This window comes from Chanos chanos, chromosome 15 (genome assembly GCF_902362185.1).
Source record: "Chanos chanos chromosome 15, fChaCha1.1, whole genome shotgun sequence".
In the NCBI taxonomy this organism is placed as follows: domain Eukaryota; kingdom Metazoa; phylum Chordata; class Actinopteri; order Gonorynchiformes; family Chanidae; genus Chanos; species Chanos chanos.
Window position 1 is genome coordinate 7,473,447 of NC_044509.1, and position 72,089 is coordinate 7,545,535.

Genomic DNA, 72,089 nt, shown 5'->3' on the forward strand with positions numbered 1-72,089 from the left:
AAATTCGCTTTTAAACAAGTCTGCCCGGCGTTCAGACAGACTGAAGGCTAAAGGCTTCAAAAAAACCGGAGCCAAATATGTGATAAATTGTGTTGTAAAATGTGACTGTGTTGAGTGGTGTTGCTTAACTTTTCAAACTTGGCACTGAAAACGGCGGTCTGGAAAGCGTGGATTATAACTCTGTGATGAAGCAGGTTTTTTTTTGGTTTTTTTTTTGCAAACGGTTTCTTTTACCACTTTTAGGGAAACAACATGAACGCATCAACTTCAAGAGCACTTTTAAGAGTCAGGGCCTAGTGATTTTTAAATAATGGCTGAGATTTATGGAACCTGGCTCCTCTCTCTCTCTTTCTCTCTCTCTCTTTTTCTCTCTCTCTCTCTCTCTCAATAAGCCCAGTAACTAAAACGCAGCCTGAGTCAAGACCGGTCGGCTTTTCAGGGCTCCTCTGTGTTACAGGCACATTCCTTTGGTCTTATCAGATAAGTAATTGAGGGGAATTATGGTGTCAGAGTCTCCTGAGTTTTAAAGGTTCTGTCCACACTCTGCCTCGGCCCCTTTCACCGGCCCTGACGAAACAGTGGATTTATAATTCTGCTCCGCCCTCCCTCCGTCCGTAGCTAACCCATAAACTAGCCGCGGCCTGGCCTCCTCGGGTGCGCTTTGTTTGATGACCAGGGGAAAGGAAAACACAGAAGATGAAGATGGGCTGAAGCTGAAGGTTTTCATAGGTGGAATGTAAACGAGACAGTTTCACCCCCCCCCCCCCCCCCAATCCTACGGTCTCATTAGACTATTAAACGCAGGTATATAGCTGGTGTCTGGCCTCTCATGCCTTCCCTTTGTTCTTTTTGGTGCCAAGCGATTTCATAACTTAAAACAATTATTGCCAAGGCTTTTAGATTTACGCCAGAGCAAATGAGGTGATAACAGACGTATCTCATTATTTGCGATCAGAACTGACAGAAGAGGGGGGGATTAAAAGCGTTTGAAGTGAACCACGTCCTGCTGCTATCTCAAACTAACCATCCATGCTCCTCTAACCACGGGGGCGTCTGTAATGGCGGCAGTCAGCCCGACGGTGGGTTGCCGGGGGCTACCTGGGGGGGGTGGCGGGGGGGGGGGTACGTTAGGGGTCAAGAGAAAGTCTCCAGTTTGGGTGAAAGTACTACAGTAACTGATCATGAAGATGAAATATATGTATGGATGGATACATGAATAAGATTTGGAAAATTATGCGTCAAGACTTGATATTCCTCGTCGTGGAAAGCGACAAGTTTCGCTGCATGCTCTGTAACATTGTCACTGCGATTCCATTTTATTAGTTTTCTCAAAGAATTTAGTCACACTAAAAAAAAAAAAACAAGGTCTAATTCGAGAGAGCGTGGAAAGAGTCCGGACTCAAAGAACAGAAAGTTAAAATGTCCAAAGTTTGAGCAATAGTGCCCCCCAGAGACAACCAAATCAGATCCAGGATGGAGCGTTTGTTCCATAATCTATCTCAGGATTCAAACTTTTATTCAGTGCTATGTTATGCGTTGGGCAAAAAAAAAAAAAAAATAGTGATGAATGACAAGCTCTCTGAAATATGAGATCTCTTCATTTGGAAGTTATTTCGATTTCCAGAAATCAATGTCACGTCAAAACAGTTGTGTTGTTTTTGTTTGTTGTTTTATTAAAAGAGAAAAAAAAAACAAATGTAAGACCAGGGAAAGTATGCGAATCATCTTTTTTTTCTCTCTCTCTCTCTTTTTTTAATCTTCTGAGATTGTATCCAGTCAGTTAAGCTGTTGTCCATTAACTCAGTATCCACACAACCGTAGGGGCCACTCTGTGGACCTCAGTCTATTCACTCACAGTGGATCTTTGTGTCCTAACCTTAGGTGATACAGAATAGATTAACTACTTCTAGCCATGACGGCAGAAGCTTTCGTCGGCTTCTTTAATAAGGCAGCTCTAAACACAATACCGCATTGTCCCCAGTCCGGAAGGAAGCATTGCAGAGAAACGGAAAACCAATACTCGTATGAATCAATCATTCATCAGAGAGACGCAGCCCCGAAGCTGGACATCTGCATGGACCGGGACTTAAAGTTGTCATGGAGCTGTAACAGAAAGCATCTACCCTGTTCGCTTATCCCATGAAAAAAAACTGCTTTCTGCTGGTGTTATTATCTCTGTAATTTTCTGTATGGTGCATGTCTCTCGTAATTCATTTATAATCGCTGCCACGAAACAGTTTCATAAGTAACAGAAGGCACAAGTGACTGTAGCTTGGTAGAATGTATATTTACTCTCAAGAGTGGTGCCCTGGTTGTTTCTGTGCAACATATTTTAAAAAAAACAATGTTAGAGATATTTATAACAGACCACACTAATTCCATTTTTAACTTAATACCGGAGTGAAAGAGAATATGCCAGAATGAATTAGCAGAAATTTTGGTTTCAGTGAAGTCAGTGGCAAGAGTTGCTGCATGTTGACAGTTGGAAGTATGACCGTGGCATTCCTCTCTTAATGACAGTTTTTTAAGATACACACCCCATTATTACAGTAAACCAGCCCCTACTTGTAAAATAAGCATGGTCATTTTGCACTTAGATAAATCCCTTCCTCAATCTGTAACTACTGACACTATTGTAGCTTTTTTTTGTTTGTTTGTCTACCGTGCAGGTCCGTATCACTGATGGAGAATTTTGACGTTGCTTCCCATGCTAGAAATGAATTCGGACACAAAAGGAGGCAATGTGAGTTCCAAAACTGAGTCTCCTCTTATAGGAATATATGCATGCACATCAGTTTAAGCAAGATGGATTGGTTCAAAATTTGCTTTTGCACTGGAGACATAGCTGGCTATGTCATTTATACAATTTTTTTTTTTTTTAATCAAACCTTTCAAACAACATAAATTCCCTGAGAACGTATGAAGGGCAGTGATCCAAATGTATTTTGTCATGAGACTCCTTGAACTGTTCTCAAAGTATTCAGTGACTCCTAGTTGTGATAGTGCAAACACACACACACACACACACACACACATTATTCACATTGTTACTGGCAGTTCAATGTTTAGTACCTCTCATCTGGACATTTCAGTGACATCCCCAGATTGACTAAGATTCATTGCGTCACTCACCTGTGGAAACCTCTCTTTTAACATCACTCTCTCTGCCTTCCTCTCACCCTCTTCCTGCCAGATCAGTGACCCCACTGTGAGGCCACAAGCCCTCGCACACACCTCTCTCTCTCGCTCTCTCTCTCTCTCTCTCTCTCTCTCGCTCTCTCTCGCTCTCGCTCTCTTTCTATCTCGCCCAAGAGCCTTGCAGGCTCTTTTGGGAGGGAGCGGGGGGGTCGGGGGTGGGGGGGGGGTGGTGCGTTCAATGTGATTACCCCCCCTTCTGACAGGAGTTAGGAGCCAGGCCTGTCTGACCCTAATGGACAAGCTGTCTGACAGTCCCTCTGACGCCCCTCAGTGCAGACACAGTGCCACCTCTGGAGCCCTGCCTGCCGTTTGTGAGAGGAGCACTTGGATTTAAGTGCACCTAAGAGCTGCCTCTTTAAGGGCAAAGCTCAGAGCACCGAAACATTCAAGAACTATGATGAATGAGCTATGTACTTAAAAAGAAAGGCCAGATTTTTTTTTCTTTCTCTCTTTCTGAAACTGTTCACAAATCTACTCCAAACCGCTTCTAAAAATCAACGTCTATTAATTTTTCAGTATGAATCCCTTCACGTATTATATACATTACTGGATCAATGTTAAGTTTTCGTTTATTGTGCATTGTAAGTACCCATTGTTGTTGATTAGCTGGCACTCCCTTGGAAACTCACATGACATAACATTACATCATGGCAAAAAAAAAAAAAGAAAGAAAACAAGCATCTCCATGGAACCTCTGCTAAGTTTATTGATGAAAGGCCTTTGTAACTAAACCCAGGTGTAAGGCATCCAAGGAGAACAGGTGATAAATCTAGAACCGTGTTGCGCTTGGGATCTAAACCACTTTTAATGGGATCCAGCGCAAAACAACAATCAAAAAAAAAAAAAAAAAAAAAAAAAAAACAGTCTTACAACTCAAACAGAGAACATTTATTTTAGTCACACAAAAAAAGCCATTGACACAAACCAGATCTCTTTATTACGGTTAGTGGAGACAATGTCGTCCTGTCGGGAATCCTGTCGTTCCCTTTGAAAAATAATTAGCGTCGGCCAGCGTTTGTGAGGTAATCCTATTATGCAGGAGACTGGGGGGCTCACCGCTCTCAATCAGGAGTCAGCCCTTTAACGACTCCACCCGTACTGGGACAATGGTGCAGAGAGGAACACAATGGACTTTGGGACCAAACTCTTTGGCGGTGGGACTGAGCACTAACATCGCCTGCTTCCATTAATGGTCTTGCGGCAGATGTTTTGGTTCTTATTAAAACCTCGGAGACAGACACTGTAAGGCCAGAAACGCAAATAAACCACTGCCAGATCATGAGCTGGGCTGATGTGGCTCCGCATTCGTAATGTTCTGGTAAAGTCAGCACGACTCCCAGATGGAAACGCGTTTGGCTGGAATTCACGTAGGTAGAGACAAAGGAGGTGCCCTTTTCAGAGTCGATGAAGTGGTAGCACAGCTGCGCCTTCCTCATCGTTCCGCACTGTCGTGGATTAAAGCTGAGGGAATGTGATTTCCCTGCTTTGGATTTTGATTGGATTTGACACTGGTTTGAAAGCGAAGTTGATTCAGATGTAGACCGTTTCACACATCTTAATCTGCGTGATCCCACTGTTTCTACAAACATGAGGAGTATCGTACAGAGGCATTTTAAGACTTACAGGCTAAGACATCTACAAGTTTGCCTGTGCCAAGGGGTAAAATACAGTCTGACCAAATTTGACGCATTTCGTACCTCGAAGAAATTTGCAGAAACGCTGGTGACTTTCCAGCTACTTCACATTCACCAGTGTTAGATTAAGAGTGTTTACATGGAGAATGTGGATTATATAAACCTTTTTTCACTGTTCGTATAAATCATCATTCCCCAGAGCCAATGTAATTACAGAGCTAAAAACAGCAACTTGTTACTAGTGGGTATAACACTATAAGGGTTGATTCCAAGCAACCTCAGAATTTCTATAGTACAACTGTACTATAGTGTACTGCACTGTAATGTCTGAAAACCATGCACAAACGAGGTACTTTGTGCTCACTATCCCTCACTTGGGAACTTCAGTAAAGTGTCCAGATGCAGTCACCTGAATCTACACCTGACACCGGTGGAGACCCCCTCTTCAAACATCTCTCTCTCTCTCTCTATTCCTGTCACCCTTTACATATCATATCAGTGCCCCAGCTTTGAGACCACTATCCCCACCCTACACCCCTCCCTCTCTCTCTCTCTCTCTCTCTCTCTGTGCCTCTCTCTCTCTCTCTCTCTCTCTCTCTGTCCAACCCTCCACAGAACATGTCTGACTTTGCCTCCCAGGTGTTTTTCAACATTAAAAAGCAATAAAAAAACGAAATTTGCTATCACCCTCTGAGCGCTCTCTTTTACAGGACAGCCAGGAGCCTGCCTCGGTAGGTCCCGTCACCGCCAGTCTTCGCTCGCGGCCCCGCCCGCGCCCGCGCCCCGATCAATCTCGACTGTTTTGATTAGCAATAAAACCCCTCAACTGCAGTGATTAGAAAGAGCATTAGAGCCTGATCAATTGAGAGGCAAATGTTTCATTTAATAATTGATGACAGGCAATTTACACACAGTCTGTGCAGTAAGGGGCTTGACAGAGGGGATGTTCTCGGGCTTTGACGGATACAGGCGCCGTGTAGTATTGACAGCACGACCCTGCATCCCAGCCTGATGGAGTTCTCCAGTCCCCCCGGGCCACCAGAGGAGTGCCCACTACATTAACTCACACACTGAAGATGTCTACTGTTGCTGCAGTGGTGTACGCTTACAAGAAACGAGACCCCTCTCTACAACAAAGCCTGCTGATTTTTACATAGACCACAAGAGTATCAACAGGATTTGTGTGTCAGGGGGGTAACCATAACAACCAATCTGCCCAGTTCCAGCTCCATCGCAACAGGTCTATCTGGAACCATACACAACTGTTCGTTGAAGTGAATGCTTCCAAACGGGCAAGGACATCTGCCCGAAGGCTATTTTTAAAACGGGATACACGAACGCACATTCAAGTCACTGCGCCTTATTTATTTATCCCCATCTTTCTCTTTTTTCCTTTTTTTTTTTTTTGTTTGACGAGTAAATTCTGCATTCCCTGGATACCATCCTTCCCACTGTTTGTGCAGCACAACTGCTCAGGGAACAGTAGGGTATTGTTCTGTGCGGTTGTTTGATAGCCGGAATAGAGACCGAGGAGGAAATAGGCGTTCAGAGTGGCATCTTTCTCTCTCTCTCTCTCTCTCTCTCTCTCTCTCTCTCTCTCTCTCTTTCTCTCTCTCTCTCTCTGATGACCGGTCTCAGAGCTTCAGCACAGCAGCCGTAACAGCGGCAGAAGAAGCAGTGTGCTCCGGGCTCAGGGGCATTGTTATAAATTACAGCTCTGTCCGCAGACGACCAGTCTGAGCACCGCGTCTCTCTAACCTCGTTTTCTCCTTCGACCTCGCCGAACGCCCCCCCCTTTGATGTACGCTGCCATTAAGGCTAATGGCCCTTGTCTCGCACAAGCTGTCGGGGGTTCGTCAGAAGGCGATCAGGTGGCAGGGGAATACAGTCCCTGCCTTTATAAATCAATGACAGTGCTCAAGAAGTGGAGAGAGAGAGAGAGAGAGAGAGAGGACTAAAACCATATGGAAAGTACTAGGACTTTTGTCTACATCAAGAGAGAGGCCTGTATTTAGGTCATATCAATAGCCTTGCGACATAGGTCACTAATCCTCACGGAGAGGGCAAGCTTCAAAAGGTCCTGGGAAACAGCATTCCGCTCAAACAGGTCCCCGGGCCAAACCACCTGCGTTCTCGTAATTAGACATCGCGAAGTACAGAGCGGCATTAGAGGTGACACACATTCAAAAAAAAAAAAAAAAAGTTGTGTGCTGCGCATTGAATCCGGGGACAGTCATGCCAGTTTTGGCGATCTGTTATGGTTATGCACTTACTGTCCAAAGCTCGTGCCTACGTCCAGACAGTCCAGGTGTATTTGGCAGTTTGAGAATGCTGGAGCGTCCGACCTTGACCCCACCCTTGTCAGCCATCTCCAGTCTATGCATCTATTCAAATGGAAAACGCAGTGCTCGGTGAGAGACAGATGAGAGGCGGAGAGAGAAAGAGAGAGAGAGATTCTCCTTTTCTCAGACCACATCAGCACACGGCACTGTATCGCTCTTTCTCTCTCTCTCTCTCTCTCTCTCTCTCTCCCTCACTCTTTCTGGAGAAACCATGAGGATTTTTCTCTCTATTGTATCCGGAGGACAATTAGCACACCAGTCAGCAAAATAAGTGTGTCCATCTAAACCAATTACGTGGCTTAAGTGAAGGCCACATTGCCTAGTGGACGGAGGGATGGCTCCTGTGCTGATTAACTGGCAGACACATTGACCTTTCTGACCTCTTTAAGCCCAGAGGGGGAGACCACTGTCATAAGCGATAAATCTGAGTGTCCCACCGCAGCAACTTAGCAAAGAGCTCAGAATAACTAGTGTCCCATTAAGCAGAAAGGAGAAATGCTTAATAGTATGGGCAGGCTCCCGGCTTGGAGATGTTTTTTTCATGACAAAAGCAGTTATAAGACTAGAGTGATGTGACACAATAGTGTCTTCAAGAAAGAAAAAAAAAAAGAAATACACACACACACACACACACACACACAGACAATGCCAGTGATGTGATTAGGATTCCGGAACAATCCTTTGGCCTGCGTGTTTGTTTTTGTCTCTTAGGAATTTGGTTTCAGTATTAATTCAATTAGTCGGATGCTATTAGACGAGAAATAAAGCTTAAGTTGTCTAGACAATCTGTGTGTACTGAGAGCAGTTTTGCAGAATGTCAGATATTCATTGGAAATTGCACACCATATCAATATATTGGCACTTTTCTGAATGCTTTTGCAAAGTTTCACTCTTCATAAGGATGCTTTGAATATGGTTTGTTTCCATCTCCCTGAAAAACAACCATTTCAAAACAGAGGCTGAAGCCAAAAAAGAAAGAAAGAAAGAAAGAAAGAAAGAAAGAAAGAAAGAAAGAAAGAAAGAAAGAAAGAAAGAAAGAAAGAAAGAACTATTCAGTGAGTGACTAATCGGTTATTTTCAGAATAATGACTGGCACAGCACTCCTCCAATCACTGTTCAGCAATCAATTCCTCCGTCAAGGACAGACAAAACAACAGCTGACTACTTGAGTCAATCTTTAGAAATGTGTGCTTTGAATCAAACTCTGGCATTTTTTAAAATTGAACATGAAAATGATAAAAAAAAAGACATGCTTCTGTCTGACCAGCAGTAAATTTGTTTACTTGTCAGTATGCGGTGACATTATTATGAGATATTCACAGAACAGCAGCACTTTACTTTGATACATTTCACTCCTGAAGATGGCAACCTTGCCAGTCATTTTCATTTACTCATTCATTTTAATTTATATGTTTATACCTAAATTAAAAGAATGTACAGTATTTCTTAATATATGTTAATTACTTCGTTTACTTTTTATGGTTTAGCATGGAAAATATCATGTGTAAAAATGTACAGACAACCATTTATTAACTGACAGTAACTTACTCTGAATGCTTTGTAAATTCGTACTTTTTTTTTTATTTTTACTGTGGTAGGTTTGGACGCCATTAGTTTTACTTCCACTTAAGTTCCAACAAGGGGGCTAAAGAGACAAAGATGAATTTTGACATGGTTTATTGAATATAAATTTTATATTGTTCAAACGGAGAAACGGTGAACTTTGGTGTGCAGACTCATAACTCCCACAAATATTTAATGAAGATAACAGCATTTCTTTCTCTGCGGGATATTTCATTTGGCCATCTTATGTAGCCAAAACATTTGTTTATGTGCATTTATGCGGGAACCGTAGAACATACAAGCCACATCAAGAGACCTGTTCTTACCTTCTACTTTATATTGTCTCATATAATGTCTATGAGAAATAATAATCTCTACAAGGAATAAACCAAGGAACGCAAAGTAGCATTGTAAAATTTGTTTTCCTGTGACCCAATAATAACAGTAAGTGACTAATAAATTTCATTTTTACAGCAACATTCCAGATACCATGGACACTTAACAAGAAATGTTTAGTACACAAAACAGGAAGAAGAAAAAAAACAAAACAAAACCTCAGCTCAGTCATAAAGTAACGCAGCAGGAAAAATAAAATAAACGAGAGTCAGCGGATTTGAGTTTCGAGAACACGGTGATCAATCATGAACGGTGAAGTGAAAAGTCTTCGTTCTGCTCTTAAAGATATCATTGGATTCATCCCTTCCAAGGCTTTAGCAGAGCCATCCACAGATTCGATTCAGATGCCAAACACGTTTAGTCTCTCTCACTGTGATGTTTAGTCACGGGGAATGTTAGAACCTGTACCAGCTGCAGTTCAGCTCGGCTCAGAGGTAGAATCCACAGCCTCTGTTTACAGGTTGGAGGTGACAGGCTATATGTTGACATGTTTCTTTCCTTTTCTTTTCTTTTCTTTTCTTTTCTTTTTTTTTGTGTTTTAAGAGTGTGTTAGAATGTCCATATCATAGTGCAAGTTGGTCGTGTAGTCTCGAACCTACAAATCACGGACTTTACTTTCCGTGTCAGAGAGTGACTAGAATGATTTCAATTAAACAAGCATTAGTGATTTTTTTCTTTCTTTTTTTTTTTTTTTGCAGAATTTCTCCTTAGTTTTTGTATCACGTAACCATTTTTGTCAGTACTTGATACAGCAATGAAGCTTTAGACTTCTGTTATTTTAGGGAATACTGTAAAATTTATGAATGGTAAATCCAAAGTCACATATAAAGTCATTGCCTTTTGAAAGTGTCTGGCCATTTGCCTCGCAGTGAATCAATGCAGATGCGATTAGTGTCTGTCAGCAGCCTTCTCAGCGACTGCCTCTCCTCATCCAGTTGCATTAATGAGTTGGACAGATACACAGATAGACAATAACAAACAGCTGGTAAAAGCTTTAAGAGCGCTCTGTCTTATATACACATATCAAGGGAATTGTCACATGGAAACGCTTAAATAGGTCCCACGCAACTAAATTTGTTTCAGAGTGTTTGCCACTTTCTAGAGCTTTAGCCCGGAGCTTCTCTTTCTCCGTTTTCTCAACTGAGGTACATGTGAATCAGCAAACGTTGAAATATCAAGTCTTTCTCCGGCGTCGACGCGTTCAGGGCAAATGAATGACGTCTAATGAAGTCGATGACTGAGCAAGGCTCGCAGAGTGACTGTGTTTGTCTGGAGAAGTCATGCAGTCAAACAAAGAGAGATCATGTCATACCAAGTTCTATGACTCCCCGTGTCAGTCAGACGGGTTAAAAGGGTAAGATGTCTCGTAGGTGTCATTTGTGCTCACCAGACCTTATTGTATTTAATTCAATAACAACTTCAGGCCCTTCACTGACTGTCCGTAACAAAATCAGAGACACAATCAAATTCATTATTATTAGCCTTCGAAAAAAAATGGAAGAACCGCTCTCATCTGTTCCAGCGGGCGTCGTGGCTCTCCACTCCTGGTTTTTGATAAATTCCTTTGTCCCAGCTGACATTATGCACGTTGGGTCATAACAGCAATTTTCTACATCCAGAAAAAAAAAAGGGAGGGGAAAAAAAAAAAAAAGCACGAGTTTAGATATGAGCCATTACTATGAATCATATTTGAAATGTCAAAGCTTGAAAAAACTGAGGTGCACCAGGGGCTCTTTCTCTTCAGATCCTGTCTAATGCTTACGCTGATTGCATTATATTAATGTATCAATTACAATGAATCGGACTGCCCTTTGACTGTGGATCAAAGCAGACCGTCTCAAAGCAGGGAGATCATTTGATTAGGCTGCGGGTGCCAGCAGCAACAAATGCATTGCTAGAATAATCAGCCCAGGGTGCTGGAAGGGTCACCCATCTACAGTTTAGATCTCCCTTTTTCTCTGGTCTCAGATTTGTGCACCTCCTTGACCTTTTGAAAAGGTCTGTACTTTTAGACATGTCGGAGTGTCTCGTTGCCTGGTCTGTGTAACCGTCGAGTGAATTTTTGCTGTGCTTTTCGATTCCTAGGCTTTAACTGAGTTGTATGTTGCGTGTGTGGGGGTTTTTTTTTTAAAAACATTTGATCTGAATGCTTTAAATTCTATCTTTGTAATTTAAATGGGTAGCATCTGTCAGGCCAAACTGATGTAGACCTACTTGAAGCCCCCCCCCCCCCCCCCCCCCCCCATGTCAGCATTTCTCAATTTAGCAATTGTTGATAACATCTTCACATAGTGAAATATGTCATGGAGTACATGTTAAACAAGTAAACAAGATGTCCCCTCTATGACAGTTAGTAGTTCTCTTTATCCGAAATATGACCACTATAATAATAAAAAAAAAGAAAGAAAATGCACTGGGAATTTGCTCAGGTCCACATTGACACTAAGAGTATTTATGTAATCCACAATACTCAACAGGGATTATATGCACAGTTTACACTTTCAGTGTTAAAACAGATCAACACTCACCAGAATAAATGTCAAAGCACAAAAAGTGTCCTCTTGCAAGTAACTGTAATGCAGTTGATGCCTATGCAAAATAACTAAACAAACTGTAATTTTACACTGGCTATCAAAACTAGCAGGTTTGCTGTGTGTATAACATGTTAGACTTAACAAAGGCTACATAGAAACACAAGCCCTTGTGCAACATAGTCTCTTGTTTTAAAAGCACAGACTGAGCAAAAAGGCTGCCGGGCACAGACTAAAAAGACATTGTTTTTCTGTTTGTTTTGTTTTTAAATCTTCAACACAGACAGCTCATATATGATGCAGCAGATTCAAATGTATCTTTAATACACTTAGAAAGGACTATGCAGTCTAATGCAATGGAGACACAGTGGAAATCAATGACTCATTATTACAACAGGAAAACTCATTACGTTCCTGATGAGAGGTTTGGCCACTGATAGATGCTAATGCGCGTTCTTGATGCTGACTTAAGTGATCAGAAAGTGTTTGCCGATTCCTTCTCCGTGTCCATTGAACAAGTCTTTTGATCTCAACCCAAAGCGAAGAAAGCCTTCTCGAGCGCCCTGGCCAGCGGCTAAAAATCTGTTTTCCACTGTTGTGACAAGACTCTTTCCCGTTTAGTGGTCAACCAAAGCTGTTATTTTCCATGTGATTGTATGTTGAATTGTGTGAGAGTCCTTTCATTGGTTTATGAGGTGGTATAGGATGGGACAAGATAATATACTCTGTGGTTTCAAAAGCGGAAAATTCCATTCTGAACTTCGGTGTCACTGTTGGTTCAGTTCAGGGAAAAAAAACCTGTGGGTCAGTCCAACTACGGCACTGCTTTCCAATAAAGAGGTGGTTTCGCCTAAAGAATCGAGTACTCACTCTGTAATGTGGCGGAATAAAACCATGCGGCAAAATGGTTTAGCGTGTTGGAAATGGGCTTACAGTAGTTGACGACTTGAGATGAGTGTTACTGGAAATCAACCCCACAGCATCAGAAGATATTACCCCATTCATATGGGAAGAACTGTACTCTGATTTGGTCGACAACTGGGTCTGTCTGCAATTGCTGCGATTCAAGCTGTAATTTAGGAGTTATTTCACAAAAGAAACCGAGACTCCAGCGGACAGACATTAAACAGCGTTGGACGTAAAAGGGAATACCGCCACACAATACATCACTCAACGACACAACCAGAAAAAGATGGTTAGAAAAGATGGTTAGATGCTCCTGTGTGTTCTTTTAGATTTAGACTACTCTGTTTCTGGGCTACAATGTGGTAACACAGTTGCTATGAGAGCGCACGAAGAATCTGGGAAAGGCATAACTCTGTAAAGGTAGACCATCATCAGTAAGAACTATGTCATATGTGTTTCCTGCACATAAAGGATAAGCCAACCGCAAGAGACCACAACACCACCACTACTGTTCTGGAGTCAGTCTTGATTAAAAAAAAAAATATATATATATATATTTATGTATATTCTTAAAAGAAATAATGTGTTTACCTAAAGAGTTACATATTAACCCATATTTGGTTTGTATGTGTCTTTCCACGTCTACATCCAGAATGTTAAAGATGTATGCAATTTTTACTTGTATACAAAATGATATTGAATAGAATTTACATGTCAGCTCACATCGTAATCTTTCAAAGCGAACGAAGAACAGACTCAATTCATGGGATGGCGTATACTTCTGTTTCCCAAAGAATGGAGAGGAGGGAAAAGTCTGCCAAGCAGCCATCCATCCCTCTGGTAGAGCTCTGTCATTCATGTTTGGGATTTAGGGAAATGAAAGCCAGTGGGCATTAGGAGAGAAAGGGAAAAAAAAAAACATGTTGCATGAAGATCACAGACCATATGACATCTTCACAAACTGTTCCAATAAAAGAGGTCAAATCCAATTCAAAGTGATCTGTCTGAAACCGTGCCGAACATATACAAACTTTTCCAACGCTGACGTTTGGGGAACTATCTGGGGATTACTGGGTGCTTTTCATGGATTGCTGCTCCATTGTGGCTCTGATAGTCCAGAAGCTTTGTGGATTTTTCTTTGGCAGGACATTTCTGTCCTGTCTGAATTAGCAGCTAGTTTTATAATTGTAACTTGAGTAGGAGAAGACTGGGAAAGTTTTATGTTCTGATATAATTAAATGAAATCCCTCTTGTCATGTCTTAAAACCTTGTACCTGTGAGTAGGAAGACAGATTTCTCACAGTTGACCTCACAGTGGGGTCACTGATCTGACAGGGAGAGGGTGAGAGGTAAGCAGAGAGAGTGATGTTAAAAGAGAGGTTTCCACAGGTGAGTGATGCAGTGAATCTTAGTCAATCTGGGGATGTCTATGAAATGTTCAGATGAGAGGTACTAAACATTGAACTGCCAGTAACAGTGTGTGTGTGTGTGTGTGTGAGAGAGAGAGAGAGAGAGAGAGAGAGGGAGTTAGAGAGAGAGAGAGACAGAGAGAGAGGGAGAGAGAGAGGGAGAGAGAAATCACTGTGTTGATATTGCTTTATATAGCCTGTCTTATTCCTGGTTCACACAATTGTTTTAATGCCTCTTGCAGTTTAATTTCAAAATGTTTCAAGTTGGAAATTATTAACTGTTATTGAATAACCAAATTCCTTTTGTAGGGACAGATCTCAGTGATTCAATGAAATCATTTTTATTTTCATTGATTTATTTTCAGTGAATATTACGATGGAAGAAGACTCAAGTAACACAAGTGCCAATATAGTGAGGACCAGAAAATTTAAATTTATTTGAATCTTAAGATTTGAAGCTGCACTATCCTCTCAGATCACAGCGTGTAAGCTCCATGCCAATGCTCAACCGGTCAATACATATCCAGGGCTCGCTAGGTTTTGATACCTTTGCAACTAACTGTGAACCGCAAGCTGATTACCAGTTCTTACCAACATCCTAGTGACCCAGATGGTACCCTCAAAGCACTTAGCATGGAAGAGTGCGGCTGTAAGAATAAAAATGAAGACGTGTAAGCTGGTGAACTGTCAATTTAATACAAAAGCTCTAAACAGTTCTGACAGCTTCCACAGAGTCTGACTTTGATGCCTGTGTTCCCCGTACTATAGGTCTTTGTACACTGCATTAAAATGAAAATGTGCTGGTGATGGGGCTTTGCTGTGTATTGGGGACAATTAACTGTATTACAGATCATTGTGGATTAGAAGAATGTCTCTGTTTAAAAAAGGAGATTTCCTATCACTATGGAGACCAGATTAAAACACAGGAATAAAGCTCTATTCTCAGAGATGTAATGATGTAACCTCTTGGCCCTGGGTTGTTATAGCGGAATGTAGGACAAGAGTTTTACCCATCCATTTCATGCTTACTTTTTCCTAGAAAAACGGCCATCGCGTCTCATGGACCTCTGTGTCACGGAATGTGAGAGTACCGTTAATGTCTTTTGGAGCGTGCAATATATGTATCTGTCAAATCACCATCACAGATTTACAATACAGCTCGCAGCAGACGTTAAAGCATAAGTCAAATGAGTGTAAACTGGAGCAGCTATCAACCCCCAGATTGACTGTACACAGACTCTGTGTACTGCTCATAGTGTCTTAATATAAACAGTCCTCTAATATTAATTGATTAGGAGAAAAAAAAAAAAAAGATGTTGGGATGTGTAATTTCTGCACGAAATATCCCATAGCCGTTGTTTGCTCAGGGAATATTTTAAAACAGTATAACTGCTGGAAACTAGGGATTAGTGTCTGCATTGCGTTCGGTGTCTGTGTTCACACAATGTGCTCACATAGATACTACAGATGCCCAAATATACAGTCGGGTTCGATGTGGAGAAGAGACAGATGTTGTACGATGAGTGGCGAGAGCTGACTCCCCCTCGTTTGAGTGTGAGGGGTCGGGGCCTTGAAAAACAAAACCAGTATCATCAGAGACACCTCCTCTTCAGTGTATCTCCACTGACACCTCCTCATTCCAACACATCTGCAATCAGGTCAGCTAATCCATCTCACTCCACTAGGCCGTGGCAGCTTGACACCCCTGCAGTAAGAGCCCTAACTCGTACGTGCACACACACACACTCACACTCACACACACACACACACACACACACTTACATTAGGGCGAGACTCACAGTGGAGAGCTGCAGTATGGGAAAAGTGTGTCCTCCTCACGCCATTACAGAGGGTGTCAGCACAGGGCCTGTCATGAATACTTCACAGTCACTCATTCTCAGAGATTATGCGGCTTTCATCGCCTTAGCATTATAAAAACACCCAGCAATGGGAAAACGCGGGGCTCATAGTCGTGAACTTTTAGTACAACGCTGTCTGTGTACACAGATGACCCGCTAATGAATGAGGATGTACCTGTTTACATAGTCTCATTACCTTGACCTGGAGATTCTGTATAATTAGTGATTTCAAGCTTACTTTTTTTTTTTTTTTACATTCTTCCTTTGGTCATTTTAATCTTTTTTGTTACTATTTTTGGGATATTCTTATTCATTTACGGACTTATTTATGTTTGTTGCTATGTATAAACTTATTGTGTGTTGCACATGCAGTAAGCTAAATTTCAATGTTAGCACATTAAAACGTATAAGTGCTTTTGTCATATTAAAGCCATAAAGAGGACTGCAAGTCACCAACACAGACAAAACCAAAATTATTTTAAAATGAAAAACAGCTTGTAATAGACATTATTGTTTTATCATACGACAGTAAAAAACCTGGTTGTGTTTAGTTTTATTCTTCTACTTCAGCGTTTGGCGTTTTACAGTGTAGTTTATCCCTCTCGTGGGAGAAAAAGTCACTCAGTAACTGTTACAGTATGACGGGTGTGTGTTTCCCTTCCAGCTTCTTGTATTTAGTGACATCTAGTGGCTAGGCAATGCAGCTGCAACTCGCTTGTACCACTGCCTTGCGGTACACTTTGGCAAACCAATGAATTGCTGTTACAGCTATTTAACACGAGAAATTAACGAAATTGGTATTTTGTTGTGGAATTTCAGTGTAGTGTGATTATATGTATATACTCAAACTGACTAAATTTCTCCACCGAACATCTCGTGTTAAAATTTGCAATTAACTACGGTGCTAATGTTTATTTAAAACAGTTCTAATGCCATTACTCTGGAATAGGCATTGTGTCATTACAAAGACTTAATTTGCCCGAAGCAGTAACAACCACAACCTCGAACAAAGTTTTGGGTTTCTTTTTGTAAACAGCAAATTGAACTATGAGAGTCAATACAGTTTTACCATGTTATGAAGAAAAAGTATCAGTATTGAAGACCAGTACAAAATTTCTGAATGACATCTTTTTATTGCAGCGAGCATTTCCCCCCCTGAACAAGAATGAAAACATGTTTATTCAACAAACTGTCACATTCCAGGAAGTGATGTCGCTCAACACTTAAACTGAGCATATGTTTTGTATGAAAAGGGTCAACACCAGCAAATAAGCACATTACAAATGTGCCTACTGCACAGTACCTACTTCTGACATTGTTCCGTTCCCAAAAGACAAAAACAACAGAAAAGTCACACTGCCTTTTCAATAAACGAAGCTGGGCATGCAGAAAGGCAAGAGGAAACATTCTGCTCGGCCTGGGATGACGCATCCCCTTCGGCGAGTTGTTCATTTAATAATACCGTAGAAAAATCGCACGTTCACTCGCACGAGCTACAGGCTTCTTTGTTGGAATCAAGGTCAATGACCAATTTTTATCTGAAATATTAAAGTATAGGTTGGGAGATTAAGAAGGAACCCTTTTAAGAAATGGAAAACAACACGTCAAAGCACGACGTAAAGAATTTTGTAGTACAACAACTCCTTTATTGTTGGTATGTACTTAATCTGGTTTGTCCACAAATGAAAGTGTAATCTTCTCTATTACAGCTACGCTTTACATATGAGGCAGTAAACATCCATGTTAAACCGATCACCCACTGAAAACACCGTTGCTGGAAGAGAACAAAGTCAATGCAGGAACGTTAAAAGTTAGTGCAAATATCGAAAAAGAAAAATCGGACATTTGATCAAGTCTTCTCATGTGTGACCATATTCATATTTATATATTTGGACATTTTGGGGGGATTGTAATGACTTATATGTTCATTTGTGTCACCATAAGATCAGACAGAATACTTGATTATACCGGATAAATCAACAATTCCTTTCTTATGAAGTGATGCATAATGATGAGACGGGCATACGCGTTTCTGAGTGTACCGCTCGGGTGAAAGTCTTAAAGGAAACTTTATTATAATAGACTGTGCTAAGATCTAAGGCCAAATAATTCGAAACTTTATTACCCTTCATAATCAGACGTATAACAGATGTGGATATGAAGATTTCAATGAGAAACTGTATGAGTAGTTCTACTCAATGCCTCGGCTCGGAAAATGTTTAGTAATTCATCGTCACTATGGATCTTCTTCCCCCATCAAAAGCCTTTGACTGTGCGCGATTGTGATGTCTTCTCTACCCACATTGACATCACTCAATGTTCTGTTCTGTTGTGTTCTGTTCCGTTCTATCTATCCTCTGAACACAACAATCAGAAGCATTCCTAAACAGGTCATCTCATCAGAGAGATTGCTTTTAAAAAGAAAGCTTTGAAATAGCTGAAGATGAAAACGTTTACCTTAAAGAAAAAAAAATCCCTTTAAATATAGTACCGTTAAAGATTCGGAAATGAATAAGTAATAAAGTCAGCACAATGGTATTTGCATCTGTGACATATAAATGATTTAAATGAGGTGTCCTTAGACTACTTTGTAATATATGAAATATAAAAAATATATAATATACCTTCATATATTTTGGTCATTTTCCAAAAAGAAAAAAAAAAACAATCTTTCAAGCATTTCATTTTGAAATTTAGAAACCGGTGTGGACTATAGCTTCTCGCTGTTTGAGCTGCTTTTTCATCCAGTAAGAATATAATTTATAGAGTGACCAATAAAAAAAAAAATTAAATTAAAGTTCCTAGCAAGAGATCATAATGCTGTAAAGTTTGGAGATTTAAAAAGAAACATGTACACTTACATCAAAACACACATTCTCAATTCTTTACACAAAAAAAGGAATAACAATAACAATCAGTGATATTACAAGACTCAAACTAAGAAAAAAAAATACATAAAAAGTATAGCTTACTTTATCTATAAACAAAACAGTGGCACATGTCACATACATGAACACAAATTATAAACAGTCCTTCTCGTTTTTCCACTTGTGATCATGCAAATGTTAGAAGACAAGCCTATTACACGTCCAGCCAGCTTGTCTCTGTCTGTCTCTGAGTGTGTATGTATGTGTGTGCATGTGTATGAGTGTGTGTATGAGTGTGTGTGTGTGTGCGTGTGCGTGTGTGCGTGTGCGTGTGCGTGTGCATGTGCGTGTGTGTATGAGTGTGTGTGTGTGTGTGTGCGCGTGTGTGTGTGCGTGCGTGTGTGTGTGTGGGAGGTGTTTTCAAGCTTTAACACTGTGGTTCAGCACACACACAGAGCGGCCTTGCGGTGCTGCTGTAGTATGGGGACGTTGGGTGTGCGTTTGGGGGTCTTGGCGCCGCGTTTGAGGGGTGGTCTCTCGTTGGGCCTGCGACTGTGAGGGGATCGTGGGATGTTACGCCGGGGTCTCTTCCCCGCCGGGCTAGAGAGGCCCGACGACGCCTCAGGGGTCCGTTTGCCCTGCTCTGACAAAACCGCCAGGCCTCTGTCCATGCTGGCCGTCACCTCGGGCTGTTGGCAGTCCATTTCCATCAACGTCTCTGAGTTGAGACCACCTCCACAAAGGCCAATGCTTCTCTCCAGTACAGGTGCACACTCTCTCACTGGAGATGACAGCTCTTCATCAGGCATCTATAACCAGAGAGAGAAAACAGTTATCACTGGAGTACACTGGAATTTTCTCATAATACTTTCCCATCATTTTATGAATTTTCTTATAATACAGAACTAAAAGACAGACAATAGACCGTAACTCAAGACCGGCCTGTCCAAATAGATTAACCAACCTTCAAAATCCAAAGCTAATCCAAGCAAAAAGGTTTAGCCTGGCTAAAAAAAAAAAAAAAAAAAAAAAAAAAAAAAGGAAAGAAAAGAGAAAAAAAAAACACATGCAAATATAAAGACGTCTTTAAAAAAAGATGGAAAAATAACTCTACACCTAACGTCTGGTCTTCATCACTGAAAGAGTCGCAAATCAGAGCTGTTTTCGCAGTGTTCTGTTGGCTAATCTTTGTTTTTCATTTCCTTTTATCAAAATCAAAACTGTACAGAGAGGAAAACGGCCAAAGATCCTCAACCCTAAATCCACTCCACTTAAAAGGCCTAAAAAACACAGGCATCTGTCTTTTCTCCAGATCTTTTCCTGAAGCCAAAAAACCAGAGGCAGCTGGTATATTGTTTCATAGACACAGACACACACACACACACACACACATATACGCACACACACACACACACACACACAAACACGCTGTTGGTACCAGCACATAAACTAGAAAAGCAGCTTCCATCGCAACTCATCAGACAAAAGGAGCACTGGTGGGGGTGGGGGGGGAGTCAGAGAATGAGGGGGCGTGAAGAGATAAGGGTCTGTACTCTTCACCGGTTGCCTTTGTTTCTCCAAAAAACAAACAGCAGCCCTGATGAACAAGCTACTCCAGATTCTTTATGTGGGCATGAGGCCAAAGAGCAGGAAGAGTTGTACAGAAATCATTATCTGATGTTTGGTGATTACATGTGAAGGCCTGGATAGTCACAGGGAAAAGAACTCTCACAGAAAGTCTCCTCACTCTATCCAGTTACCATACGTTTTGAAACATGCATTTATCTCGGTTCCTCTTTTTGTGTGCTTGTGTGCAAGAGGGCTCATTGGATCAGACTGAATTAAATAATAATAATAATAATAATAATAATTCTGTATGTGCATGTGTATGTATGTATGCATGTATATATACATATATATATATATACACACACACACACACACACACACATATATATATATATATATATATATATATATATATATACTTGAGCCCGGTCGACATTATCGGCTGAAAAGAGCTACTTGCCGATAAATCGGTATCGGCATTTACAACAGCCGATAAGTGACAATTAAAAGAAGAAACGGGAGACGTTATGAATGTTGTCACTGCATAGTTTGTCCTCTAGAGGGCACACTGCAACTCCACTGTTGGTAACACACGTGCGAACTCAACAAATGACAACAATCGGCTGACCCAAGCAGAGTAGCCCACAACAGAGATGATATATGTTCATTGTAAGCTGATAACTGTCGCGTGAAATACATTATTGAAATAATAATAAACATACCCTATCACTTCTCCTCCTAGCCCAAATAAGCTTGACAACATTTATGTCAGCTATGTTTTGCTGCAGTAATGTGAAAGCCCGTACCGTCGGTCAAACATCAAAATTACGTTAAATGTTAGGGTATTTGAGTGGTGTAGGCTAAGCTGTTGACAAACTTTATTGTAGGTTTATTTATTAAACAGCGCGACAGTTCTAGCGAGTGAACAAACAATGGCTCTATCATGTCTCCCTCAACCGTTTTCTGGCAACATCGCTTACAGCGGCTTATAACGCTATTCATTGCTAAATGAGGTTACCAACAAAGGTAGCTAATGCTATGTTTATCAGTAGAAGACCGCTAACGTTAAGGCACGGTTAAACTATAGCGTTTATCTTATTCTGCCTAAATGAAGCAATCGTAAATATAATCGTAAATATCTGCGACTCGTATGCCTGTAGTTACAGTGGGTGCATTGGAAATTATTGAACTGGAGGGGACGCGTAAATAAACGTGAGCTGCACAAGTATCTAACATGGCTTGGTAGCCAAACAAAGTTATCGAGCTTCTCTTTCAAATGTGTAGCGTGAAATCCCGAAGTCGTAGGTCCTCGTTGCAGACAGTCACGTAGTATTAGATGCATTCAACAGCAGCGTTTACTCCAGGTCCCTATCAGTTTACTGCATAGTCTAAGATGGCACGTTTTAGACAGAGCCAAATGGTGGCTGAAAAATGGTCTCTCGTAGCTTGCACTGGACAGAATTAAAAGTAATATATATAACTTATTTATCAAAACCTTTGTTCAAAGTACTATTTATGGCAATAAAACAAGTTTATATATATATATATATATACACATATATATATACTGTGTGTATCGGTGCATGTGCGTGTGTCTGTGTATATGTACGTCTGTCTCTGTGTTCATATGTATTTGTGTTGTGAGTGTACCTTAATGAGGGGGGTACTGGCCCTAGATCCTGATGTAGGGCCACACGGTGGCCCCTCAGCCAGATTAAGCATGACTTCATCCCTGTGCATGGGTAGATGAGGTTTGCCGGGCTCTGGCAAAGCGATGACGATGACACTGGTGTTGTCTGCACGCAGCATTCGTTGCCTCCACCTCAGCAGAGCGTAACACCCTAACCTCCTGGCACACGACATGCCAAAAGGACCCTTGGAGACAAAACGAGAGGTAACGGTTAAAAAAAAAAAGAGAGAGAGAGAGAGACTTTGCTGTTTTGGCTTCATCTGTCTAACGTATGAACCAGTTTCTATGGCGATGGAAGGAGTTACCACGGCCTCGTCGTGACTCTGACACACAGTCACGGCTTCCTGCGGCGGCACCATATTCCACAGCCCGTCACTTCCTACGATGATGTAGCGGTGTCGTCTTAGGTCAAGAGTGACCACGCTGGTGTCTGGTTCCGGAGAAACCACAAACTCTCCGCTGTAGAAGTCATAGCTCCACAGGTCACCTACAGACAAGCACAACGTTGTGACATAATAACATGACATGGAATCACTGCGCTCCTCAGCTGAATCAAAAGTCATTTTGACTGGGGTGAAAATTTTTAAAAACTGGGGTGTAAAAAAGTTCAGAGTCTTTCACCCAGTGAGCTATATTAAAGCAAGCTGGGAATCACGAAATAGATTCTAAAGTCAACACTTCACATTCTTTTTTAAATTGCTTACAGAAGAAAACAGAAAATCAACCAACTGCTCCAATGTGCTCCAAGAGGTACCACAAATCACACATATGTCACACTATGATGAAGATTCTCATAATAGTGGGAAACATTTTGAGCTCTGTTGTTGAGTATGTCTAGCCCCTCACCTAAAGCACGGGCTACAGCCAGGAATGGGATCTGGTCTATGACTGTGCTTCTCCTCACTGGTCCATTGTGGGTTAGCCTGGGCCGTTTCCATACCACACGGTTAACTCCTGATTTCTTTACCACGCTGTGGATAAACAGGAAAAACAGAACTGAGAAAATCTTAACCGACGAATAAAATACTTCTAAACACATTACGCTTACTGACAGATGACAAATCAAATTTTTAAAAAAAACGGTCACTGAAAGACTAAGTACAACAATAACTTATGTTCTGCGTACTGACACGAGACAACAAAAGCCTGTTTTTATAGAGTAGTTTAGCATGACTGTTGAGTAACTGCATTGACCTTTTAGAAGTGAAAAGGCAAAAATCAAAACCAAAGGTGTGTTTATCATTGGCCAATTTATAGTTTCATAGCAAGTCTTTACCTGCCACCCAGCCCTTCAATTCTCTGCCTCTCTTTGGGCAGCTCTGGTTTATGATCCTGTGTGACCTCCACAGCTTTGATGACCTTGTCGGAGGGGTCCTCCCTTACACCGAGCACTACAGACGAGTCGCCCACATGGGCCACGAACATGCAGTCCCCCCTGATCACAACCACACTGGCTGTGGTACCTGAGGTGCTAGGAAGTCCTGTGAGAGTCTTGGGCCATTCAGCTATAGGACAGAACCAAACCAAGAATCAGCTTAGACTCTCTCATACAGTCAGAATGCGCGCGTGAAATGCACTTGGTAATGAGATGAACAGCTGGACGCTGTCGATTTCCAGCAATATCAACAAAATAGACGAACTACGGTTATCATCAGAAGCTGATCTACAACGGTCAGACAAAGTCAATATATGACAGGTCTTCATGACATTATGGTGGCACATGCAAACAAACATTAATGTTTGGAACTCTGTGCAAAGGAGATACGAACTACTCCACTTGAACGGGTACTCCGCTCTTGTAGTTACGGGAGATTTTAATTCGTTACAGCCAAAGCTGGATGAATAATAGATGAACATGAATAAGAAGACAATTAATTCAAAGCCAAAAAAGAGATTTCTTAAAAGAGACGAAAGGAGTTTTAAATGTTCGTAATATGTATGAAGTTCCGAAAAACACGGACCTCTCTGCCCGCAGGGCAATTATTGGGCATGCGCGGTTTGATAACAGTAAGTAGTGTTTCTTTTTCCTTCTTTTTTTTTTTAAGGGGGAGGAGGGGGGGGGGGGGGGGTCTAAAATAAACTGAGTCTGGCGCCTACATTCGAAAGCTCTCTTGATAAACACAAGATCAGTATGAAATCTGACTACAAGGATACAAGGGGAATCTATCTGACAACAGTAACCAAGTGGTCGCCGCGATATCTGTACATTATCTTACTAAACAAGGTTAATAACAGAAATAGCTAGATTTTATTTGATAATTCTGATGCCAGTCAAGGACTTTTTACTTAAATTCAGTTAACCTCATCACACTTACGAAGTTTCTTCCACATTGCATGGTGACAGGCAATGAAGCCCTTACGAATAGCCGCACACACTTCACTGTAATCTTTTGACCAAAATCCTCTTTGCTTCTTGAGAAAATCCCACAGGTGATCTCTGGCGAAAAGTGCAGCTTCTCGACCTCCGTGCCCATCGAATACAGCAAAAAACGCAACACACTTTCGCGTCTCTGTTTTAATATCTGTTTCAGGCTCCGATGCTTCCCCAACATGAGTATCCTCAAACGCGTCGGTTCCTATATTTTTTGTCCAAGTTATAGTGACAGGAACAGACTCTGATGTGTGTTCTGATGCATCGTTGACGTCCCGTTCGACAAGAGGGTCCTCTGATTTGCATTCTACTTTTGGATCACCGTGTCCAATCGAACCGAGCTCATCTTCACTCGGCTCGTATTCCACCACAATCTCGGTAACATCCTCCATGTATTTTCTCCCTCCTTGTTCGGAGAACACACTCACACGAAGTGATAGATCGGTACTCATGTCCGTAGAAACAGTCTATAAAGCGTAACTAACCTGATGAGCCAAATTGTGTGTTTTAGTGCGTCTGACGAATGTGATCTGTCATAAAAGCATTTAAATACCTGACGACCTCTTTTGTTTATTTCTTACGCTCGTAATTCCTCTTCGTTTCAGTTATACAGTGTTTTTGGTACTAGTTCAACACCAGTGCCGCCACCTACCGGAGTGGAATGCGCAACAGAAAACATACGTAGACTTAAAGTGACAGTACACTGTTATTACAGAAATGTTTCGATTTCCAACGCATCCGCAATGCCGTAGCTCAGCCGTGGTACCTTTGAAGAACACAGCTGCAGTCCTGAAAGCTCTAAAGTCGGAGTTTGTTTTGCCTTTAACCTTGTTCACTCCAGAGTTGTCAATGCTGACCCAAAAAAATAACATTAAAACAAAACTGGTGGACACTGCTTAACAAACAAATCAACATGAACTACGTGTATTTGTTTAAATTGTCATTAAGTGATCCTTCATTGGTCAAAACACTTCAAATAGATGAAACCAAGCCAACAGAATGAATGGAAACAGAAAAACAGAAACTTGTACATGTAAGTTGTTATATATTTTTTAATTCATAAATAAATAAAACAAGAGAAAAACAGAGTGCTGAAATACAAACAAATAACAAGAAGATAGGGTGTGGACAGTCTGGGTCTGAACTCCATGGCGGCGTGTTTAATCAGCGTTGAGGCACAGACAAACACCCTGCAGTACCCAGTGAGAGATGTGTTTCGTGGTGAAGAGGTCAGCTTCAAAGACCAGCCCTACGCCCATTGCGTTTCTCCGCATGGATGTGGTGTACACTGGTGTGCGCAGCGTGTTCTGTCAGCGAGAGAAGGAATTTAAGGTGTAAAAAAACAAAACAAAACAAAAACAAAAACAAACCCAAAACATTTAAAAGAACCTTCAGCAAAAGAGTCCTCTGGAATTTATGAGTTGCAGTCCAGATATGCTTCCCGTGATCTGTAATCAAGTGCCCGGATCCTAAATCTGCATATTTATGTCCACCCATCAGCATCAATGCAAACTATGCTATTCTCTCAAAGGGATAATAAACAACAGTTTTTACTGTTAGATGCTAAAATCAGAGGTTAATTTTTGTACAAGTTCAAGTCCTTCCTTTGTATTCAGCTATAGCGAGTTTGCAACACTGTGTAACTTGAAAGCTGTTGTCTCTCTCTTACCTGTAGTTTGAGACGATGAGCTTCGATAGGAATGACTTTAAGGATGGGCAGCTGCACCACCAGCTCTTTGGGTTTACTGCGCACCAGACAGCCCTGCTCAATGTCCCAGTCTGCTCCCTCCAGATACAGACCTGACACAAAGCAGCCTGGGACGGCAATACCATCTCTCTCAATATCAAGTCAGTACATGCGAGTCAGTACATGCGTTTGTAAAATCACTTGTATAAATATTTGTGAGTGTGTTTGTATGTGTGTTTGTGTATAAAGCTATATGTGTATGTATGTGTTTGTGTGTCTACAAAATGTGAATATTTGGGTGTCCGAAGGTGAACAATGTAAATCAGTATTTAAGGTTTATGTGTACAGTATAAGTGTGTGTTTGTGAGTGAGAGTGTAAGAGAGAGAGAGATAGTTCTCTTACCCTGTCCAGGTGATGACTTAACCTGGTCCTCAGTACTGTACTGTGTGACTTGCGTGTAGAGGGTGGATCGATCCAATGGCCAGCCGTTTTTCCTGCATGTAGCCTGTACTAATGCAGTCAGGTATGATTCTGGGATGTGTAACCCTGACAACCAAATCACTGTTGGCTCTCCATTATCCACCTGCACCCACAGACACACGTACTCACAATAAAAACCACATCACAACTATATAATAATATGGTATGACATAGTGCTATTAAACTCAAAACCAAGTACATTGAGTCCAACACATGCGAGTTTGTGAGAGAATTATCCTCAGTACAGAGAAAGTGCATCTCACCCATGAGTTGTACTGATCGTAACGCATCTTGAAATGGATCATCCAGTTGCCCAGAGACTTGAGCGTGTCTGGAGCCAGCTTCCTCCAGATGGAAGGAATCTGCCCATTAAACAGGCTTCTGGCCACCTCATCCAGCTCACTGCTCATCCCCACCTCACCAGCCAGCGCCTGGACACACAGTCAGGACCTCATGTCACTCTGTTTCATGAACTACTCCACTCTATAACATCTTTATTACCTAAGCCCCTCTACATCCCCTTCATTACACACCCCCCCCCCCCCCAAATATTTTGTCCCACCTAGATTAGATTATACACTAATAGTAATAAAACTGCTTAGAACACATGGTTACTATGACAAAACATGGCTGTTATGACAGTTGTAATGGTAAGGAATAATGATTTGGTAGTAATACGTGAGGCTGACAGTGGACACAACATAACAACAGACAGAGAGAGTAATGGAATGCACAGTATTCTTTTATTTAGCTGTCCCTCTGTCTCGACTCCTCACTCCACAGTCTCTCCTCTTCTACCACATGATCCTCCTTTCTTTTCTCCTCTCTCTTAACTGACCTATCACTGTCTCTCTCTTTCTCTCTCTCTCTCTCTTTAGTTCTCTCACCCTCTGTAGCTCGGCGAGGGACCTGATCATTCTGAGGATGAGTTTGTTGAAGCGCTCCAGTTCCTGCAGCAGGACCACCGACGTCGGGGAGATCTCCAGACCAAACTTCTTACGGATCACGTCCAGGTCAAAGACTTTGGGCAGTTTGTTCTGAATGTCCCGTGCCACCTGAGTGATGTACTCGTCCCTGCTGATGCCTCCACCAGACTCCCCTGAGAGCAGGAAGAGAAGAGTGGGCCCTTGTTAAACAGGCACTAATGTCTAGGCAACTGGTTTAGACCGGTATCTGTATTGCTTACAGACTGCTTCTACCATAACAAACCAGTCTATTAATTTGTATATACCAGTCTAAACCAAACCCACAGACTGGTTTATACTGCTATATCCAGTGCTCAAAGACTGGTTTAGATCAGTTACTGTTAGGTAAGGTACCCGTCTGTAAAGCCAGTTACCTCTCTACTGGGTAAAGTACCTGTCTGTGGTTGCAGCTCTATGAGGTGAGTCCACATGTCCCGTGCAGCTTGTGTGTAATAACCAATTTCAGCATTGGGGTGCAAGCCAAATACCTCTGGAGTGTTAGCGAGAGGCAAGCTCTCAATCTCTCCTAAAAAAAAAAACATTAGGTTACATGATGCCCTTAGTTAAAGACCCTCGTTAATTTAACACCTTCAGAACAAAAAATTGTCTAAAATTGTTATTTGCCAAATATCCCCCCAAAAGCATGCATCTCTGCTGCAAGACCAAATGTAATAACCCAAGGGAGTGATCGTTCTGAGTTTGCTGATAGAACAACTACTGACCGAAGGTGGAGCAAAGGATCAATCAGGCCTTTACAGGGAAATGAGCTATTTGATGATGTACATTGTTACACACCAACATAATTTTCTTTGGGTCCATCCGGTGGGATTTTGTAGTCAACGTCCTTATTGTGGAAGAAATGAAAGGGCTGGAACGTGTCAAAGATGAAATCTCCTAGGTATTCGTCCATGTAAACGGTGAGGATTCTGCGATCAAAGCTGTCGATGGCTCTGCCACCATACATCACCTGCAAAACGACAGGAACACGTCACACACACCGCACCTATACAAAAACCGCTCATGCAGCGACGAAGAGATGATGAGTGAGATCAGCCTTACCTCTCCAATAAGGTACTTCAAACTGCCCCAAGGGATCTTTGCATCACCCTGACTGTGAGCTTTGGTCAGGTAGGTATCCAGAATCTCCAGGCACACCTGGGTAACACAACCATGCCCACAACATATTCCATAATGTCAATCTATATGACTCCCAAAGGGCCAAAACAACACTGGCCTCAAGAAAATTCAGGTTACGGCGAGGTCACTGATTAATGTGACGGAACTGTGCATTCAGTAAAAAGAGAGGGATGTGACGTCAGACTTCCGCTTAAAGACAGGTTTATTCTTGGGCAGATTTCTCTTCGGTTCGCTCCTGCTTGTTGAAAGCAAAAGAAAAGGGCTCACGACAGACTTTCGTCTCAATCTTACCAAGAAGTCGGACTCGTTGAAGTCATAGGGGACGTTCCAGCCGATCTTGCCGTACTTGCGTCGCTCCTGCACGACGGCGTGAAAGAAGGCGAGAACGTAGACGAGACTGCGGAAGGCTAGGTGAGGGCAGTTCATCAGTGTGTTGTAGGAGATTTTAAAGTAAGTCGCCCTCATGTTTAGTTTGAGTCCATTAGGAGGCTCAGTAACCACCTAAAAAAAAAAAAAAGAGAACACACACAAGACCCCGACTCTGGTCACATTACAGGGATCACAGGAGTTCATCACTATTGGTTTGACTTTGCAAGGTCTCTGAGGTTCATTCAACTATCAAAAGATTCACTAAAGAAAGAAAAAGTACTCAAGATCCAAAAGAGGTACAAAACCATCTTCAGGTAAGTCATCAAGTCACTTGAAAATTGAGTGTTATCATTTGAAGGAATCTGTTTTTCGTCACCTTGAGAGATTTCTGCAGGATGCCAATGGGGAAATCTTTGATTGGGTCAGTGGTGAGCCACAGACGGAAATCTGGGTGAGGTTTGGTGATCCTCTCCAGGGATTTCTCCAGTTCCTTTAACCACTTCACCAGCAAATGACAATTCTGCAGCATCAGCCACTGACCCCTGGACACCGCCGTCTCCAACAGCTGTAGAGCCACCTGGAATAACATAAAGAAATCAAAAAAGAGTTCAAGTCTCTAGAAAAAACCCTATATGCAATCTATACTAACTCTCAATAACTACTCAAGAACATCTGTCTTGACTGGGTGCATGTACAGTACCTTCTCTTGGCCTTGGCCCATGGCGAGGAACTTGAGTCTGTTGCCTCCAAACCCTGTGCGTTCAGCCAGCTTCATAAGGTCGCTGGCCGGCTCAGAGCCAGGGCTCAGGATGAAGACGATGGGTGAATTTGGTGTGCTCTGCTCAAAGATAGCCTCAAAGCTAATCACCGGGGGCTGGACGTACCTGATAAGAGGGAGGAAACAGAGAGAAAAAAGATGCTTCCTCACAAAGACCTGGATGGTTTATTTATCTCTTTACCCATCACACTGTAGAGTGTGTTGTTTGTGATTGTGCATGTCCAACTCACTTTTCTCCCATAGTGATGGTGACATAGTCACTCACGGCGCGATACACTCTGTCCAGCCGGAAGCAGCGCAGCAGTAGAAGCTTCTGGAAGGACGTAAGGCAATCCTTGTACTTCATAGGGAAGGCCACTTGTTCTGGTCCATCCAAATCATACCACTGGGAGACAAGAAGGGTTGAGAGTCTCAGTTCAACCTGATAGTTATGTCTTACACATAATCTCTTTGGTAAATGACTGTGTGTGCATAGGAGCTTGCACGCATGTTGGAATTACTCACTGATTTCCATTCACTGGGGTTCTTCTCTATGTCGTCTATCAGTGTACCAAACTGTTCAGGGAAGAGCTCGGCGAGACGCACTATGTCCTCCCAACCCTGATCGGGCAGCCACGCGCAAGGCTTCTTACGCTTACTCTTCTCCAGGGACAGGTTCCCTGCACGTAAAATAAATAAATAAATAAACATGTTGGGCAAAAGATCGCTTGTGTCCAGTGGTCTACACTGACTGGAGCCTGAGTGGGGTCTAATCATTGTGGGTAGTTAATAAATGTCTGATACTGTGCAAATGTACGTTTTAGAAGTGTTCATCTAGTGGATTTTTGCATGCGCTTCTCTAATGTGTTGATGCTCATTGGAGGAGCTACCCTTTTCTTCTCACCTTTGAGGAAGAACTCCAGCTCATCCTGGGGAGCCCGCCCCTCTGCCTGCTCAATCTTAATGGTCATGTTGAAGGAGAAAAGGAGTTTGTGTCTTTCAAACAGACCTGAATAACAGAGCACAGGATGGTTATAGTCTGTAATAAACTCCATAAACAGGTTCTCGCTCACAATGGACAAGAAGTCTGAGTCTCACCGGTGCAGCCGTAGTTATAAACATTGTGAGTAAGAGTGTCCATGATATTCTTGAGCCTCTTGGGAAGAATGGAGTCAGGCAGGGATTTGCGGAGAGAGAAGTCAAACACATCCAGGAATGAGGCTAGGGAATACTGGTACATGCTGTTGACCTGAGCCATCTCTGCCAGGACAAAGAAAAGGATGGCTCCACGCTTAGCCGCTGGTCGATAGCCGTCACGCAATTTATCGATGTCTACTGACGTCTTCTCCGCGAGCTTCAACTTCTCAAACACCTGACGGTTTAGCACAGAAAAAGGTCAAAGGTCATAGACTCTGTAAGGGACTGTGGTTTGAGATTAAAATGATATGTAGACAGCACTAAATAACATATTGTCTTCAAGACTAAATCTACAGTGAATGACACGTTAAAAGTGTTCTCTTCTGTGCGCTTTTCTCTCCCCGCTGGTTGTACATGCCTCGCTGGCTTTGGACTTGGTCTCCTCCAGCGTGTGAACCAGCTCGACGTTATCCAGCATGTTTCCGGTGGAGGTGGTGAGCTCCCGCAGGAGCGAGTCCTCCAGGTCCTTCAGCAGACGCTTGTTCTCGCTTGTCTCCTGAATGAGCCTCTCTCTCTGCTCCTCCAATTCCTTACGCTCAAAACCCACCAGCACACTCAGCAGCTGGTCCTCCAGTCCTTTCAGTGTCACTGACACACAGAAAAAACACGTACAGAGAAATCACGCAGAGATACAAACCCAAAAATACACGTTATATGCCCATAGATACAAATAGGTCCCAATCAAGGCAATCAGTTCTTGTGCAAATAATAACCATGTGCTTTAAAATCATTCTTACCAGTGTAATTAATGACCATGGCCTTGCCAAACACGGCAGGGGAGTATTTGGGGTTGGCTAACTTGGTGTTGAGATAGAGTTTGAAGTTGGGGTCATAATCGATCTCCTTGTCGCCGAGCACAATGACCTGCCGACCCTCTGCCCCTTTGACGTTCTTTTCCAAGACGTTGTCGATGACCGGGTCTATGTACTCATCCACGTCTTGGAACAGAAAGGGGAAGCCGTACTTGATGGCCATTTCCAGCTGCTTTAAGAAGTCTGGGTCATTGAATGAGGAGATCTGAAGATAAAAAAGAATGGGAGGGATATTAGGGATTGCTTAAGGGGATTCTGCAAAGGATGTAAAGGCTATGTAATCTTAAGCAGCCAAACACCATGTCCTCTGATTGGTAGTCTCTTTTTGGTTAGAGAGGGATAGGGTCAAATTTTTCACAACAGCATTTTTTTTTTCGGGAAAACTCAAATAAAACTCAAGAGAAACATATTTAAACATTTCAAAAACTTCACAGAATACAGTCTGTTAGGTGTAGTAGATGCTGACAAACAGAACAAGAGAGGCAGATCAGTATCTGGTCCTGCAAGACCACCAACAGTGAGAGTAAGTCCAGCCCTCATACAAGACAAAACCACATACGAGGTGTAGGAGTCAAGTTTGGGAGTCAGGCCTTTCAGTCTAAATGAATTCGGGTGCAGTGTTTTTCTACCTTCAGGTTGCTCTTCTCCTCTTTCTTTTTGATCCAGTTGAGGGCCTGCTGTTGCGGGTCGATGCACATGGGGAAACGGCTGGCTCTGGTGGTCAGCATGCCATTCTGCACTGACAGCTCATCAGGAGGCAATCCCTCCGAACCCCACCTATAACAACACGGAAGCTCAGTAACCTTGTCTCACACACACACACACACACACACGCACACACACACACAGGCCCGTAAACACACACACACACACCCAAACGGACACACTCACTTGCTGATCTCGACCTCGTCGGTAAGCAGGCTCTCTATGCGGAAGGGCTGGCTCAGGGGGATGCCTCTCTCCAGCACGTCTTTCTGCCAGACCTCGTACACCATCTCATTACGGAAGTCCCAGCTGAAGGCTCCCTCGTAGCTCAGGAAAGCCGCACAGATCAGACAGTCTCCGAGGAGTCGGATGCGTCTCTGTTTCAGCTCCTCCAGGTCATCAGTCCAACTGGAAACACAACACATACACAACTACAAACACACTCAACAAAACAAGCTGTGCGCCAGCCTAGTTACCCTTTTTATGTAATTAAACAATTTTGGTATACAGTGACATTTTTTATAAATGGTACAGATAAAACCTTTATAAGGAAGTGTCTGAGTGGTTTGAATAGTGAGTGGTTTATGTTGTGAAACAGAGCTACAATAAATAAATATAATATACAGTAGTATGGATCATACAATGTATCTTTAATTGTAATGTATAAATAGTAGTAAGTTACTGTATACAGAGCATGAGTATAAGTGCCAATCACCATATGCAATAATGTATTGCATGTGTAGTACAGAGAGTCCATATACTAATGATGGTAAGTAGTAACGTACTGTACATATAGTTCAGTGAGTCCACATCCTAATGATGGTAAGTAGTAATCTACTGTACATATAGTTCAGTGAGTCCACATCCTAATGATGTTAAGTAGTAATCTACTGTACATATAGTACAGTGAGTCCACATACTAATGATGTTAAGTAGTAATCTACTGTACATATAGTATAGTGAGTCTTTGCACTGACCGTTGGTTCTCGGAGCCCAGACCAGAGATGAGTTTATCGGCTGCGATCAGCCTTCTCTCCATGATTTCAGCCTCCTCCTGCAGCAGCTGCTTCTCCGACATGGCAGCACCGTATTTGTCCCCCAGCGCGGCCAGCTCCTTCTGGATGGTGCCCAGTTCGTTCTGGATCCTTTCTAGCTCCCTCTTGCTCTGGAAGAAGTTCCTCTCCAGCCGTGCCACCTGAGGAAACAGATTACAGACAAGGCTATCAGTTCATTTCTCCATACGGGCTTTGCACATCCCGTGAACACCTCTTGTGTATCATAAATACAAAATAAGCAAAACTATAGCACATTGCTACAAAACACCTTAGAATGCTTCTCATTTGGTATAATATAAATATACACAGTGAATTCACCAGGCTTAATTTGGAACAGTGTGGCAATATGAACTTTGTCATCAATTTGTGCTGGTACAGTTGTAGTATTTAAATATGATGGGGTAATACATAATGTACTGCATGTGTAGTACAGTGAGTCAATATACTAATGATGGTAAGTAGTAATGTACTGTACATATAGTACAGTGAGTCCATCTACTAATGATGGTAAGTAGTAATGTACTGTACATATAGTACAGTGAGCCCGTACACTAATGATGGTAAGTAGTAATGTACTGTACATATGGTATATCAGTGACATAATAATCATGATGTCAGTGTCTTGTCCTGTGGATGTATGATGGGATTAGTCTTATACAGTGTCCTCTGTGTTTATAATTTGTGATTTCTGACCTTTTCTCTCTTTGGTTTGATCTCTCTGGCCACATCGCAGTAACCCATGACTGCCTCAACAAACTTCAGCATCCCAGAGCCAGCCTTACTGATCGCTTGCATCTCCTCAAAACTCGTGTTCAGGTTCTTCAAGAAGCCTGGACGAACAGAGCAGGGACCAAAAGAACAGTGGAGTGAATACTGTGACCCGTTTCAAAAAGGAAAACTCATGACTAATCCATACGAACTCATGACTAAACAAGGCAGAGGCTATACTGTAATCTATCTGGCAGTGACCTGCAGTGATGTAGGTGTAGCGTAACAGGACACCAGCTTAAATCAGGTATGACCCCAAAGCTAGAGGTTTAGACCACAGCTGCCCAAAAAAAAAAAAAAAAAGATGTGGCCCCTTCTACTACACTTTCAGCTTTAGCTCACAGTTCAGCCACAGGGTGGGTGTGTGCAAAGGAGGCACTGACGACGAGGATGGGATTCGAACCCACGCGTGCAGAGCACAATGGATTAGCAGTCCATCGCCTTAACCACTCGGCCACCTCGTCCTGAAAACTTTCGGAAGCACTGCAATACCGGGCCGACGCGTGGAGCGGCCGGAGCAAGCCCCTGTGCCGACTCCCTGTTCTAAAAATGCGCTTAACATGGCATTCTCGAATAGAGAACTTCTTCGGAGTAGAGCAACTGACAGAGCTCCACTCACCCCGCACTGTCTTGACCTGGCTGGCATTGATAGAATCACAGTCCATCTCCATGAGCGAGCGGAGGAAGTTCGCCTCTGACATCATCCCCTTTGCCGATTTCCAGCTGATCTCTTTGTAGCCTCTCATGACTAGGATACACTCACACACCACCTGCACCTGTTTGGGCGGCTTGGCAAAGGACCTGCGTGTCACAGTCATCAACAAAACAACATCACAATCAGACACATAAAGAGTACATGACATACCACCGCACATTAAAACAACGACTGTGGAAAACAATGACACCAGACATGGGTTTGAGTTCTCCATCGCTGTAAGTAAAGGAAATCACAACACAAAGCCCATATATAACTCACATCTAGACAACATAATTACTTCAAATGGCACTGTGCAAAGCCATTATGAGTCTGAAGGGAGACGAGATCCAGGTCATACAGCTGAAGATTATGTGTAATGAATCAATGAGGTATACTCTGGAGTTTATCAGTGCACACTCAGCTCTGTGCTCAAGATGTGTTGGACCTGATTCAATTGTACATACAGATGAAAATGGAAGATCAGATCACAAATCTCTTTTATCCCATACACTGATCTGGGGCCATTAATAGCTGCAGGAGAGGACGTGCTGAGACTGAAAGGGTAGTCTTCAGTGCACTGAGTGGAATGAGGCTGAACATTCCTCTTCATGACACGTCTGCTCTCTCTCTCTCTATCGTTTCATTCGCCTGGAGAGTAATGTGAGAGAGCAGCGCTGGCTCTCACCTGATCTCTGTGACGTCAGATTTGTCCAGGTCCTGCAGAGCCATTCGAGCCGCTTCCAGTGCGGGCAGAGCCTCTGCCAGAGAGCTCTCAGCATCTTTCTTCTCCACAGCAATCACCTTATTCTGCTCCTCTATCTCCTTGGCCTTATCCTCCGCCAGGGTTTTCTTCTCCTCCGCTACACCGCACAGACGGGATTGTAACGAACACACGCATAGATGCATAAAACAATACACAGAACAATGCACAAAGGAATTAACAAACAAACCAATCAATCCATCACTAACATAATATACCTGACATAACACCTACAAAGAACCACAAGAAACAGTGATCATGGATTGAAACGCATTAATAAAATATGATAAGATAATAATAATGACTAATATAAACTCAAGTTAAATGTAGCTTTATCTAGCCGGAACAGCAATTGAAATGTGTCTTGTGCTTCCATACTAACCCACAGCTGTGTTAGTGGAGATCTCCTGCAGGAGAATCTCACAGGCTGCAGACTTCTCTGCCAACACTACTTTCTGTTCAGCAAGCTTTAGGTTCAGCTCTGCCAACTGCACGCTGGCTTCTTCCAGCTTATCCAAACCACCCTCCAAACGCTTACACTGAGCTGAGAAATACACACACACACACACACACACACACACACACATTTATATTCACAAGCACGCACACAAACACAAAAGGGAAAACTTTACAAAAGCTCACACGTTGGACAAAATAAAAGAGAGAAACGCATAACCAGCACTAGCGTACCCAGGATGTACTTGTCTTTGTCCTCCAGCAGGCTGGAGTAGGTGCTGATGAAGTCCAGGTAGTTTTTTGGGGTGACGTAGTTGCTCCGACGCAGCTTCTGTAAGAAGAGCTTGCTGTACTCTCCCACAGAGCCATGGACCATACACACATGGTTAATCACTGCTTCTGCATGGGACTCTGGGATCATCTGGTTCTCTCCTGGGCAAGGGAACAAACATGGATCAGGAGAATAAATCCCACCCTGTCAGAGAGGCCTGACTGTATAACGCATTTAAAAAAAAAAAAAAAATTAACACACTCTATTACATTAACATGTTCTATCCACAAAACTGTTGGTGAGGATGAAATGGTCAGGACAGTGGGTGCTCTCTGAACATTTCTCTCTTTAAAATGTTCTCTTCTATTGTGATTTATGACGCATGAATTTCTGTAGAATGGAGATCCATTTTAATATCTAGGTCACGGTAGCGACTGCCTCCCAGTATAAATGCTCACCTAGGAAGGACTGGGCAACTGCATGAAGGGCTTGAGGAGGCCAAGGTAAGAACCAGTCAATACCCGTGTTATTCACCAATCCTGCATCACACACACACACACACACACACAGAGCAAATGAAAGACAGGTAAGAAGAACATCACAACTGCAAGACCGCAGAGGACAACTTTCAGCTTGGGTTTTATGCTGACTTTATGCTGACCCACTGTATGAGTGATATTTCCATAACATATATGTAAGAAAACAGTATTCAAGTAGCCTGCTTTTGTAGACTGTTGTACTTTTGAAAGATAGTTGCTAATAGGTTAAATTCGTATGGTATGCTAAAGTTGTCAAAATCCATCAAAGGCTTTGCTCTGGCACCTGGAAAGTTCCTGCAGCGTGTTCTGAGAGTGTCTCCGACCGGGGACATGCCAAGCACAATGTGCAGGTTGTTGGCGCTCTTGTTGACAAAGAACTGCCACACGCTCTCTTTGGACGGGCCAGAACCCATCTTCATGGCCTCATCGCGGAGCTGATTCAGAATCGACTCCTTCTCATCGTCTGGAAACAGCGCCGGCACCATGCCTACAAAGCCCAACAGAACAAAGCGCTGTAATCATAACCAGAACTGAGAGAACAGCTCTCAACAGAGCATAAAAATACACAGTCTAGCAGCGTGATGTCCGCTGGGTTTTTTTTAACAAAACACAGAGGAAACATTTTATATTCATCTGACAAAGTGGAAGTTTCTAGTAAAAAAAAAAAAAAATCCCTGAGGAGAACCTGAGGTGAGCATGTTATTGATGAGCTCCAGAAAGCCTTCCTCGGCCACGTGGGCATCGGTAAACAGGAAAACCATTTTCTTATTCTCAATCCCCAGCTTCAGGTACAGCATTTTCAGGTCCTCACGGAAATTTGTCTCCGAGTACCCTCTACTCAGCACGATCTCAAACACCTTGGAAAGCACAAAAAGAAGCAAAGCGTTAGGCCAGAATATTCTGTTTCTGGATTAATGAAAACAAAAGAGATACAATAAACTGACAACGCTCACCATTCTTCCAACAACATTCTCCACAAACACACTGGATATATGGAAATATTAAAACATGTTCAATGGGGTAATGGAGAGTAAAAGAGTATTGAAAAAATTAGGGGTAATGAAAACATTTTTTTTTCTCTTGGTGCTTCTCTCTGGTTAAGCTCTACCTCACATTCTGCAGTGAAGGCAGCCAGTCTGGTGAGGGACTGTTTGCCAGACCCTCCCACTCCCACCAGCAGGGCATGCCCGCGGTCCATCCGTATGATGCGGTGAACTCGAGTCAGATGCTCCAACGCGTCGTCGAAAAGCACCAGATTCATACGCGTCTTGTTCTCGTTGTACTCCTCCAGGATCTCCTGCAGAGTAACAGGGATCTGTCAGTCTCTCTTACAAAACAGCTAAGCAATACATTACTGCTTTCCTTCACCCAGCGTGAGAAAGATGGTTTTACCCTGTGCTCATGAAATACTTGGCACACATTATGTTCACATTAGGAAAAAAGATCTTCTACAAAGAAATTGTTATTGGTAGAGGGGGAGAAATTAGTTTCCAGGTCAGTTTCTTCAACAGAGGTGGCTGTGATCTTCCCCCGTGTATTGGTTATGTCTGACTGCATGACATTGTCTGCTTCATACCTGGAACAGGGCTTTGGAGGCATCATAGTCTTGGATGTCCTCATAGACTCTGGGCTCAGACTCATTGAGGGCCGTTCTGTAATCTCCAAACAGGACGGGGTCTCTCATGGCCGACTCCAACTCTGAAGGGAAATGCTCTGCTATCAGACTCTTAACATGGCCTTGTACCTGGAGACCACCACAGCACAGAAACACATACAAACAGAGCACGTATGAAGACACAGGACCAGCAGGGTTAAAGCAGACATAAGAAAATGTTTTCAGTATCACTCATCTCTCAGTCCAATTCCTGCAAAGACCAGTGCCCTGAATGATTTATTCTGACACTAACACAGCCTGTTAAATTAAGCATGATGAACGGTTGATTAGTTCATTCAGGTGTGCTAATAACATGCTAGAGCATTCCTGGAAGCGGCCTCTGTAGGAATGGATTTAGAAAAAACTGCAGATTTAAAGAGAAATAAAGAAATCCATAGAGATACCAGTGTTTTGTCAGTCTCATTAATGAGCCTGTCATGAAAAACCCTTAGGCATTCGTTCCTCCACACACGGACGAACTGGGCCACTGTGAGGAATCTGGTGGAAAAAAAAAAAGATGAACAATCCCATTGAGGACACTGAGGATGAAAGTGAAGTCCAGGAAACAGAAGAACCACGGTACGTACCTTTCAGCGTTGGTAAGAGTTAGGCCGTTATAGACCCTGGAGAGGTCCCGAAGATTGAAGATGTAGTGAAATTTGGAGGGGGTTGGGGGCAGGTCCTTAATTATGGTTTTGTACAACTCCAAAGTGCAAAAGGTCAGCTTATCGCAGATTTTTTGTATACACTCCTCAAATGGCTACAAAGAAGAAAAACAGATTCACATGAAATATCGAAACAATGGCTTTGAACTATAATGGTCCAACCATCAGCCATTACATTGTAACCACTGTCCTTCGCTCTGCTCTTACCCTTGTATGGCCTTTGAGGATGGAGGAGTAGATGAGGTGCAGAGCGTCCTCCTCTGGGAAGGGGATGTTGAAGACGCTAAACAGGGAAATGAAACGAGGATCAACCTCATTTCTCCCTCCTCCTGCTTTCCCCATGGCAGCGATGAAGCCCAGGTCCTTGAGAATTTTGTAGTTCAGCTCCTTCCCCCTGTCGTACATGCCCCCGCGATCCAAGAGCAGCTTCAGGAGAGCAATGGGCTGCTGAGTGCCGTATTCATCCACCTAAAAGACCCGAGACTTATATTTATTGGTACAGACACTTACTGTTTAACAATGACAGTCGAACGTACGCTGTATAATGCTCGTAGATAAACAATTTAAGAGAAACACATGGCGTTAAACATCTTCAGACAAACATATGCTGTACAACATCTGTCACATATAACACAAAACTCTAAAATAAAGTACAAACATATGGAAAATATACACAATTCACAGCTGGGGTGAGCACTCACACGTGGCATGTTGAGGTCATCCATAAACACAAGCAGTCTCTTGCCCATTGGGGGACCATATGTCTCCTTGGTCCTTTTCTCAACGCTGGCCTCCAGGTTCCTTTGAAGATCCATAGATGTTGTTCTCGACGAGAAATTGATGGTCAGGATCGTCTAAAACATATCGATACCGACATTAAGCGCTGTAATGGGGATTCGGGATTAAAACCCAAACGATCTGAGATACGGTCGCGTCGCAGGACTCACGGTTTTGTCCGTGTTGAGATTGTTTAAGAAGTTTTGAGTGGTGGCAGTCTTGGATGTCCCAGATTCTCCCACCAGCACCACTGGCCTCTTCACCTTCACCATCTGCTCCAGGAGCCAAGTAGCACGAGTGGTGTCCACTGTGGGGACTGAGAGACGGACAGAGTGAATGACAGAGCAGCGCTGAATAACAGAGAGTCGGACACTTTTGACCAACACTGTTGGTGCTCTTACCGAGAATGTCGATAAATTTCACTTCCGGACTGTGGATATATTTGGTGACCAGAGAGCTCCAGGGAACCCATTTCTTTGTAGTCCCATCAAAGTGAAAGTCATAAAGAGTTGGCAAGTAGCCTATAAGAAAACAAATCTCATATGTAAACGGAAACCACATGTGCAGCTGTCATTTAGCACAAATTCAAATGCTTTTCACATCCTGTGTAAAACAACCTAACACAGTAACACTTACTAACAATCCAGAATCAAGACAGCAGTTTAGATTAAGGAGGAACCTTCAATCAACTTACGACACTAATGAACGTATAGATGCTGATTAACTAAGCTGACCTGGTTCTCTAACGTAAACAGTTAACATTACACTTAATGTCCAGTGAATAGTTCACATAATGAACAGCTTAGCCAAACTGCAGTCCTACTGTTATGGTTATGTGAGCCACTTATGTTGTCACCTGGGATTTCACCGGGGCCGGCGAGAGTTTTCTCATCATGAGCAGTTGTTAGGCAGGACAGCTTCTTAATCAAGTCATCAAATTTCTGTCGGCCTTTGTCTAAAAGGGTGGCGCCCAACGAGCAGTAGAGGGCCTCCAGAAACACACACTCCAGCTCCTGGGTATTTAACCCTTCTCCCTCCAATAGAGCATCCAGCATCATGGACAACTGCACCACCTATGAGCGCACACACACACACACACACACACACACAAACACACAAATATACAGCCAAGACTCACTTAACCTTCCAAACTGAGCACCCACAGTGCATAGAATATACTTGTAAGGAGCAACCGGGATGCTTCATTAAATCTGACCAAACATGAAGAAAAGAAACATCTTCATCACACAGCAGACCCAGGGCCTTGGCCATGAAACAGAGTGTGTTCTTCAGCTGAGCTCACCATGTTTAAATCTGTCTGTGGAACAATAGTCTTCAGCTTGTCTCCTTGACGACCATCCACCACACCATCCACTATCATATCTATAGCCTTGGGCACATACTTCTCAAACAGGTTCCTAAGATCAGATTGCTCCTGAAAATAAGAAAAAATATAATTATTATTTTTAAAGAATATAAGGTGTCTATAGTAGGAGAGGGAAAAAAAAAAAAAGACCAAAGATTCATACTTTTGGAGGTCTGCTGTTGACCCACTTTTGCCAGAAGGGTTCATAGCGGAGATTTTTGGGGTCAACAAACACCATTCCACAGCGAGAGACAGTGGCAGGTGAGGCATACTGCAAGTCCCCAACCTACGATAAAATGAAATAACTGCAACTGAAAGTATGGTACTGTAGGTAGGACACACAGAATTAATTCTCAGAACTGACATGTATGTTAAATTACTGTTCTCTTTCTGACAAGGCAATGCTGCATACCAGTATCACGCATGAACAATCAACCGTGATGTTTACGCTCCAGGCTAGAAACAACCTACCTCAAAGAGCAGCGCGCAGTGCGCCTGCAGACGGATTCTCTCCCCATTGGCCAGTGTCAAGAGTTTGTTATCATCCATCACTGAGTTCATGTTCTCCACCCACAGAGCGTCCACATCACCATCAAAGAGAATGTATCTATAGGATACAAGCTCTTAGTGTGTTAACCAGTCATTGCTTCATTATAGCGCAAAGCACTCCGTGAACAACTCTCCAAATATCTCACATTTGAAGACACATCCTGAAGAAACACCCAACGTCCATGTAAGTCATGGAGGACACAGCCATGTCAGAGTGCACATATACTTTAGATCCTTGGTTTATATGACTACCTTCTCTCTTTTTTGTCTGTGGGTTTGTTGATGTCGCGAAATATGTTGGACAGTATCCCGTCCGTCCAGTCTCGGGTCACGGGGTCCAGGATGCCGTAGAGCTCAATCACGCTCATGGCCTTTGGGTTCAGGGTGTACAATTTAGTCACAAGCCCCAACCTGAAAATATATTATCATATTCAGAGTCAACAAAGTTTCAGTACGTTTTCTTTTGTTTGATTGGGTTTTTCTTTTCTTTTTTTTTACATGTTGCGACTGGTTTTTCTGTATCAGTCAGAGAAATCAAAGCCAACACAGATATAGCCTAAGCAAAAGAAATGCTTCCTAGTGGATCTAACACATGCTGTTCTGTACGCTCCCAGGATCCATGAATATGAAACACCGCAGTACACAGCTCAGAAAGATGTAGGCTCTATGAGTATCTCAACATTCATTTTCATGTGAACCAGTCAAAGAATGAGTTATTCTTCAAAACTGTCTTCATGGGGCAGTCACCTGGTCTGGGACTGGCACAGTGTGTTGATGACCACAGACTTGCCCCCTCCTGTAGGTCCCACCACCATGGTGGTGTGTCTGGTCATCATGGTTTCATACATCTGCACCACCTTGTCCACCTGGAGATGAAGACCTCTGCCGTATTAATACACTCAAGCTCCAATATCTGAAAAGCCTGTCTCTCATGATTTGGGATTCTGTGGGACCACTAGGATGGGCCAGTGAGTGACTGGGGTGCTAAGCATTGTATGATTGCTTAGAATTAAACAGCAGCTCATTAGACAGGCAGAGACAGTAGCTCCCGAGTGACAGCAGGCCAAAGCACTGCATTACAGTGCATGTGAACCTTTGAATTCTTTGAGTGCTATAATGAAGTGAACAGTGTCCTCCTTCACGCACGTTACATTGCCTGACATGCTGTTTTATACCATTTTTTTGTACTGCTAGTTATATACGCCTTAAAGATAAGGCAGAATGTGCGCTTTCATCAGGTTGATGGAGTTATTAGGTACACACGGGCTACTAGTTATAACAAATCTGAAACAGAAACCAAGGTGAGAGGAAGGGAAAAAAGGGAGAGAGAGAGAGAGAGAGAGAGAGAAAAGAAATGAAGAGAGACCTGGTTTGGGAGCATAACGTATTTGTTTTCCTGCAGGATTTGCTCCACAGCATCGTTAAAGCTAGGGTAGCGTACACGGGGACAGTCCAGGCCAGGGAACAGGTCTGAGATCAGTCCCAGAAACAGAGGCACGTCCTCAAACACAAACTTAGGCAAGTTCATGTCCCTCAGAGCTCGCATCAGAACCACATCCTGAAAAACAGAGACAGAGACAGAGACATTTCAGGGCTTGCTGAATCTGGCCAGTATCAATAGGCACCGCTGGAATGTAGACAAAGGCTACGTACCTCATTGAGATCAGGTGAACCTCTCTTCAGCTCTCCTGCCATGACCAAAACAGATTTTAGCGCCCGCAGTCCAAAATCATAGTGAGACTGTTTGGACAGTTGTTCACGGGCTAATTTATACAAGACTGTCATCTTCTTTGCCAGAGCCTAGAATCAAAGCGGAAAATATGTACCAATAATTGGAATAAAACAGTCAAACTCTTACCTCATGTACAAAACTATAAGCTGTATGGTAGTTTTCACACGTGCTGTATGTAAAAAGCTGTAAAAAGAATGAAACTTTTCACATATTTCTTTAAAAAAAAATATTCTCTAAAATATGAATCGATATGTAGTTCTTCACAGGGTGTTTCTGTGGTTTCGTCATGGCGGGGGCGTGTGTGTAGGTCTGTTTCTCACTTTCGCCATGAGGAAGCCCTCAGAGAAGAGCATGATCTCACAGATCTGCTGCAGGTCGGGGACGATGACCACCACGGGTCGGAACAGAGCCTTCACCGACTCCGGCAGCTCGGTCCGCCCAGCATAGCCGGGATTCATGGTGATGAAGATGCCCATACGGCTATCCAGGCTGATTTCCTGACCTTCAAACTGTGGGAAGAGAAAAAAAAAAAAACCATCTGTCAGTCATAACACTCTCATTTTCAATGATTCAGACTGTCATGTTAATTAAACTACTCAAAAAAGAAAACCTCACACAATGTCACACTCTTTTTTGAGGGACTGACTGCATCACTGAGCAGGACCAATGCACAGCTGCTAACGTACGATGCGGAATCCAAACAAAATAATTGAATGATTTCGGATTGATGCTTCAGTGAATGTAAATGTGACTTGTCTCACATGGAACCTCTGGAGATGCAGGATGAGAGCGTTACGGATGGTGTGGATCTGAGAGGAGATGACAGACAGCACGGAGGCGTCTATGCGATTGAACTCATCAAAGCACCCCCAGGCTCCACACTGAGCGAGCCCTGAAAAGATTTTCCCTACGGCCTGAGCGCACAGTCACAGCAGGAGAGAAAACACAGACAGAAGAACAAGAGAGTGAGAAATCAGGAGGTAAAACACAGTTGGGAGCGTGAGAAAATGAAGATTTAAATTTCATTTTCTAAGATTTATTACCATGTAGTCCATGCCCTCTCCACAGTTAGTGACCACACACAGCAGACCCAGGGCCTTGGCCAGGTCTTTAGTGGACTCTGTTTTCCCCGTGCCCGCTGGGCCGGCGGGCGCCCCACCCAGATACATGGAAAGAGCCTAAGGCACAAATAGATTACCATTATTCAACTTGCACGTCCACACACACACACACACTCAGTTTTCCATAGCCCAGGAGGCTGACAGAAGAGTGCCAGGCAGACCTGGGTGAGAGTGAGGTAGATTCGGTCAGTCAGCGGGGTGATGACCAGACGACCATTCAGCCCCATGTACTCGTAGCCATAGGAGAACTGAGCGCTACACTGGCGCACAAACAGGTCGTCGGGCTCTCTGTCCCAGTAGAATCGAAGCTGACTCTCCCACTCGAACTCACGGGCATCTGTAATACTGGGAACACAGTGAAAGAGAGAGGGTGAAGTAACAAACCAGTTTCATATGTCTGTGGCGTATCCATGGCTACCTGGACTTAAACTACCACATACCCATAAGATCAGCAGTGTTACTAACAAAGGCAGGTGCAGTCATTAGTGTTGTCACGAGCACAACAGCACACAGTACAAACACACTAAATTCCTCTGAGGTTGGTTCCCTCTAATCATATACACTGTCTTTAGTAACATGTTAGGCGTTTACCTGTCCCTAACAAAGCTGTCTACAATGTCTCGGGCGTGGACGTCTATGATGAGAACGGTGTTGATTTTGCGTCGGTCGTTCTTCTTTAGAGGCTGCGTGATGCGTTTCACCAGGTCGTCGATCTGCTGATGCATCTTCTTGGCGTAGTTTTTCAGTGCCTGTTTATCACCTTTCTTGACTCTGTTGAAGACATCCTCCACCTCCCAGGTCCACCATATCTGGTTTCCAGCCAGTACAACCATTCCCTGATAGTCCAACATCCAGTCCACCCTTAAAACAGTACAAACATGAGGGATGGAATGTGGTACAGTACGATCAGAGGTTTATTTTAACATTCAGTTATCGTCTCACAGCTATTCTTCATTTTACATTTCCACCTTGAAGTTCAGTTCAAGCTCTTGATAAATTTTCTCCCTGATATAAGTCTCCTTTTGTTGATCCATCTCTAGTTGTACTGTTGATAATTTCCTGGCAGTTAATATACTGTTCAGGGGCCACTTTCAATATAATAAATACTCAACACATGCTCACCTGGTGGAGATTATGATCATTTTTCAGTAATTTTTCACAGTAATCAAATGCTCTGAGACATCATTTATTCACCATAATCACATATGAATGAGCCGCAGTGTTGGACTATGTTTGATGATCGTTTATATTTCATCCTGCACAAAAGGCTGCATTTATGTCCTATTTCATGAAAGCTATTTTTTAAGTCGATTTAACTCTCGGGCAAAGGTAATCTTGGTTTGGAATCATATACCTGCTCTTGTGGCGTTCATAGTTATAGATGGCTTCCTTTGTAATGAGTCGATTTGTCCTCCTCATTTCCAGTAGAACCGCAGTCATCCACTCCTCCACTCTGCCCTCTGCTGGCACAGGCTGTCTGAGGTCCATCACCTCCCCCTCCGCAGAAACCAGTGCCCCCGCCACCGTCTCACCGTTCCCCCCGACATCAAACCGCAGAGACGCGATGTTGTCGTACATCTGCGTTCAATAAGGAGAAACACAAAATGTCTCTTTTGATGGTGAACGCTCAGCAGAGATAGAGAAATCAAAATGCCTTTCATTTCTGCCTTTCGCTGATGTTGTGCTTTAGGGTGAGGCTTTAGCATTAGGGGTAGATTCCCAGTTCGAGGTTTAAAGTTTCGGGGCAGTACCTTGATCATGTGCTCTTGTACGGCAGTGGGTTCACTACTACCCAGAATGCTGAGCAGCTCATCATCAGAGATGAAGAAAAACCGTGGGAAAGCGTTGCGTTTTGAGTCCAGATAGTCGTTCAGGCTCTTCTGACAGCGTTCCAGTCCATCGCTCAGGCTCTGCAGGTCTGTCAAACGGTTCGGGACCAGGCAGCACTTCTTGATGCCCGGGTCCCTAGTCGTATCCGTCATAATCTAGTGGCGGGTCAAAAGACAAAGGCAAAACAAAAAAACAAACAAACAAACAAATAAACATCATCAAATAGTTGTAAACTATAGTGGACATGTGGTTTTAGCTGTGCATAGTGGCTACCTTCTTGAACATTTTGTCAATGTTGTCAAACTTTTTGGCCTCCTCTGGTAGCTGGGCACGGATGTCCCCTCCAATGAAAATGCTCTCCAGGTACATCCACTTACGCTGCACTAACATCCACACCTGGACATGCAGTGGTATATCGTATTAGAGTAACTTAATGCAGAAGTGATGGGAAGGCAACACAATCAAAGCGATTCAATGAAAAAACTGAAGCTGTGCCTTGTTTTGGCCAGTAGATGTCACACTAACCTCAATGACTTCACTAATGAGTGACAGGTTCTTCTCCCACTGCTGTACGGTGGCCAGGAAGGGCCCCACAAAGCGGCTGCCGGCCATGCTCTGTAAATTCATGGCGCTGTCATCCAGGTTTTGCATAATCTCATCCACTGATCCCAGAACAGAGCCTCGCTCCTGCGTTCCTTTGAAGTAGCGCTGCACGGTGAATTTCATGTTCTCCCAGGTCTCTACCACCTCCTTTACACCCTGCCCACACACAAAAATGGGTAAATAAAAATAATTTTTATATATACAGCACCTTTCAATTATAAGGGTCAAGCTGCTAAAAGGTTAGAAAAAAAGACTTGCAAAATACACAAAATGAACACAATACTGCAAATCTGTTCACAGAGTGATGTGACTACATGCATGTTAATATAAGAATGGCTTCAGAAAGCCTTTGAAAGATGCAACAGAGAAAGTCATTCTTACATGTTAGGGCTACTCCAGACTCAAAGACTTTTAACCTCAAAGGCATAGTCCTTTTAAGATTTTACCTTTGACCTTGGAATGACACCCTATAAGATATGTCTTGTGGCCAGTTTGGTCAGACCAGAAAGCATCAAAATCATGTCAAAATAATTCGATTTGATTTGATAATTGCACGTTGTGATGCCAGATGGATTTGCGACCTTCTCAATGCTGAGTTCTTTGACCGCTGAGGTTACAATGTCACTGATGACGCTGCCGTACTTGTGCAGCTCCATGGCAAACATATTTTCCAGAGTGAAAGTGTCTGGATTCATGTCAAAGCTGGTGCTGGTCCTCTCCATAAGCTCCTTCCAGTGTCTGAATGAACAGCCGACAAACCATAATCCATAACCTCAAAAGGCGAACTCCACCCAAAAAACAATTTAGAAATGCACAGATGACTGCTAATGTGTAACTAAATAAAAATGGGTTAAACTTTATTCTCTCACCTCTCTCTCAAGGCCTCATTCTTCAGGTCTAACAGAAGAGGCAGAGACTCTTTGAACTCCTTCATGCGTCCGTCGAGAAAGAAGGCCACAGGCATCGCTCTCACGTCTTTGGGTAACTTGCGCAGGCTCTTGATGAAGCCTTCAATGCCTTCCTGCAGCAGCTGGATGTTCAGGTTTGCCCACAGAGTCTGAGACCATTCTGTTTTAGCAGCCTGAGACACACACACACACACACACACACACACACACAGAGGGAACTGAGCAGTCACACACACTGATAAACAAACGTCATGCTTCATTTTAATGAGAGTACGAGTCAATACTTTTTTAGCTAACTTAAGAGGCATTTTCACTGCACATCCGCAGACACACGAGAGGGTCGGACCTTCTGAGCTCTGTAAATGTCATAGATCTGCCTCAGGCCTTTCATCTCCTTCTGCACGTGCAGCAGTTCAGGGTACATCGTAACTGACAGGTCAAACAGTTTCTCTGCATTGGCCAGCTCATGTCGGGTGGCTTCTATCTTCATTAACTCCATCTCATAGGTTTCCAGCACTGTCAGTCCTGAAAGGATTTCCATGAGACAACAGTTCAGTTTGCTGAAACATACAAGAGTTTTACATTCTTTTTTAATAATTACGCTCTCATTCAACGGTTCGTGGTCATGTGACTCACCCCTTTCCAGGTTATCTCCGACAGCACCTGGGCCGTGCATGTTGAAGCTCTCAGCAAAGATGACCAGCTCCTGTTTGTACTCCTCCACCTGCTGTTTGGTGATCTGAAAAACACAAAGACACTCATTCATCATCAATAACTCATTTTCCAATTATCCAGTTATCTGAATGACAGAGGTTAAGCTTTGGTTTATTAAAAAAAAACCACACACACACAGAGGTGATCTGTTCATAAACAGAGGTCATCTCCTCTGATCACATTGATCCCGGATGTTTTCTGTAGCATATAGTAGAGCAGAGACAGCAAATTCAGCCTAACTGGTTAAAGCACAAGACGGCTGATTTGAAAAAGTAAGCCTACCTCAGTGAAAGTCTTTTTTACTGTGGTAAGGCTGTAATCCACTTGTTTGGCTTCAGCAAATAGTTCACTCCAGATGTTGCCAATGTTAGCAGCCAACTCCAGCTCTTCCTCTGTAGTCTTTGTAGCACGAGACCATACAAATTTTTACTGACATGAAACTGACACAAAATATTACAACAGTTCATAAGCACTAATGAACATTTATAATGCCTTATTATCCACTCATAGGGAACTCAACACCGTTTTTGACTATTTTGACACTTACGTGTACTGCTGATGCTACACTATGCCAGCTAAAAACACTCTAAAGAATTAAAGTGTTACCCAGATTTTTTTTTTTTTAAGGTGTCTGTTGTGAAACTCTTGTGCGGGTGCGCTGACCTCTACGTTGTACAGGGCCATGGTTCTATAGCGTTCCTGAATGTCGGCAATTCTCAGCTCCACAGTTAGTGACATATTCCGAATGTCCGAGACCGTGGCAAGGACAAACTTCAGGTCCTGTAGAGTGTCTGGGCTCTTCTTCAAATTGTCTGATAGTTGCTGTTCAGAGTTAGTATTTAAAAACACACACACACACACACACACATATTGAGATTTATATTACATCATTAGTGTTTCAGTTCTATGAATTTCATACAATTAATCTGGTGACTGTAACATGTTGTAAAGACAGTGCTTGGTGACTAGAGGCTGCTGTAGCATCAGCACCTTCAGTTCAGCACGCAGGCCGAACAGGTTCTCTTTGGCCGACTCGTTGAGGAGCCGTCCCAGAGAAGTGACCCAGGCCTGGGCGTTCTCCAGCACGGAACAGGCCAGCGGTGCTAGGTTCAGCCTGATGATGTGTTCGTCCTTCACCAGAGCATGCTGCGCCACCTCCCGGCTGACGGAGGCGTAGAACTGCAGCTTCTCGTCGTACATGACGCACGACGGCTTCTTGGCCGCAAACTTCTCCATGACGATGGCTTTGTCCATCTTCCAGAGAGGCCGATAGCGCTTCCAGCTGTTCAGGTAGCGGCTCACGGAGTTGAGCAGGCGATGCACGGACTGAGAGATGGCCGTGGCGCGTTCGTTCACCAGGGGGAGCTGACAAATGTCATTGTAGAAACTCAGGACCATCAGCTTGTCCTCTCCCTCCACACGCTGTGGGGGGCATTCGATGCACGTCCCATGCATCCACCGCACAAACGACTACACAAGGTAATGAAGAGACAGACATATTAAAGCCCGACATTCTTTAAATTCATACAAATACAAACAACTTTTTTCACTGTAAAAATACTAGCTAAATACATTCTCAGTGTATATCAGAAGAAGATGTGCATGGACAAAATAGCAATGCACAGTTACTGCTTTGAACGAACATTTATAACGCTGGAGTATTAAAATATGGTCCATACATTATGCAATCTCAGCAGGTCATTCTTACAATATTTCAAGTAAACATGTTTATTACAACAATACTCAAAGTAAATCAGGCTAGAGTGCCAATTGTTTTTTTACTGTAATAATTTCTAAGTAAATCTGGACACTTTTATTAAAATGTTCGCACCTTGGTACTCTCCACACAGTCTCGCACACACTGCATAATCAGCTTGTACACCTCACTGTTTTTGGGGTGCAGCACAATTTCAGGGGCCGACAGGGCCGTCTCGATTTGGAACAGCGGAGTGTCCCCCATCAAGGCCACGTTAAAAGCCTGAAGGTTCCTGCATGCGGCACAGTTCTCAGCGACTTAGTATTAAAACAAAGACATCTTATGAGATTTGATAACACAAAAGAAGTCAAACTGGCCTCACCTAAGGATCATCTTGGTGAGAGAGTCAAAAATCTTTCGCTCGCAGTAAGCGTAGTATGGAACCATGCATTTGGCTTTGCCGGTGCATGTCTGGACGATCAGACTCTCGATGCTGGAGAGGCAGGTTTTTACGGATGTGTATTTCATGCTGAGGACACACACGTCCTTGGCCCGCTGCCTCGCAATCAACTCACAGAATTCCTTCACCCCTGAAGCAAAGAAACAAACTGGCATGTTACATTTTTTTGTAAATTTACAGTTCAAAATGACACACAAAAATCAAATAGCTGCGCTTATTGTAGTAAACTAATTGGCCCTGTGAGTGCTTTTCTATTCATGTTTCATATCTTCCAGTAATATAAGGTGTTAACCAGAAGACACATGCAATGGCAGGAAAATATGCTTTTGACTTTTTTAAATTGGGAAAACCTGTCTGTGAGGAACGAGAAATGCCTGCTGCTACTGAAACAATTACACACTATTAAACAGTGCAGTTACATCTCACCTGGTAAGTCACCAGTTTTAGGTGGAGCTGGGAACTTGAATAAGTTTGTTGACTCAATGACCTGAAGAATGGTGTTGAGTTCTTCTCCATTGTTCTGAATTTGGTACATAACCATCTCAAAAGCCGAGACTGCTTGGTTACCTTTTTTAATGAATTCTGAAATGGCTGAGAAAGACAGAAAATAAATATTTAGAGGCTGACTCTGAGCAGATAATCCGATAAAACATTCACTTGATACGCATCCACATAGATCTTGAAGGTGATAAAAGTGCTACATTTAGCCATATTGATCTTTTGTGTGGGAGGGGAGTTCACGATTACGTTTCGTTTTCACGCCTCTAAGAAAATACCAGATGTGAGCACTTAATTTCTAAGGAAGACTAAATATAAACTAAGCATTTCCAGAGTGGAGTTCCGCATCAATGCAGTAGCTAACAGGACCTGTCTGCATCCCATCTCTAGGATTTGTCATTTAAATCCCTACTTAAACCCCAAATAAACGGGTTGACCAGAATCTCTTTCCCCCCTCTCAAACAGTGGTGGTTAAGGATGGTCTTATGTCTATGCAGTTGCAGGCAGTCCAGCGAATAACACTATTCCATGTGTGTTACATCACCTCACAATGCTACATAACTCATAATGAATCACAGAGATCTTTTACCCAGAGAGCTCCAGCTGAGCCTTTTGCAGCCTGCACGCAGGACCCTCCTGAGCTCCTTAATCTTTTCAGAGAGTATGATGAACTCAACGTCGTTCAGACTGTCCATTAAGGTATGGTAGCGGTTCACCAGGTTATTCAAGTCACTCAAATACCTGGCAGAGAGAGCATGGATTTAAACCCAAAAAAATACCGCATGAAACACACAGTGCGCTGTCGAAAGAACAAAGACGGGTGTCTGGTCAGGTGGTGTCTGAACGACTTAAGGCTCAGTAAACAGTACGCAGAGAAAAACTACCTGAGAAGCTTGTCCTCCTGTACAGCAAAATTAAAGGCTAGTGAAGGCAAAGCATAGCCTAGCTGCTCCAGATACTTAGTCTCAGCCACGACCTCCTTCAGCTCTGGAGCAAAGTCCACCATATACCGCATTCCCTTTTCCAAATGTCCCTCATCATCCTGCAGAGTGTCAAAACAGGGCCGAGAGTGAGTTAATAAAGACATGATGGACACGAAAATCTCCACATTACACATATAATAAGAGGTATATCTGTGTGAGTTTTATCTATGTTTTTCAAAATGAGATTCAAATATAACACAAGATATGTGATCAATGTAATATAACTTTGATCATCAACATTTTGTTACTAAAAACCTACTAGAATCACAGCTCAGCTGTGAATGAAAAATAATGCATGAGAAATGAATTTAGCCGACAGAATCTATCCGAAATACGTGTCGTCTTTTTTTTTCTGTTCTTTTCTTGAGAACTGACCCCTGTGCTGTTGATCCCAAGCAACAGATTCCTGTTCATCAACAGGGGCATGTTCTGCTCAGTTTCCTCTTTCCATCGCTCATAGAGCTTCGTTTCATAGTCTCTCATTCGTTTTGCTACCTCCAGATACTTGGCCTTGGTCTGCATAAAAGAAAAAAAAGAAAAAGAAAAAAAAAAGAGTAGAGGGTTAAAAGAATGTGGCTCATCAGTTGCAAATGGCACTGGAAATACTGCTGGTCCCATTTCAGGCTATTTTACACAAGTTTCTCTTGTAAACCATGGTATATGACAGAAAACAAACAATACACATTGTAGATTTGCAAACCTTAAAACAGTATGACAGTGTCAGGGTTTGAACCAAGATCAGTCAAATTTTATCCTCTCTGATACACATTCCAAATATGACCTCACTGCATAACATGTTTAATAGGTTTTATCTGTCTTGAAACTGATATCCCAAACGGCTGGTTAATTAGAAGATCAGCCTACCGCTTTCCCTTCCTCGGTCTCCATCATTTCGGGAACCTCCAGAAAGCGGACAATAGTGTACTTGATGCGCTGAAACAGCGAGCGTTCCCAGTGGATGGCACCGGCGACTGGCGGCTGGTTTTTATCCAGAGGAGGGTTATCTTTGTGCCTCAGAAACATGTCATTTATTATGTCCACCTGCATCACAAACAGAACACTTAACCAGTCGGGTCCGGATACAATCAGAAATCTCTCAGCGCATAGGCTGAGGACTTGTCAGATTTTTACCACATTGTTTTATGAACCGTGCCATATTCCTCCGCTTGAAATTTAGCTCAAGTCCACGCCCTCTCCTGGCATGAACCAATCAGAAAATATGCTAATGACTGACAGCTGTCAGAGGGTGCTCGAAGAGAACAACACAGCAGTAAAATTACTCAGACAGCTGAAAAAGAATGTATGTACAACACTGTGAAATGCCTGTCAGGGTTTAGGACAACATTCGTGTACAATGCAGATGACCAGGCCAAAAGCAAATCAATACACTTATGTTCTCCAAATGTAAGTATAGTGGTTTACCGTGTTTTCCTTTGTTTTATGATTCTGTGGAAGATATTGTTTATGCAAATACCTCTTTGCAGTATTGGGCTAAAATGTCATTGAACTTCTTCATCATCTGATTGTTTATGGTCTCCCGGGTACGGATATGTTTGAACTTGAGCAACAGGTCAAAGGCCGCAGCGGCTGAACGCAGAGACTTGAAAGACTGGTCAATGAATTTGATGGCTTCTCCTTCAATCGCCTTGATAAACAACAACAACAACACAGTGAGCAACGAAGACAAGATAGAAGGATCACTGTATCATCTTCCCACTGTACCTTGCCCTCACCTGAACTTTGTTCTTGAAGTCCATCATGACCATCTTCCAACTGTTTATCTTGCGAACGTTAAAGGGGTCAAAGCTTAGCGTCTCTATTGGCACCACCAGACAGTTAACCCGATGAAGAACCTCATCTATGCGTTTGGGGTCTCCAGTCACTGCCTTCAGCTCAGGCCCAAAGATATTATGGAACTCCTCAATGGTCTGTAAACGACAAAACAAGCTGCACATAAACCCAGCTCAGTTGTGGCCACTCTTGTCTCTGCACATCTGTCCTCTTAAAATCCAACAGCTAAATACTGGAGCTATATGTATTAGAACAAATCCAACAGAACAGCAGGTGTCCAGGAAAGACAGAACATCACAGCTTTTGTGAAATAGGAGTGTTACATTTGTTACAAATTCAGTTGTTACACTTCACTTCATAATGTGTTTCACTTCGCCTAAATGTAAGTAGGTTAATCTGACCTCTAGGATGTTGTATAGGTCCTGGCAGATGGAGGCCATGTAGTCTGTCTTCTCAAAGAGCTTTTTCCGATCAAATTCCCAACGAGCGCCCCTGCCTGATGTCTCCAACTTAGCTCGCACTTCAAAATAGGAACTCTTCCACATTTCCAGGACCTGTTTAGCATCCCAGGTCTTGGCCTTAGCGACCTCCCTCTTGTCTCTGCCCATTATCACAAATAGAGAAAAAAGATGAGCTGCCAGGTATCAGAGATTACGTGAGGGTGAGCTCTCAAGTTTCACATTCTTAAAGGGAAGTTACAGTTTTTTTTAAGAAGGGCACATTGTGGATTTCAAAAGATTGAAAAGATGAAAAATGCTGAGCCAGAGTGACAACTCAGCACTTTGATCCTGTAATGACCCAGAAGGTAAGAAACGAGAGCGGAAGAAAATGAACGCACATGTACAGTACAGTTACCAATGACCATTTTCTTGAGAAGGTTTAAAAGCTGAGCTGGTGGAGATCACTCACTTGAAGAGAACATGAACGTCGACGACTCGAGCAACACGTTCACTTATCTCCCAGGCAATGCGTTCCATCAGAGGCACCATCCTCTCATCAGTGTTGTAATGGCTAGATATGATCCACACCATGCGCAAGTTGTTCATCAGAGCCGGAATGGTGTCAAGAATCACACTAAAATCAACTGCAGTGGCCAGGTTCTGTAGAAAAAAAAACAAAATTTAAAAATAATGATCATAATAATTTCATTATCATCAAAGATAATGAATTCACCTTCTTCTGGTACATTTAGGCTTTCTATGGGTGACAGCAACATACAGGAGCTTAATCCGTTTTGTGTGAGCTATCAGCGGAGAACACAGAACAAAGATGCGATTCTGGACTTTAAACATGCAAAAACACAGATCTAAACGTCCTATACAAACGAGCAGACTGTCTCAGATACAGGGCTAAGGTGAGCCCAACGGCATTTACTCACCTTCAGCTGTCTCTCCAGAGTACCGAGGAAACGCACGTTGTCCTTGGACTCTATGTAGTATCGGGTCAGTTCAGTCATTCTCATTTCCAAGTTCTGCATGGCCACTGGTTCAGCCGCAGCCACAACGTTCATAATCTTCTCCACCACGGGGAGCTTTAACTGTTCGCTTAAGGCACTCAGAACAGCAGAGCGTTCACGCCATAAATCCACTTCAGCAATGGGCCCGGGCCCCTGACGTTGGGAGAAAACTACTCAGTCACTGTTCATTTGTTCTGTTTTTCTCGTTCTGATTTTTTTACCTCTGTGTTAGTGTTTCTCAGGAAAACTGCAAGAACACACCTGTGGTTTCTTCTTCATTTGTTCCTCGATAACGATGGTGATCTGAGCCTGCCAGTTCATTACACACTGCTCTAGTTTTTGTATCACATCTGGCGAAGACAGAAGCTCCTCCTCATTGGGCTCCAAGTCAATCTCAGGGATGTGCAGTTTAATCTCACCTGCATCACAGCGACAAATACTACACACTGTATCACACAAAGCCATACACACACACATTCAGCATCCACTGACAGACATGCACCAAAACAGCAAAAAAAACCCATCCATTTACCCTCACAGCACAAAGTGACCAACACTGCACAAACACAATCCTTGTAACACAATTCCATATGTTATAAATCTTAAAGGATGTAAACATACTGCTAAGCTGCTGCATGGTTCTGTCTATGTGACCCAGAAACTTGTGTGTACTGTTGAGCAGCTCATCCCTGATCATAAACATCCCTTGAGACTCCACCAGTGGCCCCTCCCCCTGCTGCTTTGACTCGCCCCTGTCTTTGTCCCCGTCCTGAGGCACTTGTGCGCCCTGGTAATAGCCACCATCAGTCAGCTTAAGCTGGTTGACAGAGAGCAATGGTATGTACACCTATGAGAGAAAAAGAAGAGAGAGAAGGGAGGGAAGTATATTATAGCTCTAGGTACGGAACAGTATATTTGACATAAAGTGATGAGTTTCGGTTCTTAACATACATAGCTGATGACGTCCCTAAGCATCAGTAAGGAGTGACCATTCAACATTCCCATCTCCAGAAACTGGGGCATTAAATTGTTTGCTTCATTTGTGTCCACTGGCTCATTAATGGTCTCTGAAATAGACACAACACAGGAAGAAGCAGCATTACAGCAAACAGGCCACTCTTAGTTCCAAAATCACAATTTCAGCTGAGTCACTTTTAAGATCCTTATCCAGGAGACATGAGAAATAAACAGATAACACATAGTTCTGTGACTTTCTGACACGTGAGGAGTGTTTCTCCTTGTATTTAATGCTGTGCGTTTTCAGTAGAATGCTGCCATAGACAAACTACTGAGGATACCACTAGCAGACAACACCTGACTGAGAACAAAAGACTTCTTAAAAGGAAAACCAAGATAACCATGAAAATCAAACAAAAATAATTTTAAGAAAACACAATGAAACAGTTAAATAGAGAAAAACACACTTTATACAACATAGAGGATGTTGCTCTTAGACGTAAACACATTTTATCCCACATTTTATATGTGCAAAGCTTGCTTACACTAATTGTGAATAACCCACCTTTAGTATTCCTGAGAAAGTAGAGAACATTTGACTTCATGAATCTCTCAGGGACCTGGTTCACTGCCACATGCAGTTCCACGTGGTACACAACTCGGACCTCTATCCTCTAGTGGGTGTTTTTGACAGGAGGTATAAACAAGATTAGAGTGAATACATTCTCTCAAAAAGATGACTGGCCCCATCATGCTTAACAAGAAAGCAACACTGATTTTCATTGAAAGTCTATAAACTGATTAAAAACATGGTACTATACAGGATCAGTAGTGTTATGTGTGGGAAGGGCGGTGTGCAATCCAACAGAGAGAGAGTTATTACATCACATGGAGGTTCCTTCAGATCAGTGATGTCTGACGTTCCCTTTACTGCAAGATCCTGAGAATGGAAGTCATCTTCAGGGTGAGGAGACTCTCTTTTCTGTGTCTCTGGTGAGTGAGAGGCCTCAGATGGTCTACCCTTGTGTCGCTCTGCAGTGGCACAGGGGAAAGCAGAGCTTGTATGGTTTGACAGACTTTTGAAGTTGTGTGTCATTCATCTAGTATTTGTTTACAATTATGCAAGAATGACCCTGAGTAGAACACCTCAGATACCAACTACGTTTATAGTGGGCTGCTTTTAAAATATAGTTGGGGTTATTCCCTTTAGTGTGTCACTGTTTAGTCTGGAATGTGGACGGCTCGTGTTAAAAAATGCATTAAATGCATATTGCTGTATCCAAGCTGTGAAACTGCTCGACACGGACGTTTACTTTGCTCAAGTTCATCCGCAATAGTTTCATCCTTCGCGAGCTCAGCTGGATCCTTGTACGTTTCCATTAAAGCAATGATATTCTTTAACAAACCAACTGATACCAAGTATAGTTAGCTGTACTTATTTTAATTAAATTCTTTCATTTGCTTGGACCTGTCGAGTTACTGATATTCCACCTGTGGCTGTAACAGCACATTCAACACGGGAACAAACAGCTAACTTAGATGCAGTTTATTACCAGCTGGGACGACGACTTCGACTTCTTCTTCTCGTATCCCTTTAAAGAAAAGTAGAGTCGATGTTGTCTCCTCCTCGGTAACTACATTTAGAAAATGTATTATTTTCTGCTCCTCTTCCCCATCGCCACGACCAAGCAATTCTTCGAAGCATTTTAGGTCGGGTAGGTAAAAAGAGGAGCACACTCTGTTTCGAATCCATATCACTCGAGGGTCGTCTAGAGCCATTACTCATCCATTTGATTGGGAGTGAATTTACTGAGGTTAACTGTGTTATTGGCTAGATTACCATTACCGGAATAACTGAAACTTTGACGCGGTTTTTAGAGCGACTAGGCTGTGCAACCACACGATCCTCCAGTTTAGTTTGGCGTTACTATAGAAACCTGCAGACGCTTAGCTCCTGAGAGAGTGCACAAGGCTCTTTCGCAAAGACGGGTTTTAGGGCTGAGGTATGGAAGCGCGTTTCCGCCACTTTAAAGAAAAAATAAACAGATGACAACTCGTTTTTTAGAGAAATCATCTCATTATTTACAGATAATATCTGATTAATTTGAGATAACATGTCGTTATTTAGAGATACAGTCTCGAAATATTGAGATAGTATGTCGTTATTTAGAGATAGTATCTCATTATTTCGAGATAGAGGGCTAATTCAAAATTGAGATGTTTCTGATCTGTAGCGGACAGCCGTCAACAGCAGGGGAGACTGGTGAACAGTTAGCCTAGAAAGGACTGAGTCACTCAAAGCTATTTTAGATGTGGATTCACAAATCGTGAAGTTCTATGGCTTTTCGATGACATACATAATATCTTTCTGTCAGGCTTTCTGTTGTCTGTGATTCCACGGCGCACAGGCTTACTAGAGTTTTGACTACAGCCGCCTCAGTATTATAGTCGGTTAAATTCGGCGACCATAATCATTATCATCATAACATAATTAGACTTTGAAAAGTAGATAAACCCCTTTGAAAAGTCCCCTTAGCGTGTCCAGTATCGAGAGAATACATGGATAATTAGGGCACTACTGTACACACAGAGATTATTCTGTACACACTACACTGGTGTTGAGGCACAGGTTTATTCTGCATGCCGATGCACATTCGGTTTCAACGGAATCGTACAAGGAAAGCTCTACAGAGAGAGTATAGGCCCGGCATTTACATTAAACTCTGCGTGTAGCCTAACGGTATGGAAGCTTTTTTCTTCCATACTGATTTGCAGCGGAGTGTTTTTAAATCATTAAATTCTTTCAAGTGGATGTTTAACGTGTAGGTGATTTACAGTCCTGGTACGATCAGTCGTGTCAAAAAATTTCAGAGCATAATTTCCAGTAATATCTCTGTAAGGTAATGGCCATGGCGGAGGAGATGATAAAACTGAGTATATTCAGCATTTAGAGAAGATCATATTTAAGTTATTCTCTAATATGTATGAGAAGTACGGCGTTATCTGAAGGACACCATACCCATGATTTATCCGTTTTATCTATATAGAAGGTGCAGCAGATTTCCCTGTAAAGTTCATTGTAAGTGTACTGTGTTCTGCATCACTACTTGAGGACATACTGGAGGAGCTGCATAAGAGCACGGAGGACCCACAGAATGTGGGAGATTAACTGTCAGTAGCAAGCAACCTGATATTATGAGGTAGAGATATTTTAAACTGTCATTCTCCGGTTCTCTCTCCCCCTCTGCTGGTCATTTTATACTATGTGTTTCAGTCACTTTCTGGTTTCCCTTGGTTCTCATGGTTATTTTATCACTAGTTGCACCTGTTTCAGTTAATCTATTCCTGTTCTCAGTTTATATAAATACTGATTTCTTGCTGTTGGTTGGTGCAGATTTTGTCTTTACCTGATGTCTGTGTTGGTGATCCCAAAGTCTAAGTTTTTAGAAACCTTTGGGCCTGTTTACCGCTCTGACAAACATTAGTAAATTTGACTCATATTTGATACTGTCTATTGCTTTAATTCTAATAAAACAAAAAAAAGCAGGCATACTGATTCATTAGCTGATTGGTATTATTTATGCTAATTGACTAACTTTCATTTGTATACATAAATAAACTATATAAATTGTATATATATAAGTTAAATACATAAATTTATTTATTAAATATCCACACAAACAAGCCTACACACTGCTGCAGGCCCTGTGACTGGAGTCACAGCAGCGACAGCCCCCAGAGCTGGAGGAGGAGCCTCCATGGCAGGGGCGGGACCAGGAGCCGGGGGAGGGGTCAAGGTCAACCGTTTCAGCCAGTCTCATGTTCACGAGGACAGAACTGTACAATTTTTACATGAGGATGCTTTCGATCCCTGAAATGCAGAGAGAATGGGAGAGAGAGACAGAGGAGTAAAGATTAGACACAGGATATTCTTTATCATGTATGCACATATTAACTGTATCATACAAATATACAAAGTTTGTATGTAGTTTAGGACTGGGAGATAAGACCAAAATCCATATCATAACATATTTTCATTTTCAATTCAGATTATAGTGACCCAGTTACAGTGTGTGTATGTACCAGTGTAACTGTACTTCATGAGGATATGAACATGAAGGGTTGATGGTGATATTGATGAGTTCTGTGCTGTTGAGAGGCACATTCAGCTGGGAGAGATATCCATACAACACTGTCTGTGGGAGGCTGAACCAGCTTTGGGTTGGAGGCAGAGCCTGGTAGCAAAGCAGTCCTAGAGATGCACATGTTTGGATCTCCTTTGTGTGACTATTATTCTGTAGTGAGACCACATCCTTCAGAGAGAGAGAGAGAGAAAGAGAGAGAGAGAGAGAGATGGTTGCTGTTTGTGGCTACTCCCTATGATGATCAGCTTTTCATTCTGCCCATATAGCAGCAACATAACAGAAAAATAAACACACATACAGACAGACGGACAGACAGGCAGACACATACACACACACAGTCTGACCTGGTAGGGGATAGAAACACTGTTGCTGAAGTATCTCGTGAGGAAAGCATGCCTCCCAGCTGGTCCCCAATGCTTACTCTTCATTATGATGTTTAATTTCATCTGACAGAGAAAGAGAGAGAGTCAGACAAAGAGAGAAAAGGACAGACAGATAGAGGGAAAGAAACTGTGATATAGTGCTGTAAGAGAGAGGGGTCTCGTGCAGGGCTGAGTGACAGTGTTGGTGTGAGAGATGAACACTGTGCAGGAGGAGAGACTGTAGAGACAGTAAGAGGTAAGAGATGAATGTTGGGTGAGGGTGAAAGACTGTAGCTCATTGTGCAACTGTGATGCTGCCTCAATCTGTTAAACCCACAAAGTGCAAACCATCAGTACAGAGTGAACAGATAATGGCCAAGTAAAATGTTTTTTTTGTATTTATACCTTATGATAAGTGTATTTTAGAGAGGAGTAGTAAAAAATAGCATTGCATTGATTTTGTCATGGTTAAAAGTAAAGAGAACTTTCCATAGAACAGTGCTGCATTTCTCTCTGAGATAGAGCTGTCAAACAAACACTCATACAGACACATACACACATACACACAGATAAAGAGAGAAAAAGAGAAAGAGAGCAAGAAAAAGAGAAGTTTATTCATGCTCTGTAAATGTGTAGGATCTACAAAAGACAACATTAAAATATTCATATTAAGAGTTAAAAATCAGTCTGCCTCTCACCTTTGGGTGGTGGGCATTGGTCAGATTCCTTGTGGAGCAGCCCATACTTATGCAGGTTTTATCCTGCTTACAGATGCAACAGGTGTGAAATGCCAGCAGTCCAGGTAATGTACATAGCAGTACAGTGATAATGCCCAAAACGTTCATCTGGAATTCAGACAACAGGGACACTCTAAATATATAGGTAAAGTAACACATGTTCAGTTGAGATTTAAGAAGGTCCACATTTTCCAGATGGCAAAAGTCCATATCATTGAATCACCTCTCACAGAGAGACTATTTCTTTTGTTTTCATTTTAAATATACAAGTGTGCCCCCCCTAAAACAGACTCTGCTACAGAAACCATTGTTTCGTTCTTAAATGGAGAGCTGTTCTGTTCTTCCAGATCTTCGTTAACAGAATAAGAGGGGATTTATATACTTTAATTAAGCAGCTCTATTGTTTATTACAATGATGTTTTTCATATCATTCAACTGATCAACAGAAATAATTTATACAATTGCTTAAATGCTCAACAGACACTCAAGTGATAAATCTATTACAGATTTTTGTCACAACCTGCACCTCCATTTTGGACTTTTAGTTTGACATGTCTTTGTGCGCCTGTTCTCTGTCTGTCTCCGCCCCTCACCTGTTGCCGTTTGTCTCATTATTACCTTGTTAATTTCACCCAATCCTGTTTTGCCCTGATTAGTTCTCCTTCTATTTATGCCCTAGTGTTTGCCTTGTCTTTTGTCTATCGTTGTTTGTGTTTAAGAGCACACTGTTACGCTGCACCTTTTTGTTACCAGTTTTGTTCCTGTTCTGCACATGTATTTTGATCTTCGGTTCCAGTAAAGTCCTCCGTTTTTTTTCACTTCAATCACCGTGTCTTTGCACTTGGGTCCTGCACCACACCACCAGCGTGATAATTTTACATCTTCAGATTTTAAAATATCTCTTTTGTTTAATATTTTTTTTTTTTTTTTTTTTATTAGGGGGGTAATTAATTTCTACTGCTCTCTACCCATATAGGGAGTAACACTTCCAACTTAGCGAAGCATCTCAAAGACAGACATCCAAATTTATTCAAAGCATTCAAGGTGAGCGAGTTTCAGTTTATGTCAGCGTTACATTAACAACGTATCCAAAGTGTTATCCTTATTGTCCTTACCCTGAATACACGTTACCATTATTTTTGTTTGAGACAGTTGGCATTGCTGTGTAGCCAACTACGTTCCATACGACGTTTGCAATGGCTAAACGCTGAAGGCTACCGTGTTTGGGCTAGTATAATGTAACCATTAGTTCGTCGTAGTAGGCGACCATGCTTACCGTTCAGTCTGTGTCATTTGTCTGCAAAATATAACGTTAGCGTTTTAAATAAACATTACGGGACTAATGGTCTATGTCAGTAAATTTACACTACTGCTTGCACTCCGAGTATAAAGAGGTTGGTAGGTGTGTGTGTGTGTGTGTGTGTTCGTGCACTGTGTGTGTAGCCTTTGCTGTTTTCTTACAGTCATTGAGCTATATTTGACAACTGAAATCTAATAATTTTCCTTTCACAGTATCAGCCAGAGGGGGATGTCGACCAGGAGAAGCAGGAGCAAATTCAGCAAAAACATACACAGCAATATCAGAAGCTTCTCAGACTCTATATTATTAGTATTATCTTTATTACTAGCTTGAAGGCTACATGTCATTGTTGCTGTTTTTTGTAATGTTCAAATGTTTTTAATAAAAGAATGTACGTTGAAGTACATGGAATTCATTGTTTTGTTTGTGTTTTTTACTGTTGTCGAATTGGGTATCGAGAATCGCGGAATTTTCACTGGTATTGGTATCGACTAAATTTCTGGTATAGTGGCATGCCTGTTTCATTCTGGTCAGCATGCAGACTCAAAGCGGATGTACACCACTATTTAATCTTGGCCAAATCCACCATAATGTAACATTGATAAAACATTGTGCTTTTTATACAAAGAGCGACATATAAATAACTTTACTGTCTGCGGTCGTAGGAAGTATGGCTGTACTATGTCCAGAAAAGCATATTTATACTGTATTATTTGAGATCACTAGGGGGCGCCCTTTACTGTTGTCTGATGCAGTCAAATTTGGGCGTACGTCTAAAAGAGAAGGTGCTCCCAGCTCTTATTACTCATGCACGCAGGCACTTTGCTGCCAGTGACGTTTGCAGGTGGAGGATTCCATCAGTAAACTAACCTTAATCTGAACGAATCAACTGTTTGGGCGGTCATGTTTGTAATGGATCATGAGCATGTAATTATGTGACCAGAGACAAAGTGATGCAAATACGAAGCCTACATCAGAGGACACAATTCTTTACAAACTACAACGACTTAAACACAGATTATGTTTAGTTGTTCATAATATTTGAATTTGACCTCAAGATACTAGTGCTGCAAATCCGAAGGCTATCTCGGGGTACACATTTCCTTACTAACGGCACTGGTTATGCGCGAGTAGCGTCACTGCTCGAGACGAAAGTCACTTAGGGGTATGAGAGTAAAAGTAGGCTCGAGGTATACCCTCTATAGAAAGAAGGACAGTGCCGTAGACCTCTTTCTTTCTTTCTTACTTTTTTTTCCCCCACCACCACCACCCCTCATCGGAGGAGCTTTATTAATGCTTCGGAAGGAAGGCAATATTCAATATCTACAATATTACTGAAGTTCAGAAAGTGAAGAGACAAAAAACAAAGCAAAAGCAAAGAAACAAACAACAGAAACAAACAAATAATAACAGGATAGTTACATTTAAAAAAACAGAAACAAAAACAGAAATAGATACAATAGTTATCAGTAGTCTTTCTGTCTCACCACTAGCAAGTGAATGTCCTCCACCCATCCCTCCACCCAAAGCCAGTGCAACTTTGGTCTATCTTCTCCCTTAGAGTGCAATGTGTTGATTTTTTTTTTAATTCTTTAAATATTTAAATATTTTTAAGAATAAAATTTCAATTATTTAGTATTTCTTCATTCGTTTACTTTATCTGTCCGATTAAATATATTACCCATTCCATCCTTCAGCCTCCCTAACTTTAGCCCGTCTTTTGACATAAGCTAAACCTCCCGTTTCACGTGCCATACGACACTCAATTTTACAGTGATACCTGACAAAGTTCTTACATATCTCAGCTCTTAGTGCCTCTACTGATGTCAACCCAAAAATAAATCCTTTTCCCAGCAATATAATATTGTGTGAGAGTCTTTTGATACATCGCCCAATAACACCGTAAACAGGTTTACCAGAAGACGGACATCATGCGTAGCTAACCATTCTTGAACCTTTGTCCAAAATAAAGTGGCAAACGGACAATACCGAAACAAATCTCTGCAAAGTTTGCTACTGATAAAAAAGACAGAAATCTACAGTATCCTCTATCAAATGGCCTTTTCTCAAATAGCCTTCGTCACTCACCTCATTGTTCAACCCAAGGAGACAAGATGAGAGGTACCGTCCTTCTGTCGTTCATTCATCTGAGTGTGCTGGTGTGCTAGCCAGGCTCCCAGCCTGAAGGAAGGATGTGAGATCTATACGTAGAGGCCGGTGGTATCTTACTCAGGTTATTACAGCACTGATTGTATATTGTGTACAGAAATGTTATATGCACACACAACTGGAGGGATCTTGCAACGAAGTTGCAGTTGCAGTTTATCGCCTTCAGTTAGCAAACAACAGAAAATACTGTGGGCAGTCTTCAGCTTAGAGACACTCCCTCTATTGTAGCGGAGTGAAGTTGCTCCGCGTGGATCACCTGCCGTGTTCACGAACACTGAGGTTGACCCTGTGTTTGACAAACGTCATTCTAAGAGATACACCACACTCTGAGAAAAATCAGTAAATTCAACCCACTGCTATCATGAGAGAGAGAGAGAGAGAGAGAGAGAGGGGAGATCGTCACAATGTATGCCAGTAAGTTTTAGGGCGGCAGCAAAGGGAGACAACCTAGCTGGCACGTGACCGACCTTCAACGTTGAAATGTGGTTGCAATAATGTCAGTTGTTGTCTCAATGTTGAAAAAACGTTGATGCTGATTTAAAAAAAAAAAAAAAAAGAGCAATGCTACTGGATTATTAGCTGATGCAAATTATTTATGATGTTTTGAATCGATCTCAGCAGCGTGAATTATCTTGAGGCAATGTTTCATTCAAATGGAAGAGAACATGAATACAAGGCTTTTCTTTGAGAAGTCTGGGATTTGGCCAGCGTAGAGTGAGGAAATGGACAATCATTCTATGATGTCCATATGCAGACCTGTAAAACCATAACAGGTTATGTTTCGACTGTATTACAGAATCCTGTACACCATGTCCAAGATGTGGAGGAGACCTAAAACAATGCCCAGAATTACTAAGGAGAGTGAGGTTTACTCTAAGCCTGAGTTCTGAGCAGGCCTTCAAAGCCCATGTTTGTACTGGACCAACTGGTCCTAGAGGCACCTTTACCTGAGGTCCCATATGTACAATCATAGAGGGGATATCACCATAAAAGACATGTAGACAAGATAAAGACACACACAGGAGGACATTTGCAAAGGTTATGAGAGAAGGTGAGAGTGAGTGGGTATGTGAGAGAGAGAGGGAGAAAGAGAGGTTTGTCAGTGTTGACCCAATGGCTCTAAACTCACGGCTGCTTCATAAACTTCCATTATAAAATGGTAAGTCACTACAGAAGCAGCAGACTTCACAGAGGGCCTGATTTATTGTCAGACAGGTTTTTGGAACAACACAGCGGATAACATATTAATGTTTCTTTCAAGTGGGGGAAGATTTCACAGAGATTAAAAAGAATGTCACAAGAAATCAAGTGGTGATAAGCCCAGTAAATTTAAAATGTTTTTTTTTTATTTTAGAGATGCTCTATAATGGTGTTTAAAGGGAAAATTTAAATGAATGTTGCTAGGAGCAATATTTGACTGCACAACAACCAGACAAACAAAGATATAAAAGAAAAGATTAGAGCGACAATAAAAAGATAATCACTCTAGTTGCAACAACAGATAAGGTAAGTGCTGTGAGAACTAAACTCCATACTGTTTGCCGGTGGGAACACAGCAGAAAAGTCAGAGGAGGAAGAAGGTTTCTACCATCACTCAGGTTAACTATGAAGACAATGTTTTCGGTTTGGGGTCGTTGCAGGGTACCAGTTTGAGTCACACACTTTATGACACACCCACTGTCTAAAGGAGAGACTTCTGATGTTGTCAGCACAGGTTGGGGAGGGTGGGGGGGGGGGGGGTGGAATGGGAGGGGATAGACTCAAAGAAATACCTTGTATGTATGCCTATATATGGAGCCACTGGTGTAAAAAGAATGAGTGGGTAGCTACAAATAGTTAGACAATCAGGAACAGAGTATGAAGAGTGTGTGTGTGTGTGTGTGTGTGTGTGTGTGTGTGTGTGTGATACTGCCTCATGGCAGTATCCTAATAACTTTTAAAAGACGATCCTGAAATACAGGAGAGAAATAATGGGACTGGAGATGTGAATTACATTCCCCCAGATCATTGTACTGTAATGTTTTTTTTTAATGAAATTCACATAACTATTTAAATAACTACATATACAGTCACCATCACACAATAGGTTTCGTCAAGTTTTCATCAAAACATGCATCTTACCCACCCAGTCAAAAGTTATGGAAAAAAAAATGTTGTTCAGCCACTGGGAAAAAAAAACCACAGAAAATTACAGTACTGTTTTTAACTACTGATTGGGTTGGCAGCCTACAGTCCGCCTCCAAAGTTGCCCACTGCCCACCCCCTCTTCTTGTTGTGTTCAGGCACAAACACATAAATAGAGCTCTGAAGTAGACCCGTCCACTGCGAGAGTGTCTCTCGGAGCATGCCGAGGGGGAGGGGTGTTGCTATGACAACTAAGAACTCTGACGGTTCAGATTGCACACACACAGGGCAAGAGCAAAAGTCATTTCAGAAATATATGCTTTCATCTTGTCAGATAACCACAGTACTACTCATAAGGTCACGCGAAGGCAGTGGATTCACATAGGACCCGGTCCCAATAAGACAAGAAGATGAAGGAGGGGGGGTATTCTCTAAGTTATTCTCTAATATGTGTGAGAAGTATGGTGTTATTTGAAGGACAGCATACCCTTGGTTTACCCGTTTTATCTGTAGAAGGTGCCGCAGCTTTCTCTGTAGAGTTCATTGTAAGTGTACTGAGTTCTGCACCACTACATGAGGACATACTGGAGGAGCTGCATAAAAGTTAGAGGATCCAGAGAACGTGATTAAAAATCAAAGACTGTTGAGGAGCAAGTAGCAAGTAGTCAGAGTAGCAACCTACCCGACTGATATGAACAATTAGAGATATCTGAAACTGTCACTCCCCGGTTCTCTCTCCCCCTCTGCTGGTCATTTTTTATACTACGTTTTTTGACACTTTCTGGTTTCCCCTTGGTCATTCTATTACTATTTGGACTTGTTTCAGTTTATCTATTCCTGTTCTCAGTTTGTATAAGTACTCCTCATTTCCTTCTGTTGGTTGGTGTAGATTTTGTCTTTACCTGAAGTCTTTGGTTGTTATCCTGAAGTCTGTAACTTTCGAGAAACCTTTTCCAAGCCTGTTTTGTTCTTGTACTCTTGTGTTCCCCAGTTATGCTACGTTAAAATAAATTCTAGGTTTCTACAAAGGCATCCAGTGTCTCTTCTAGTTCATCACAGAAACACGGAATCATAGATGTATGCTGTTTGGAATAATGTTGAGAAGGCTTCAATGAAATGTTACATTCATAACTGTATAAGACATGAGCAGTAACACTATAAAAGAGAGCAACATGTCAGAAATTCTTAGTTTGGAACAAAACAGAGACGTGTCATCAGTATCTCTACAGAGTACATGTCTGTCATCCTCTGATTTCTGAACTTGTCCCTGTCTCCTGTCATGGAGAGATACTAATCCTGTCTGTGACTCGCCTACAAAGGTTCTCCTGGCAAAATAACTGACAATACTAATATTTAGAGCTTCACCTAAAACGAGGTATTTCTGTAGTGTCATACTCTCTGTAATGAGTTGCCCTGTCAGACAGCTCCACCCACATGCTGCTGCCTTTGTCCCAACACACTCATTTGTCTCCTTTTCCAAAAAACTTGGCACTGCTAGCATAATGGAAGAGTGAAGAAGTGTGTTTGTGTGTGTGTGTGTGTGTGTGTGTCTGGGTGGGACAGAGAGGCAGAGAAAGGGGGGAGGGAGGGGCAAGTTAGAGGACTCTGGACCATATGAAAACTCACTGTGAATCTAACACCCTGTTCATACGCGTATGTGCACATGTATGATATCTATGACAGGAGGAGTTTTTTGTTTAACACTAACACACAGGGAAAGAGAACTGAGTCCTGATAAATGAAGTACAATGAGCTTAAGCAACAGGAGAGCAGAAGGAGCACTTATTAACAGGAAGTGGACTGGTGACCAGTCCAGGGTGTTTCCCCGCCTTTTGCCTGATGAACTAGCGTGCCCCATGACCCTAATTAGAATAAGCAGCTTTAAAAATGAGTGAGAGTGAGTGACATCTGTGGTTAGAGCTACACCACACTGTTTAATTGACTCAATTATATTTAGATATTATTTAGAGACATCATGTAATGGTGCCTAAAGGCATGTAATGTTTCCAAGAGCGATATTTGACCCCACAGCAGAGGAGAACTCAGGCTGTGAATATGTTTAAATACAAGTTGACTTCATTTATTTAATCAGCATACATCTGAGACTCAACAATTACAGCATAAAAATGGAACAAAAGATATTAAATGAAATAAAAACATTAGTAGCAAATCTCACTGATATTCCAATATCAAATCCAAGAACAGGTCAATGGTTGGTACAGAGATGACAGGCATATACTGGATAGGCTAGGAATCAAAAACCAGGCAACAGAACGGAATTGGTGCACCGGAAATCAGCTTTAATAATGGGCAGAATGAACCAATGATCAATAAGCCAATGAAGTCGATCAGTGATCAGTTGGAACAAGAGGAGGCGGGCTGTCACGATCCAACCCGGTCCCTCTACGTCCTAGCCGTGTTTTCCCATGGTTGTGTGTGTTCTGTTTCGCTGTGTTCAACTCCAGGTTCATGCAATTCCTGTTGCTCCCAGACTTCACGATATACAGCTGACTTCTCTTATCACCAGCATTCTAAAACCATACTGTTTAGTTAAGTTTATTATAACTAGATGTTATTTACATGCTTTAAATAATAATTATGTATGACGTAGAGCGTTAAAGGGATATTATTTGATAAAAAAAAAAAAATCTAGTAGTGATAAGACAACCAAATTTCAAAAAGTTTTTATTTGTGGATAGCAATAAACTACATATCAATCTTACATATATAAATGAAATACATAAATGTATTTATTAAATATCCACACAAACAAGCCTACACACTGCTGCAGGCCCTGTGACTGGAGCCACAGCAGCAATCGTCCCCAGAGCTGGAGGAGGAGCCTCCATGGCAGGGGCGGGACCAGGAGCAGGAGGAGGGGTCAAGGATAACCGTTTCAACCAGTCTCATGTTCACGAGGGCAGAGCCATTCAATTGTTACATGAGGATCCTTTCGATCCCTGAAATACAGAGAGAATGGCAGAGGGAGAAACAGAGAGGTAAAGATTAAGACACAGGAAATGCTGTGTCCTGTCTGCACATATTAGGTGTATCATACACATATACAAAGAGTGTATGTAGTTTAGGACTGGGACATATGACCAAAAGCCATATCATAATATATTTTCATTTTCAATACAGACAACATAAATGTAGCAATATTTCTGGGACCCCAATGGACAGTCATTTCCACCAGGACTCCAGTGCTTTGAGGAGTTGATACATATTTCATGTTGTGCTAGATTAGGACAATATATCATCCAATAATCAGTTTTAGAATGGTCTAGGCTTGTGTCCATGTGTCGTATAAGTGTGGTGTCAGCATTACTCAAATGCATAGATATGGTAGCTGTGTTTTAGTGTGTTAGGCACAGATTGTGTTAGACTCCACAGGCTGTACCACTTTAGTTGCAGGAGATTGTAGTGACCCAGTTACAGTGTGTGTATGTACCAGTGTAGCTGTACTGCATGAGGATATGAACATGAAGGGTTGATGGTGATATTGATGAGTTCTGTGCTGCTGAGAAGCTCCTTCAGCTGGGAGAGATATCCATACAACACTGTGCGTGGGAGGCTGAACCAGCTTTGGGTTGGAGGCAGAGCCTGGTAGCAAAGCAGTCCTAGAGATGCACATGTTTGAATCTCCTTTGTGTGACTATTATTCTGTAGTGAGACCAGATCCTTCAGAGAGAAAGCGAGAGAGAGAGAGAGAGAGAGAGAGAGAGAAAGAGAGAGAGAGAGAGAGATGGCTGTTGTTGGTGGCTACTCTCTATGATCAGCTTGTAATTCTGGCCAGACAGCAACATAACAGAAACACAAAACACACACACACACATATACCAGTTTATACTCATATCCTAGAGGGGACGTCATATTGACTCCCATTATTCTGTAACTAAAAAATAACTAACCTATCCCTAACTTTAACCCTATCCTTAATCTTAAATAAAGAAATGTATTGACATTTTTTGTTTTATCAGTAACAACAATATAGTTTAGAAAAACATTGTTCTCCTAGTGGGGACCAGTATTTCGGGCCCCACAAGGCACTTTTTTTAAGATTTGGCTATCTTACTGGGGACATACCAGCCCCCAGAAAGATAGCAGTTCATGGGGCACACACACACACACACACACACACACAGTCTGACCTGGTAGGGGATAATAACACTGTTGCTGAAGTATCTTGTGAGGAAAGCATGCCTCCCAGATGGTCCCCACTGCTTACTCTTCATTATGATGTGTACAGTCATCTGACAGAGAAAGAGATAGAGAGAGAGAGAGAGAGAGAGAGAGAGAGAGAGAGAGAGTCAGACAAAGAGAAAAAAGGACAGACCAAGGGAAGAAGGGTTGACAACCCCTGGTTTAAACCACAAAGCGCAAATGAGCACAGTGTGGGCAGAGAATGACCAAGTAGAATTTCTTTTTTTTTTATTATTTGTATTTATACCTTATGATAAGTGTATTTTAGAAAGCGGTAGTAAAGAATAATGTTTAACAC

General features: G+C 42.4%; 2 protein-coding genes and 1 non-coding gene across 3 annotated transcripts; all 3 read right to left on the minus strand.

Moving 5' to 3' along the window:
* Positions 1-19,124: 19,124 nt before the first annotated feature.
* ppm1db (protein phosphatase, Mg2+/Mn2+ dependent, 1Db) lies at positions 19,125-24,787 on the minus strand. The gene is made up of 6 exons (XM_030793049.1): positions 24,280-24,787; positions 23,241-23,469; positions 22,811-22,935; positions 22,270-22,451; positions 21,925-22,149; positions 19,125-19,514 (listed from the first exon to the last, which is right to left on the minus strand). Exons 1-6 carry the CDS (start codon positions 24,785-24,787, stop codon positions 19,146-19,148), a joined length of 1,638 nt encoding a protein of 545 aa, XP_030648909.1. The 3' UTR covers positions 19,125-19,145.
* Positions 24,788-25,495: 708 nt separating this feature from the next.
* dnah10 (dynein axonemal heavy chain 10) lies at positions 25,496-58,530 on the minus strand. Its single transcript, XM_030792986.1, has 78 exons — positions 58,305-58,530; positions 57,635-57,783; positions 57,317-57,425; positions 56,746-56,861; positions 56,416-56,641; positions 56,056-56,213; positions 55,717-55,947; positions 55,248-55,438; positions 54,740-54,938; positions 54,281-54,475; positions 54,022-54,192; positions 53,412-53,588; positions 52,923-53,063; positions 52,449-52,606; positions 52,154-52,305; positions 51,493-51,657; positions 50,989-51,196; positions 50,742-50,898; positions 49,901-50,380; positions 49,574-49,732; positions 49,193-49,309; positions 48,833-48,935; positions 48,543-48,721; positions 48,158-48,369; positions 47,870-48,026; positions 47,211-47,444; positions 46,959-47,081; positions 46,607-46,840; positions 46,210-46,433; positions 45,447-45,716; positions 45,017-45,200; positions 44,778-44,912; positions 44,496-44,648; positions 44,055-44,243; positions 43,656-43,802; positions 43,369-43,560; positions 42,750-42,868; positions 42,255-42,413; positions 41,925-42,060; positions 41,617-41,739; positions 41,391-41,522; positions 40,944-41,160; positions 40,489-40,608; positions 40,258-40,403; positions 40,012-40,164; positions 39,518-39,778; positions 39,233-39,405; positions 39,050-39,143; positions 38,568-38,735; positions 38,100-38,288; positions 37,677-37,848; positions 37,275-37,478; positions 36,911-36,991; positions 36,416-36,613; positions 36,108-36,269; positions 35,651-35,825; positions 34,888-35,069; positions 34,194-34,330; positions 33,423-33,640; positions 32,632-32,853; positions 32,370-32,517; positions 31,666-31,945; positions 31,287-31,516; positions 30,830-31,103; positions 30,636-30,740; positions 30,257-30,411; positions 29,983-30,137; positions 29,675-29,858; positions 29,351-29,551; positions 28,897-29,106; positions 28,528-28,623; positions 28,264-28,435; positions 27,863-27,994; positions 27,391-27,602; positions 26,767-26,934; positions 26,426-26,606; positions 26,005-26,150; positions 25,496-25,642 (listed from the first exon to the last, which is right to left on the minus strand). The coding sequence occupies exons 1-78, from the start codon at positions 58,528-58,530 to the stop codon at positions 25,496-25,498; spliced, it is 13,758 nt and encodes a 4,585-aa protein (XP_030648846.1).
* trnas-gcu (transfer RNA serine (anticodon GCU)) lies at positions 34,651-34,732 on the minus strand. The gene has a single exon. It is a non-coding gene; the product is annotated as a tRNA-Ser (tRNA).
* Positions 58,531-72,089: the final 13,559 nt, after the last annotated feature.

What these genes read in the sequence shown, in the direction of transcription:
- ppm1db (XM_030793049.1), bottom strand. Translation starts at nt 24,787, where the DNA reads ATGAGTACCGATCTATCACTTCGTGTGAGTGTGTTCTCCGAACAAGGA. An exon ending in ATTGAAGGGCTGGGTGGCAG is followed by an intron (nt 22,936 to 23,240) that starts GTAAAGACTTGC and finishes GTTTATCCACAG; the next exon opens with CGTGGTAAAGAAATCAGGAG. An exon ending in AGAGTCACGACGAGGCCGTG is followed by an intron (nt 22,150 to 22,269) that starts GTAACTCCTTCC and finishes TTTGTCTCCAAG; the next exon opens with GGTCCTTTTGGCATGTCGTG.
- dnah10 (XM_030792986.1), bottom strand. Translation starts at nt 58,530, where the DNA reads ATGGCTCTAGACGACCCTCGAGTGATATGGATTCGAAACAGAGTGTGC. An exon ending in TAGCCCAATACTGCAAAGAG is followed by an intron (nt 53,589 to 54,021) that starts GTATTTGCATAA and finishes TTTGTGATGCAG; the next exon opens with GTGGACATAATAAATGACAT. An exon ending in TCAACGAGTCCGACTTCTTG is followed by an intron (nt 28,624 to 28,896) that starts GTAAGATTGAGA and finishes TGTGTTACCCAG; the next exon opens with GTGTGCCTGGAGATTCTGGA.